Source organism: Oncorhynchus masou, chromosome 6, assembly GCF_036934945.1.
Source record: "Oncorhynchus masou masou isolate Uvic2021 chromosome 6, UVic_Omas_1.1, whole genome shotgun sequence".
In the NCBI taxonomy this organism is placed as follows: domain Eukaryota; kingdom Metazoa; phylum Chordata; class Actinopteri; order Salmoniformes; family Salmonidae; genus Oncorhynchus; species Oncorhynchus masou.
Window position 1 is genome coordinate 26,203,707 of NC_088217.1, and position 72,089 is coordinate 26,275,795.

The following is a 72,089-nucleotide window of genomic DNA, read 5'->3' on the forward strand; positions in this document are numbered from 1 at the left end:
TCTATTTGAAGTGGTCAGTATGTCTAGGTAATCCTGTCTAATGCAGCTTTTTTAATGTATTCCGTATTAAAACAACATAAGTGTTGCTCTCCACTTTCTGGAGGACTGAGTTTTGAATTCAGTGGAATTTGGGTATGATAGCTAAGGAGATGGAGAAACACCTGTCTCCGGATTACATCTTCTAACTAAGGGCAACCATTGCATCCGACAGGAGATGCGTCCATCCATGAATAACATATTCAGGTAAGATAGTCTAGTTAGCTACATTTTCAGATTTTCATATTTCTAATTTTGACAGAAAGAGCCATTTGCTTGCCTAGCTATAGCCTAATGTTAGCTAGCTAACATTGAACCTGGTTGGTTAGCTACCTGCATGAGTTGGGATTATTGTTCATTGTTCACCTAGCTAGCAAGCTAACATTAGCTGGCTGGCTCGCTAGCTAACGTTACATGTATGACATTATTCATATCTCAGAGCCATTTGCTTAGCTAGCTATTTGTATTTGCATGTATTATGGATCCCCATTAGCTGCTGCCAAAGCAGCACAATTAAGGCAGTTTATACCATTTTAAAACATTATAGTACATTCACAGATTTCACAACACACTGTGTCCCCTCAAGCCCCTACACCATCACTACCAAATATCTACAATACTAAATCCATGTGTATGTATAGTGCGTGTGTGTGTGTGTGTGTGTGTGTGTGTGTGTGTGTGTGTGTGTGTGTGTGTGTGTGTGTGTGTGTGTGTGTGTGTGTGTGTATACATGTGTCTGTGCCAATGTTTGTGTTGCTTCACAGTACCCGCTGTTCCATAAGGTTTTTTATCTATTTTTTAAATCTAATTTTACTGCTTGTGTCAGTTACTTGATGTAGAATAGAGTTCCATGTAGTCTTGGCTCTATGTAGTACTTTGTGCCTCCCATAGGCTGTTCTGTACTTGGGGACTGTGAAGATACCTCTTGTGACATACAGTGGGGCAAAAAAGTATTGTCAGCCACCAATTGTGCAAGTTCTCCAACTTAAAAACATGAGAGAGGCCTGTAATTTTCATCATAGGTACACTTCAACTATGACAGACAAAATTCAGTGGTGTGGGGGCTTTTAATGAATTTATTTGCACATTATGGTGGAAAATAAGTATTTGGTCACCTACAAACAAGTTTCTGGCCCTCACAGACCTGTCCTTCTTTAACCTCCACAGTGAAACTCCCCATCCCTCCTGTCTCAGCCTTCAGGCTATTTATGCATGCAGTAGTTTATGAAAATCGGGGGCTTAAAATAATGTTTGCTATATCTGGCTTAGCCTTTTCTTAACAACACTGTCATCTCAGATTTTCAAAATATGCTTTTGAACCATAGAAATCTAATTTGTGTAAGAGTTCTCAAATTCTAGCTCCATTTTCTCTCTCGGAGGACCTGAGCCCTAGGACATTTTCACAAAACCCAGATAACCCCAGGACTCAAATAAATAAAATCATTTACCTTTGAAGAGCTTCTGATGTTTTCAATGAGGAGACTCCCAGCCACATACCAAATGCCCCAGGTTTCCTGACATGATGACTCCTTGCTGTCCCCAGTCCACCTGGAGAAATCTGTTCCGTTTCTACTGTTCTGCCTTATTATTAAACGACCATGCAGTCATTTATGAACATTTGAACATTTTGGATTAACTACATAATATCGACCATGGCAAAGTTGTTTGGAATCAATCTGGTGTTTTTTCACATATCTCTTCATCGACATCTCTAGGTTTCTTCCTCTCTGTTTTGGAAAAATACTGGCAGGTGACTTTTTCCACCAATTTCGCGCAGGACACCGTGGCTACACCTGCATTGCTTGCCTACAAATACGTTGCTGCAGACACCTTTTAGGCTGGAAAGGGCAGACTTTCTGTTCACAGCCATATAAGGATGATCATGAAAGACTATATAAATAAATTTGATTTGATTTGATTTGATGACAAGTCATCTTGACAGACAAAATGAGAAAAAAATACAGAAAATCATTTCTGGACACGTGTAGAGTTTATTAATGAATTTATTTGCACATTTTTTGTGGAAAATATCTTGTTTGGTCACCTTCAAAAAGCAAATAGCTGGCTCACCATACCTGTAAGAGGTTCTTTAAGAGGCTCCTCTGTCCTCCACTCGTTACCTATATTATTGGCACCTGTTTGAACTTGTTATCAGTATAAAAGACACCTGTCCACAACCTCAAACAGTCACACTCCAAACTCCACTATGGCCAAGACCAAAGAGGTGTCAAAGGACACCAGAAACAAAATTGTAGACCTGCACCAGGCTGGGAAGACTGAATCTGCAATAGATAAGCAGCTTGGTTTGAAGAAATCAACTGTGGGAGAAATTATTAGGAAATGGAAGACATTCAAGACCACTGATAATCTCCCTCGATCTGGGGCTCCACGCAAGATCTCACCCCGTGGGGTCAAAATGATCACAAGAACGGTGAGCAAAAATCCCAGAACCACACAGGGGGACCTAGTGAATGACCTGCAGAGAGCTGGGACCAAAGTAACAAAGCCTACCATCAGTAACACACTACACCGCCAGGGACTCATATCCTGCAGTGCCAGACGTGTCCCCCTGCTTAAGCCAGTACATGTCCAGGCCCGTCTGAAGTTTGCTAGAGAGCTTTTGGATGATCCAGAAGAAGATTGGGAGAATGTCATATGGTCAGATGAAACCAAAATAGAACTTTTTGGTAAAAACTCAACTCGTCGTGTTTGGAGGACAAAGAATGCTGAGTTACATCCAAAGAACACCATACCTACTGTGAAGCATGGGGGTGGAAACATCATGCTTTGGGGCTGTTTTTCTGCAAAGGGACCAGGACGACTGATCTGTGTAAAGGAAAGAATGAATGGGGCCATGTATTGTGAGATTTTAAGTGAAAACCTCCTTACATCAGCAAGGGCATTGAAGATGAAACGTGGTTGGGTCTTTCAGCATGACAATCCCAAACACACCGCCCGGGCAACGAAGGAGTGGATTTGTAAGAAGCATTTCAAGGTCCTGGAGTGGCATAGCCAGTCTCCAGATCTCAACCCCATAGAAAATCTTTGGAGGGAGTTGAAAGTCCGTGTTGCCCAGCAACAACCCCAAAACATCACTGCTCTAGAGGAGATCTGCAAGGACGAATGGGCCAAAATACCAGCAACAGTTTGTGAAAACCTTGTGAAGACTTACAGAAAACATTTGACCTCTGTCATTGCCACCAAAGGTATAAAACAAAGTATTGAGATAAACTTTTGTTTTTTACCAAATACTTATTTTCCACCATAATTTGCAAATAACTTCATTAAAAATCCTACAATGTAATTTTCAGGATATTTCTTTCTCATTTTGTCTGTCACAGTTGAAGTGTACCTATGATGAAAATTACAGGCCTCTCCCATCTTTTTAAGTGGGCGAACTTGCACAATTGGTGGCTGACAAAATAGTTTTTTGCCCCACTGTATCTTGTGGGGTATGATTGGGTGTCCGAGCTTTGTGCCATTAGTTGAGACAGACAGCTTAGTGCATTCAACATGTCAATACCTCTAATAATAAAAGGAGTGATGAAGTCAATCTCTCCTCCACTTTCAGCCAGGAGAGATGGACATGCATGTTTTTAATATTAGCTCTCTGTGTACATCCAAAGGCCAGCCGTCCTGCCCTGTTCTGAGCCAATTGCAATTTTCCTAAGTCCTTTTTTGTGGCACCTGACCACACGGCTGAACAGTAGTCTTGGTATGACAAAACTAGGGCCTGTAGGACCTGCCTTGTTTAAGAAGGCAGAGCATTACTTTATTATAGACAGACTTCTCTCCATCTTAGCTACTACTGCATCAATATGTTATGACCATGACAATTTACAATCTAGTGTTGCTCCAAGCAGTTTGGTCATCACAACTTGCTCAATTTCCACATTATTTATTACAGGATTTAGTTGAGGTTTAGGGTTTAGTGATTGTTTTGTTCCAAATACAATGCTTTTAGGTCTAGTTAGGGCTAACTTCTTCCTTGCCACCCACTCTGAAATCAACTGCAGTTCTTTGTTGAGTGATGCAGTCACTTCAGTCGCTGTAGTAGCTGACGTGTATAGTTTTAGTCATGATACATAGAAACTCTGGCTTTATCAAAGTCAGTGGCATGTCATTAGTAAAACAAATTATAAAATCAAGGGGCCTAAAGAGCTACCCTGGGGAATTCCTGATTCTAAATGGATTATGTTTGATAGGCATTCATTAACCCTTTCATGCGTGAGTTCCAAATATCTCTAACGGTCGCCACAGCATGAGTTTTTTTATGCACGTGATGTTAGAATGTTCTCTCCATTCCAGAATGTGATTGATACGTAACAGTACACTTTATCTGTGCTGCCCTCAAACTAAAGCACACAGCCTGCTAATATTCATAGGCTGTTTCAACTTCAATTTTATTTTCAAAAAACAGTTTGAAATTAGGTGTGCTCCGCCTCCTCATTCATTCACATAAAAACAGTCATTTTTACTTTTGCGGACAATTAGATTTTTGGGACATTTCTGACATGGACAAAATTCCCCGAGCACTTCCCAATTGTTTGTGCAGTTCACGTCTAAAGACATTTGCACATCCCCGTCATAACAGGATCTGCACACGCATTCACATTTTCCATTTTCCATTCCACATTTCTATTGTAGCGTACTGTATGTATGGAGCATAATATACACTGCTCAAAAAAATAAAGGGAACACTTAACCTCTTACATCTATGGGGGCGCTATTTCATTATTGGATAAAAAAACGTGCCCGTTTTAAACGCAATATGTTGTCACAAAAAGATGCTCGACTATGCATATAATTGACAGCTTTGAGCTAATGAATCGCAAGGAAAATGCCAAGCATTTCGCTACACTCGCATTAACATCTGCTAACCATGTGTATGTGACAATAAAATTTGATTTGATTTGATTTGAAAAAGACGTGCAGTTGAAGATGACGCACCAATTTCAACGGAGGACACCGGACGGACACCTGGCAAATGTAGTCTCTTATGGTCAATCATCCAATGATATGCTTACAAATACGTCACAATGCTGCAGACACCTTTTTTGAAACGATAGATCGGGCAGGCTCATTCCTTGCGCATTCACAGCCATATAAGGAGACAATGAAAAACAGAGCCTCAAAAATCCTACTCATTTCCGGGTTGAAGTTTCATCTTGGTTTTGCCTGTAGCATCTGTTCTGGGGCACTCACAGACCATATCTTTGCAGTTCTGGAAAAGTCAGAGTGTTTTCTTTCCAGAGCTATCAATTTTATATATAGTCAAGCATCTTTTTGTGACAAAATATTGCACTTAAAACGGGCACGTCTTTTTATCCAAAAATGAAATAGCGCCCCCATAGATGTAACAGGTTAAGAAAAGGCTAAGCTTGAGAGCAAGCACATTCATTTCATTTCATTTGCAATTTTCATAAATAGTTAACGTTACGTTATGCTAATGAGCTTGAGGCTATAACTGGATACAGGTTTTTTTCATAGCCAAACGTGAACAAAACGGAGCGATTTGTCCTACACAAATAATATTTTTTGAAAAACTGAACATTTGCTATCTAACTGAGAGTCTCCTCATTGAAAACATCTGAAGTTCTTCAAAAGTAAATGATTTTATTTGAATGATTTTCCTGTTTTTGTGAAAATGTTGCTGGCTGAATTCTAGGCTTATAGCTATGCTAGCTATCAATACTCTTACACAAATGCTTGTTTAGCTATGGTTGAAAAGCATATTTTGAAAATCTGAGATGAAAGTGTTGTTAACAAAAGTCTAAGCTTGAGAGCAAATATATTTATTTCATTTCATTTGCGATTTTCATGAATAGTTAACGTTGCGTTATGCTAATGAGCTTGAGGCTATAAATAGGATCCCGGATCCGGGATTGCTCGACACAAGAATTGGTGATGGTGAATGCCCAGTTAACCATATGGCAAATGCACAGTGACTTTGAAAGAGTGAGAAACATCACCAAATGGACATTCTGGAATCAACCCTAACGAGCGATGGAGAGGTACCAGAATCACTGCCAAGCCATCCCGACTTCATCGGGCCAGTCAATTTGGCATTCCTGCACGAATTTTCAGTGACTTTGCAAAAGTGAGAAAACATTTGCAATATGTTTTAACAGTGAGGTACCATCACCAAAAGTGACATTCTGAAATCAACCCAAACGAGCGATGGAGAGGTACCAGAATCACTGCCCAGCCATCCCGAGTTCATCGGGCCAGTCAATTTGGCATTCCTGCACGATTTTTATAGCATGACAAATTGGTGATGGTGAATGCCCAGTTAACCATATTGCAAATGCACAGTGACTTTGCAAAAGTGAGAAAACATAAACAAATGGACATGATGAAATCAACACCACGAGTGATTGAAAGGAACAACAATCACTGCCCGGCCATCCCGAGTTCATCAGGCCAGTCAATTTTGCATTTCTGAAGGATTTTTGAGCATGTCAAATTTCTTATGACATTTGGCCCCCACAAAACATATGCCTTATGCACAAGTAAAAAAAAAAAAAAAACATTATGATGATAAAATATGACTAAAGTATGTTGATACAGTTCTTATACGTGTGTAATTGACACAAAATTCGAAAAAAAATCGAAAAACGGTCCAGAAAGCACTTTTTTAGGGGTGTGTGAAGTTTTTTATGAAATTTTGCAATTATTGACTTTTGACTTCCTATGAAATCATATTGCAGATGGAGAAAACACATGCAATAATGCGCAAGTAAAAAAAATAAAAAAAATAATGATAATAAAATTGGACAAAAGTATATTCATACAGTTCTTACACATGTGTAATTGACAAAAAAAGCTAAAGAATTTCGAAAAACAGTCCAGAAAGCACTTTTTTAAGGGGTGATAAGTTTTTGAAAAAAAAATCCATTTTTTCAAAATTTGGCTTTTGGATGTTGACTTGGAGTCCATTTTCAATATGAAAAACCACAGTGGAGCGCACACGCCACCTGTTGGATTTTTGAAGTGTTACAACTGGCAATAGCCATATGGCATTTGAAGTACATTTTGCATGAATCAACGCCGATTTGGGTGGTATTGACCAATGTGTACATGGTTTGTACTCTGCCAATAGTTTGCCATTCATTTTTGTCCAATACAGGGGGGAATTCCCTTACATAACATCAGGGACTCATCAATGCATAGGTCCTTGTATGGCACAAAGACCCAATGCTGACGTCAGGCTGATTAGAACATTTCTTATTTTGTATAACGGGTCACTTAGGATGGCAGTAGCATTGCTGACGAAATGCAGGCATTGCAGTAGAACTAGGAAGCGGTCATGGGAAAAGAGGGTGGCAAAGAAGGGAGTTACAAACATAGGATCTGTGCTCCAGTATTCTCTTAGAGAGTTCTTCTTTACTATCCCCATGAGGAGGACTGTCACCAGGAAGGTATACATTTCACTAATTGTGGTTGTCACTCATTTAGCGAGTTTCCCCCTCACTCCTGGCTCTCTCTTCTCCTGTAGCTCCAAGGCATAGCGATTGGTCTCCTCTACTATGTTTCCCACCAGCTCCTCTGTCAGAAACATCTCGAAGCACTCTGCCTCGGTTGGAAATGGCAAGGGGCATTGCACTCCAGACTGGGACTCGTCAAAGCAAACAGCAGGGTCAGGAGGGGTGAAATGACTGGTGGCCTTCCAGCTACCACAGAACTTCTGTAATTCATCCACTGTCGGTCTGCCTCCATCACCACCAGCATCTTCAAAGGGACCTGGTACTTTGTCAATGGACAAGGGAAATTCAGATTCAGGGTTCTCAATGGCTACAAGGTTGGGGGGCAGCTCCTCACTGTCACTGTCAGAATCTGATTCCTGACTTTCATACTCAGACTCATTGTCAGAATTGTAAAAAATCTCCAGAATTTCCACATTTGTGAGTTGTCTCCTTTTGAAAGACATTGCAAATGCTTCAGCTTAGCTCACTAGCTACATACATAAACAACAACACTGAATGGCGCAGAGTGGGAGGTTACGTGGTTGACTGCCGGCACTCGACACTTGTATCAATAAATCACAATCAGAAAATGTTTTGTGTGGCAATTATTTGTGTATTTACGGTTTTATTCACATGTTTTCAATTCTAGGTGACAAATCATGCATTCCGATTCTTGCACAGATTGTAATGGGCACATATTATGTGTGTAAAATACTTTTTTGAAGGTTGTACTGATTATGATGAGCTAAGCTAATTCCAGCTGTGTAGCCATGTTTGTTGACATGCAATGCATTCTGGGTTTCACGTCTGTTTGACCTAAGATGTTATAACAAAATGAGGTGAGTAAGAGTTCACATATTTTTTGAGGACTTCCGGAAATTAATGGTGGGATGTGAACGACGGTAGATGACACACCCCTTCAACATGCATACTATAAACAGACCAAAGTCATCTCGTCTTCTCTTATTATCTTCAGTTTCTGTGAGGAAAAAATGCATGGCTGCTGGATTACTTTCGATTTCTAAGTGTTTTACCTAGTTATTTAGATCAATGGAGAGCTCACCCGTGATGTGATTAATTATACATAGTAATTGCTATTAGCTAATTCATATTGTAGTTTATGCCAGCCGAGAGTTAGAAAATATGACTGCTTGTGTTGGGTCAATCTTTCCTCAGTTAGCGCTAGGACAAATGTAGCCTACATTTTTAGGATTAGGATGATTGCAATATGCTATATATAATTCTGTGAATATCTGAACATTACATCCAAAAATAAACTGCTCACATTCTGGGCATAACTTTGTAAGGACTGTGTTTGTGTAAATAGTTTCTGAAAAAAGTGTGGCCAGCTCAAACGCGGATTGTTGCGTCACTCGAAACTGGTCATTCTAAATGAGTGGTCTAATCACACGGGGTGTGATCGTACGCTTCAGGGACCACTGTAGAACGATCACACCCGTGTGATGGTACGTGTGAAAGGGTTAAAGAACGCCCTCTGTGTTCTGTTAGACAAGTAACTCTTTATCCACATTATAGCAGGGGGTGTAAAGCCACAACACATACGTTTTTCTAGCAGCAGACTATTATAAATAATATCAAAAGCTGCAGTATCAAGTAGTAACAAGACTATAGTCTAATGTTAGCTAGATATAGCCTAATGTTAGCTAGCTAACATTGAACCTGGTTGGTTATCTTCCCGCAGATTCATGCAGAGTAGTAATTTCATGAGTTGTGATTATGGGTCATTGTTTGCCTAGCTTGTTAGCTAACGTTAGCTGGCTGGCTCGCTAGCTAACGTTACGTGTATGACCTTATTATTCGTATCTCAGAGTAATTTGCTTAGCTAGCTATAGCCTAATGTTAGCTAGCTACCATTGCACCTGGTTGGTTAGCTACCTGCAGATTCATACAGGGTAGTAACATCATGAGTTGGGATTATGGTTCATTGTTGACCTAGCTAGCTACATCTTCACACAAGACTCCACTATGCAAGATCCATTTAGTGTGCGTTTGTAAATTCAGTCCAGCCATCTACTCCGATTTCAGTGTGCCAGAGTGGAGAATAACTGATGAATTTACGAACGCTCAACACGCCCATTGAATATAGCCAGTGTCAGTTAACATCGTCAAAAAAGCATATTTAAATTGTTGCCAGCAGAACAGTTAGTCACCAGTGCTCTGGATAACATGAAAACAGCCCACCCAGCTCTGCTAGGGCGAGTAAAATGGGCAGAGTGGGGTGTTCTCTCATTTTGTGTCTGGAATTAGCTGGAACGCTAGCCAATGTCTGCCAGTTAGCTTGGGTGCTTAACTTCCCTTGTGAGGTCAGAACGTTCGGGTCAAACCTACTCGTTGGCCAGAGCGTCCGGTGTGCGCTCTGAATGCTGCGACTCATTTTGAATTTACAAGCTGCCAATCTGAAACCACAGTTGCAGTCACCAACTCTCTGGAAAACATAACAGCCTCTCCAGCTCTGCTAGGGCGAGTAATGTTCAGTGAGCTGTTCTGTCATTTGTGTCTGGAAGTAGCTAGCAAGTTAGCTTGGGAACTTATGTTGTTAGTACAGAACGCTCGGATCAACTCTTAATGAGATGGTTAGGACTAAAGTTTATGGGGGTGTGAACGAATAGGTGTAGACAAAGAAGGGCTCTCCAGTAGTAGTACCAAAAGATTCAAAGGCAATTTTCTTAAAAGTGAGTTTACATGTTTATCAACTTTCATTCCAAAATTATTTTCCCATTGTTCCTCAACTGTAGTGTATAAAACACCATTTCAAATTTTGCTCACAAATGTGACTGACCAGCTCGATTCGGTTTTATGTAGCAAAATTTGAAATTGTGCTTTTTATATTGGATAAAAGTAGAGACACAGAGCTTCAAAATGGTATATCATACACTATAATTGAGGAAGAATGGGAAAGTAATTTTGCTTTGAAAGTTGATAAACTTGTAATCTCACTTTTGAGAAAATGGCCCTTGAATGTTTTGTTAAACCTACTGGAGAGCTCTTCTTTGTCTACACCCATTCAGCATCGTTCACACACTCTTAATTCTTAGCCACACCCAACTCTTTAAAGATTCACATGTGAGGCCATGTGCTAAACAACCAATGATTTCAAGACTAAAGGTAGATTTATACTACGGGTGTCTTCGTAAATTCAATCTGGAGCCAGAGTGCGCTCTGGGTGTTCATAAACTAGGTAAATTCAGAGTGTTTTGCTTTCTGAGCTTTCACATTGGACACTCTGATCAAATCAAATCAAATGTTTTTTGTCACATACACATGGTTAGCTAGCAGATGTTAATGCGAGTGTAGCGAAATGCTTGTGCTTCTAGTTCCGACAATGCAGCAATAACCAATGAGTAATCTAACCTAACAATTCCACAACTACTACCTTATAGACACAAGTGTAAAGGGACAAAGAATATGTACATAAAGATATATGAATGAGTGATGGAACAGAACGGCATAAGCAAGATGCAGTAGATGAGATGAGTAATGTAGGGTATATAAACAAAGTGGCATAGTTTAAAGTGGCTAGTGATACATGTATTGCATAACGATGGCAAGATACAGTAGATGATGTAGAGTACAGTATATACATATGAGATTAGTATTTTTTTACCTTTATTTTACTAGGCAAGTCAGTTAAGAACAAATTCTTATTTTCAGTGACGGCCTAGGAACAGTGGGTTAACTGTCTGTTCAGGGGCAGAAAGACAACTTTGTACCTTGTCAGCTCGGGGATTTGAACTTGCAACCTTTCGGTTACTAGTCCAACGCTCTAACCACTTGGCTACCCTGCCGCCCCAGGGTATGTAAACATTATATAGTGATAAAAAAATGTACATACATTTTTACATCAATTCCAATCAATTTCCAATTTGAAGGAGTAGGGCTGATCTGAGGGTTCTAAACTAACAGCAGTCAAACACCCAAGCTAGCTGGCTACCGTTGGCTAGCTTGCTAGCTACTTCCAGACTCAAATGAGAGAACAGCTCACTCTGACCATTTTACTCACCCAGCAGAGCTGGTTAGACTGTTTTCATGTTATTCAGAGAGTTGGTGACTGTAACTGTGCTGCTGGCAACATTTAAATACACTTTTTTTGCCAACCTTTATTCAACGGGTGTTCAGCGTTCATACATTTGTCAGTTATTCTATGCTCTGGCACACTCAGATGAGAGTGCTCTGAATCTGAAATCGGAGTAGATAGCCAGAGCAAATTTCCCAGCTACGTCTATCAACAGTTGTTGCAGTGACATCATGAACATCCTATTGAAATGGTAACTTGCATAGTGGAGTCTTTTGTTTAGGCATTAGCTAGCTAGTTAGTTAAACAATTAACCATAATCCCAACTCATAATGTTAATACCCTGCATGAATCTGCAGGTAACTAACCAACTAGGTTCAATTTGATCTATTTAGCTAACATTAGGCTATAACTAGCAATACACATGGCTCTGAAGTACGTATAATATTACGACACAGATCATACACGTAACATTAGCTAGTGAGCCAGCCAGTTAATGTTCACTAGCTAGCCAACAGTATGCTTTAACTCTAAATGACAAAATTAGAAACGTGCAATATTTGAAAATGTAGCTAGCTAGACAATCTTACCTGCATACACGGATGGACGCTTTTCCCTCTGTCACGGATGCCATGGTTGCCCTTAGTTTGGAGATGTAATCAGGAGACAGGTGTTTTATACAACAGCCTTCCGTGTGGTCTCTTTTCAACTCCCTCTGCATATTTGCAATCAAACACCAGAATTTTCCTTAGCTATCATATTCTAATTCCACCATGGCATTCCACTGATTTAAAAACTCGGTCCTCTAGAAAGTGGAGAGCATCACTTTTGCAGTTCTACTATGTGATATCTTTCAAAAAAACTGCATCAGAAAGGTTTACGTGCACATACTGACCAGCTCATGTTATGGACTGAAAGGTGCTCCATGGCAGACCAATCCAAACTCATCTCTCTGCATGTCCTGCCCAGCCATTATCTCAGCCAATCATAGCTAGCTGGAAAGTTTCAGATTTTTTTCCTAAACCGACTAGGGACATGATTTAACAATTTAATTCATATTAACAAAAAATAATGTTTTTTTTAAATGGCTCTCTGGTGAAGTAGTGACGCGCAACTTATGCCTAGTTTCCTGAAACAAGTCACATATTACAATATAGTGGTTCAACAGAAAAAATCATTGTCAAAAATGGCTTCAGTTGTATTTCACCAGTGCTTCCTTTGCTGATCCTGGGTCACCTAGAGGTGTTTGGATGGATGGCTGGATTGATGATTGTCTGCCATCCATTGCTCCATTGGCACCAGAAACATCCAAAGGAATGCAGGGCCACTGCATAGCACAGCACAGCATTGATGCGAATGTACTCTAACGTATGATGAGCTGCGCTGTATGTGGTGTGCCGCTCTACTTCCAAAGGTCAATATTGTTCCTTTGGCCGTGTTTTTGTCATACAAAAAAATCCTTAATTATGTTCTGCTCTGATAACCTACTTGGCTCCTCTTGCTCACTCATTCTCTCTTTCTTTCTTTCCTTCTCACACTTTCATTTTAGCACCCCTCATTCCTTCTCATCCCATATCTCACTCTTTTTCTAACCACCCTATCATCTGCTCACTTCTTTAATCTTTTGTCTCCACCCTCTCTCTCACACTCCTCCTCTTTTCTCTTCTAGCCCTGCCATGCCTGGAGGAGCAGGGGCAAAGCGCGGCCCAACGTGGCTGACTGATTACTGTAATTCATACACTTTAATTAGCTGCACAAACCATTAGCCACAATTACACTTTTACAGAACGCTTTGTGGAAGGCGCCAGCCTGAGGACCACGTCTCTCTGCCGGAGGGGGAGAAAGAGAGAGAGAAAGAAATAGGGAAGGGGGGGGTGAGGATGTGTACATAGAGGAAAATAACATACAGTATGCACTGAACTAATGTATGTATTTAAAGTATCAAAAGAATAACTGAACAATATGGTCAGTAAGTGACACACCAGCTTTTTCAAAGAAGGGGCCATAAACAGGGAAAAGGCAGCACCATTGGTAACCAACTTGGTGTAAGAATAAAAACAATTCTGTCAGAACTCAGTTTCCAGTTTGTAAAATAATAATAATAACAATGATCTTTAAATGACTATAAATCAGACAATCTTAGTCAAATAAACATGCAAGACTATCTAAGACATATTTGTCAAGCATTATTATGATACTGTTATAATCACTGAATCATTTGATTCACGTGGTTGTTGAAAGGGCAAGCAGACTACAGTACCATGATTAGACCTTTGTAACCTTTACATCATGCTTAACATATCAACTTCTTCTTCTTGTCTGTGAGACTAAAATATATGTCAATGACCTGTTGGTTGACATTACATGGGTTAAAGGGTTGAAAAGTTTGCAAAATCCAAGTGTACATTATAGTGTTTTAGATGTAATATAATGTGAACAAGTATTATGTATATTAATCAAAGTATCAGTATTATAAAGAACATCAGATACTCACTCCTTTCTAATACAGCTCCCCTACCCCCTATGCTCTAAGCCTATGAGCCATTGGCTAAGCTTGTAGGTAATGAAGATGCAGTTCTTCATGTAACATATGCTATTCATGATTACTAACCGTGCTGTCATGCTACTGAATCATGTTATTGTTTTTAGTGTGTCACGCCTTGGTCTTAGTATTTTGTGTTTTCGTTAATTAGTTGGTCAGGCCAGGGTGTGACATGGGTTTATGTTGTTGTATTTCATAGTGGGGTTTGTTAGTTATTGGGATTGCGGCTGAGTAGGGGTGTTGCATAGGTTTGGCTGCCTGAGGCGGTTCTCAATCAGAGTCAGGTGATTCTCGTTGTCTCTGATTGGGAACCGTATTTAGGTAGCCTGGGTTTCACTTTGTATTTCGTGGGTGATTGTCCTTAGTGTCTTGATGTCCTTGTGCTGTCAGGACCCGGTTTCGAACCTGGGTCTCCGGAGTGAGAAACAGTCACTTAACCAACTGAGCCACGAATAGTCAGCAGAACCCAGAAGATGAGGCAGACACAGCAGTACTTAAGACGGTGTATTTAATAAAGAAAAAATCCTTAAATACAAAAAATGGCAAATCCAAAAGGTGGTAGGAAAAGCACAAAAAGGCCTCAAAAGAAACTCACAAAAAATAAACAAAAACAAAAAAACAGAATACCACAAGAGCGTCACCCGGAATCGACAAGAGTACACAGAACACTAGGGCAGGGTGCTAACATACAAACACAGAGCACAGAACTGAGGAAACTAAGGGTTTAAATACAATTAGAGGAAACGAGGCACAGGTGCAAATAATTAATGGGGATCAAGGGAAAAACATAAGGACAAAAAGCACAATGGGGGCATCTACTGACCAAAACCCGGAACAACCCTGGCCAAATGCTGACAGAATCCCCCCTAGGAACGGCTCCTGACGTTCCTACCAGCTCTCTCAGGGTGGAGGACCCTGAACTGACGAATGAGGTCAGGGTCCAGGATGTCTTTGGCAGGAACCCAGGAGCGCTCCTCAGGACCGTAGCCTTCCCAGTCCACCAGATACTGCCAGGACCGCTGCATCCGGCGGGAATCCAGTATCCGGTGGACGGTATAGCCGGCTGGCCTCCAATGACACGAGGCGGAGGGGGAGGTCTGTCTGCCGGGACAAGGGGAGAAAAAACAACAGGTTTTAACAATGAAACATGAAATGTGGGATTAATCTTAAGGGATCTGGGTAAGTGTAGGCGATAAGAAACTGGGTTAACTCTCCTGGCAACCTTGAAGGGACCGATGTATTTTTGGGACAGCTTGCGAGACTCCACCCGTAGAGGTAAGTCTCTTGTGGAGAGCCAGACTCTCTGGCCGGGGCGCAGGGTAGGCCCGGGACGGCGACGTCTGTTGGCTTGTTGTTGATACCTCTGTGAGGAACGCATAAGATTAAGACGGGTCTTCCTCCACATAAGCCGACAGCGTCTGACGAACTTCAAGGCTGAAGGCACTCTGACTTCTGCCTCCTGGTCCGGGAACAATGGAGGAGCATAGCCAAACTGACACTCATGCGGGGACATACCAGTGGAGGAGGAGCGCAAGGTGTTGTGCGCGTATTCGGCCCAAACAATAAAGGATGACCATGTGGACGGGTTGTCACGAGTCATACATCGGAGGGTGGTTTCCAGCTCTTGATTCATCCTCTCTGTTTGGCCGTTGGACTCCGGATGGTACCCTGAAGATAGACTGGCAGAAGCCCCATGAGTTGGCAGAAGGCCTTCCAAAACCTTGAGGCGAACTGGGGACCTCTGTCAGAAACCACATCTTGAGGAATGCCGAAGACTCGGAACACATGATTAATTACCAACTCAGCCGTTTCCTTGGCAGAAGGTAACTTAGTCAGAGGGACGAACCTGGCCGCCTTTGAAAACCTGTCGATTATGACTAGGATAGTAGTATTGCCATGGGATGGAGGAAGTCCAGTAATAAAGTCCAATGAGATATGGGACCAGGGTCTGTGGGGAACAGGTAAAGGGTGAAGGAGTCCTTGAGGGCGGAGGTGAGAAGATTTGCCCTGGCAGCACACGGGGCAGGCATTGACGAAAGTGGCAACGTCTTCTCTTATGGTAGGCCACCAGAACTTACGCTGGATGAACTCCAAGGTGCGACCTACGCCCGGATGACAGGTGAGGCGAGAGGAGTGCCCCACAGAAGGACCTGAGTCCTCACTGCCTTGGGGACAAACAACCGATTGGCAGGGCCTCCTTTAGGGTCCGGTTCGCTAGCTTGAGCACGTCTCACGGTATCCTCAACTTGCCACGAGATCGGAGCCACAATCTTAGCAGCAGGAAGGACAGGCATGTCCGTGTCATCTCGAATGGCGGGAGCGTAGACTCGGGACAGGGCATCCGGTTTGAGATTCTTCGACCCGGGCCGATAGGTGAGGATAAACTGGAATCGATTGAAGAAAAGAGACCATCTAGCTTGTCTAGAGTTCAATCGCTTCGCCTGCTGGATATACTCCAGATTTTTGTGGTCCGTAAGCACTTGAAACGGGTGAGAAGCCCCCTCGAGCCAGTGTCTCCATTCCTTCAATGCCATCTTAACCGCTAGGAGTTCACGATCCCCACATCGTAGTTCCTCTCAGTCGGGGTAAGCCGGTGTGAGAAGAAAGCGCACGGATGAAGCTTCTTGTCTTCACCCTCTGAGACAGGACAGCTCCAACACCAACCTCTGATGCGTCTACCTCCACCACAAATGGTTCATCCGTAGTCGGTAGTATCAGGATGGGAGCAGAGAGGACGCGCTGCTTGAGTCCTTGGAAGGCCGTCTCAGCTTCTCTTCCCCACAAAAACCTTGCATTGCCACCATTGGTTAAAGCTGAGAGAGGAGCTGCCACCAAACTGAAGTTCTTGATGAACTTGCGGTAAAAGTTTGTGAAGCCCAGGAAACGCTGAACATCCTTAACGGATTTGGGGGTGGGCCAATCCGCTACCGCCCCTACCTTCCTAGGGTCCATTTGGACTCGACCGGGTTCCACTACAAATCCCAGGAATTGTACTCGGGATGAATGGAATTCACATTTTTTCCGGCTTAACGTACAGATGGCTGTCTAGGAGGCGTTTGAGTACTTGTCTGACATGCTTAGTGTGTTCTTGAAGGGAGCTCGAAAAGATGAGGATGTCATCCAAGTAAACGAACACAAATATGTTAAGCATATCCCTAAGCACATCGTTTATGAGCGCTTGGAACACCGCTGGGGCGTTGGTCAGGCCGAAGGGCATCACCAAGTATTCATAGTGACCAGTAGGCGTGTTGAAAGCGGTCTTCCACTCGTCACCAGGTCTGATCCGCACAAGATGGTATGCGTTCCGCAGGTCAAGCTTAGTGAAAACAACTGCTTCCTGGAGCAGCTCGAAGGCTGTGGCCATAAGGGGTAGCGGGTAACGGTTACGGACGGTTATGGCATTGAGTCCCCGGTAGTCGATGCAAGGACGTAATCCACCGTCTTTCTTGGCCACAAAGAAAAACCCTGCTCCCGCCGGGGAGGTGGATGGACGCATGAGGCCTGCTTCCAGAGCGTCCTTGATGTAGGTATCCATAGCAGCTCGTTCGGGTGGAGATAGGGAAAAGATCCGACCCCTGGGGGGGCAAGTATATATATATATCCCATTTAGCAGACGCTTTTGTCCAAAGCGACTTACAAGTCGGCTGGGTCCACTACTTTTACATATGGGTGGCCCCAGCGGGAATCGAACCCACGACGCTTGGCGTTGCAAGCGCCATGCTCTACCGACTGAGCCACACAAGTGCCCGGAAACAGGTCGATGGGGCAATCGTAAGGTCTATGGGGTGGTAGCATGGTGGCCCTCTGTTTGCTAAACACCAGTTTGAGGTCATGGTAACACTCGGGAACTCGGGTCAGGTCGATGGATTCTAAAGACTCGGGAGTAGAACTCGGGGAATTCTGGAAAATACAAGTAGCTTGGCACGTAGGACCCCACTGCTTGATAGTGCCCACAGACCAGTCGATGTGAGGGTTATGGCTGTGAAGCCAGGGGTATCCAAGGACGAGAGGGAACTCGGAACAGGAGATCAAATGAAAGTTCATCAATTCCTGGTGTTGTGAAACTGAAAGTCGCAAGGAGGTAGTGACATGAGTGACAAGTCCAGATCCCAAAGGGCTTCCATCCAATGTAGCAACCCTCATGGGGTCACTTAGAGGTTCAGAGGGAACGCCATTCTCCTTCGCCCAGACACCATCCATTAAGTTACCTGCGGCTCCAGAGTCTACCAAGGCTTGAAGGTGAAGCTTGTGGTTGTCCCAGGAGAGGGTGACTGGAATGAGCAGACGGGAGTTGGACGGATGGGAGGAGGTTATGTTTCCCGTTACAGTTCCCCCGGTCTGTACGGGACAGAGCGTTTCCCTGGAGCCCGGGACACGTGGAACGGAAATGGCCCGGTTTGCCGCAATATAGACAGCGTCGCTCCCTCATCCGGCGGTCTCTCTCAGCCTGGGAGATGCGTCCAATCTGCATGGGTTCCGGTGGAGCCAGCGATGATAAAGGTGGGGACTCGGAGCTGGGACTGATAGGGGCTAGAGGTCTACGGTTGAGTTCTCTCTCTCTCAGACGCTGGTCAATGCGTGAGGCCAACTTGATCAGGGACTCGAGATTGTCCGGTGGTTCCCGAGTGGCCAGTTCATCTTGGATAGTGTCGGAAAGGCCTTTCAGAAAGCACACCGTGAGCGCCTCGTTGTTCCAGCCACTCGCTGCTGCCACCGTGCGGAACTGGATGGCATAGTCCGTCACGCTGCGCCAACCTTGATGGAGAGTCAGGAGCTGTTTGGCTGAGTCAGAACCACTGCTTGGGCCTTGAAACACTCGTTTGAATTCCTCAGCAAAGGCAGAGTAGCTGGCACAGCAGGAACTATGGGCATCCCACACAGCAGTAGCCCAGGCCAGGGCTTTTTCCGACAGCAGGGTGATGATATATGCGATCTTAGACCGGTCGGTGGGAAACGACGAGGGTTGCAGCTCAAAGGAGAGAGAACATTGAGTGAGAAACCCTTTACAAGCACTTGGATCACCTGAGAACCGTTGGGGAGGTGGAAGACGAGGTTCAGCCAGGGGGTTAACTGCCATGGGTACGTGAACCTGAGGTACTGGGACGGGAACTGTTGCCGGGGTAAGTCGATCAGATATTTGCTTAATGGAAGTCAGCATCTCCGACAGAAGATGAGAATGTCTAGCCATTAAGGCCTCTTGCTGAACCAGGGCGGCTTCGTGGCGTTGGACAGTCTCCTGGTGGTGGGACAGCGTGGCAAAAAGGTCCTGGGAACTGGCTGCCTCTGGGTTCATTTTTGGCTCTGTGTTTCTGTCAGGACCCGGTTTCGAACCTGGGTCTCCGGAGTGAGAAACAGTCACTTAACCAACTGAGCCACGAATAGTCAGCAGAACCCAGAAGATGAGGCAGACACAGCAGTACTTAAGACGGTGTATTTAATAAAGAAAAAATCCTTAAATACAAAAAATGGCAAATCCAAAAGGTGGTAGGAAAAGCACAAAAAGGCCTCAAAAGAAACTCACAAAAAATAAACAAAAAAACAGAATACCACAAGAGCGTCACCCGAAATCGACAAGAGTACACAGAACACTAGGGCAGGGTGCTAACATACAAACACAGAGCACAGAACTGAGGGAAACTAAGGGTTTAAATACAATTAGAGGAAACGAGGCACAGGTGCAAATAATTAATGGGGATCAAGGGAAAAACATAAGGACAAAAAGCACAATGGGGGCATCTACTGACCAAAACCCGGAACAACCCTGGCCAAATGCTGACATGTGCTGTGTTAGTTGACACCAGTTTAGGCTGTTTCGGTTTTCATTTTCGTTTATTTGTTTTGTAGTGTTTTGTATTGATTCGTGTTACGTTTGTTTTATTAAACATGAATCACAATAGACACGCTGCAGTTTGGTCCGACTCTCCTTCACCATATGAAAACCGTGACAGAATCACCCACCATAAACGGACCAAGCAGCGTGTCAACAGGCAGGAGCAGCCCAAAGAGGAGCTGCGTATTAAGGATTTCTGGACATGGGAGGAAATCCTTGACGGGAGAGGACCCTGGGCTAAACCAGGGGAATGTAGCCGCCCAAAGGTGCAGCAGGAGAAGAGGAAACAGGAGCAGCCCAAAGAGGAGCTGCGTATTAAGGATTTCTGGACATGGGAGGAAGAACTGGACGGAAAAGGACCCTGGGCTCAGCCTGGTGAATATCGCCGCCCCAAGGAGGAACTAGAGGCGGCTAAAGCGGAGAGGCGCTGGTATGAGGAGGCAGCACGGCGACGTGGATGGAAGCCCGGGAATCAGCCCCAAAAACTTCTTGGGAGGGGGCTATCAGGGAGTATGGCTACGCCAGGTAGGAGACCTGCGCAAACTCCCTGTGCTTACCGGGGGGCTAGAGAGACCGGGCAGGCACCGTGTTATGCAGTGGTGCGCACGGTGTCCCCAGTGCGGGTGCATAGCCCCAGTGCGTCTCCTTGGGCCGGTTTACATGGCACCAGCCTTGCGCTCGGTGTCTCCGGTTCGCCTACATAGCCCAGTGCGGGCTATTCCACCTCGCAGCACTGGCAGGGCAACCGAGAGTATTCAACCAGGTAAGGTTGGGCAGGCTCGGTGCTCAAGAGCTCCAGTGCGCCTGCACAGTCCGGTCTATCCAGTACCACCTCCACACCCCAGCCCTCCGGTAGCAGCTCCCCGCACCAGGCTTCCTGTGCGTGTCCTCGGCCCAATACCACCAGTGCCAGCACCACGCATCAGGCCTACAGTGCGCCTCGCATCTCCTGCCCTGTCGGAGCTGTTCTCCTCTCCAGCGCTGCCGGAGCCTCCTGCCTGTTTGGAGCAGCCAGAGCTGCCAGTCTGCATGAAGCAGCTAGAGCTGCCAGTCTGCATGGAGCAGCTACAGCTGCCAGTCTGCATGGAGCTGCCAGTCTGCAAGGAGCTGCCAGTCTGCAAGGGGCTGCCAGTCTGCAAGGAGCTGCCAGTCTGCAAGGAGCTGCCAGTCTGCAAGGAGTCGCCAGTCTGCCCAGCGTCGCCAGTCTGCCCAGCGTCGCCAGTCTGCCCAGCGTCGCCAGTCTGCCCAGCGTCGCCAGTCTGCCCAGCGTCGCCAGTCTGCTCAGCGCCGCCAGTCTGTCCAGATCTGCCAGTCTGCTCAGCGCCGCCAGTCTTCCAGATCTGCCAGACAGCCAGACTCTTCCAGATCTGCCAGTCAGCCAGACTCTTCCAGATCTGCCAGTCAGCCAGACTCTTCCAGATCTGCCAGTCAGCCAGACTCTTCCAGATCTGCCAGTCAGCCAGACTCTTCCAGATCTGCTACTCAGCCAGACTCTTCCAGATCTGCCAGTCAACCAGACTCTTCCAGATCCGCCAGTCAGCCAGGATCCGCCAGTCAGCCAGGATCCGCCAGTCAGCCAGGATTTGCCAGATGTGCTAGTCAGCCAGGATCCGCCAGTCAGCCAGGATCTGCCGGAACCACCAGCAAGCCAGGATCTGGTAGATCCATCAACCTGCCTGAGCTTCCTCTCACTCCTGAGCTTCCTCTCACTCCTGAGCTTCCTCTCCCTCCCAAGCTTTCTCTCACTCCCAAGCTTTCTCTCAGTCCCGAGCTACCTCAGTCCCGAGCTGTCCTTCAGTCCCGATCTGCTTCTCAGTTCAGTGGGGTTCTGGGTGAGGACTATTCGGCCATGGTCGGCGGCGAGGGTGGATCATCCCAGGACGCGAAGGGGAGGAACTATGACATTTATGGAGTGGGGTCCACGTCCCGAGCCGGAACCGCCACCATGGACAGACGCCCACCCGGACGCTCCCTATGGTTTTGAGGTGCGTCCGGGAGTCCGCACTTTAGGGGGGGTTCTGTCACGCCTTGGTCTTAGTGTTTTTGTTAATTAGTTGGTCAGGCCAGGGTGTGACATGGGTTTATGTTGTTGTATTTCATAGTGGGGTTTGTTAGTTATTGGGATTGCGGCTGAGTAGGGGTGTTGCATAGGTTTGGCTGCCTGAGGCGGTTCTCAATCAGAGTCAGGTGATTCTCGTTGTCTCTGATTGGGAACCGTATTTAGGTAGCCTGGGTTTCACTTTGTATTTCGTGGGTGATTGTCCTTAGTGTCTTGATGTCCTTGTGCTGTGTTAGTTGACACCAGTTTAGGCTGTTTCGGTTTTCATTTTCGTTTATTTGTTTTGTAGTGTTTTGTATTGATTCGTGTTACGTTTGTTTTATTAAACATGGATCACAATAGACACGCTGCAGTTTGGTCCGACTCTCCTTCACCATATGAAAACCGTGACATAGTGAGGATACGCAAGTTAACGTTTCTCTCTCATGAATCTTGTTCTGGAGGCAGCACTGCAAAGTGATCACTTGCTGGCATAACCACAAAATCATAAAATCAGATTTGAAACCTAACCCTAACCACACTGCTAACCCTAATGCCTAACCTTAAATTAAGACCAAAAAACAAATATTTGTTTTCATTCATTTTTATAGCCAATTATGATTAAGGGGCCTATCTAATGGGAAATCGCTCAGTTCTGCCTCCAGGACAAGACTCATGACAATAAACATCAACCTGCTGAGGGCACTCGGGTTGAACCAATGGGCATACAGACCTAATGTCCCCAATAAGCTCTGCCATGTGAGAGGAAGGAATCCTCCAGCTTCAGGGCTCCGAGCAGATAGCAGCATGCCTCAGTAGCTGCACAATCTGGGTCTATACATTTCAAAATGGTTGCCAGTGTGGGGAGAGCTTAATTTTCAAATATCAGCTCAACAATTAACCTGGCCAAATGTATAATCAATCAATTCTACAGAGAGGGCCATGAAGAATAGACAAATTTGATTTATTGCTCTCAATCTCTTGGTTTTAAATAAGGTAAGGGCAGCGTGGGGAAGAACCAATGTACAGGGAGTGAAAAACATAATATGTTGACAGCAATCCAGTCTGATATACCATGCATCCCCTCTAAAGGCCCTGTGATAAGCTTCTATCCATTTAACCAAAAGGTTATTCAACAGGAGTTAGAGGGAAGCTCTGTGTATTTAGTGCACTACATGTGCCCTGATCAAATGTAGTGCACTATATAGTGAACAGGGTACCATTTGTGACAAATACACAATCTCTGTCCGCCCTGTCCTTTCTCTCCATCTCTAGCTCTCTATCAACCCTGCTGTGTGCTTCATCATGCCCTCCCTTAAGGATAGGAGGTTAATAACAGGACCGCAGCCGGGGAGCTCTCTGCAAGACCAGATGCTACATTACCTTTTGTTCCAAGATGGCGTAGCAGTCAGACGTGTGTTTGTACTTGTCTTATCCTGTGTAAATAGCCAGTTTTTTTGTAATAAAGAGAACTAAATCTACGAACTAAATATACTTTCCTGCAACCCGTCTCACCCAATGTGATACGGATCTGCAATTTTTATTCCTTATAACCGGAACCTCCACCAGGAGCTGACCTGCTAACTAGCTACTAGTCTTTGTTAGCCACGTCTAGCGGTATTCACCTTTAGCTCGGACACCAGCCAGCCATAGCCCGGAAAATACTTGCCAGTCTGCACATTGCAATATCAACCCAGAGCATATCGGACTGCTTCTCTCTGCCACATCACCCGATTCCAGCGTCTCTGGATCATTACACCGGATCATTGCAGCTAGCTAGCTGCAAATGAGTAGCTAACGCCTCTGTCCCAAAGCAAACACCAGCTAGCCTTGACCTAGCCTCGAGCTAGGCCGATATACCGATATACCAATTGGCCTGGACCCTTTATTGTCGACACAGAGCCCCGCCGATCCATCATGACTGGTCTGCCGACGTAATCGCCCAATGTGGTCTCAACAGGCTATTCCGTTACGATGTCGCAAAGAACCATCTGCTAGCTGCGGCCTACTAGCTTTCTGAACGCTGTGTCCCCCGCTCGCCTAGCGTAGTAGTGACTACTGAGCGGCCCCCTGACCCACCTATTGCTGTTCATTGGACCTTATGAACTCTCGGCTACACAGCTGATGCCCACTGGACTGTTTCAATAACACGGTACCTCGTTTTGTTTATCTGTCAGCCACAGCCTTGAACTCAGGCCCTGTATGTACCTAACTGACCTGTTCTGCCCATTCATCGCCATTTACCCGTTGTTATCTTAGCTCTCCCGATCAACACCTGTGATTGCTTTATGCCTCTCTCTAATGTCAATATGCCGTTTCTACTGGTGTCTCGGCTAGTTCTTATTGTTTTATTCCACTGTAGAGCCCTCAGTCCCGCTCAACATGCCTTAGAAAGCTCTTTTGTCCCACCCCACACACATAAGGAGACCTCACCTGGTTTAACTGGTATCTCCATAGACAAAACCTCTATTATCGTCACTCAACGCCTAGGTTTACCTCCACTGTACTCACATCATACTATACCCTTGTCTATACATTATGCACAGAATTTATTCTACCACACCCAGAAATCTGCTCCTTTCATTCTTTGTTTCCAACGCACTAGACAACCAGTTCTTATTGCCTTTAGCTGTACCCTTTTCATACTCCTTCTCTGTTCCTCTGGTGATGTAGAGGTTAACCCAGGCCCTGTAGCCCCAGTTCCACTCCTATTCCCCAGGTGCTCTCATTTGTTGACTTTTGTAACCGTAAATGCCTTGGTTTCATGCATGTTAACATCAGAAGCATCCTCCCTAAATTTGTTTTATTCACTGCTTTAGCACACTGCACCAACCCAAATGTCCTAGCCATATCTGAATCCTGGCTTAGGAATGCCACTAAAAAATCTGAAATTTCCATCCCCAACTAAATTTTCCGGAAAGATAGAACTGCCAAAGGGAGTGGAGTTGCAATCCACTGCAGAGATAGTCTGCAGAGTTATGTTATGCAATCCAGGTTTGTGCCCAAACAGTTTGAGCTTCTACTTTTAAAAATCCACCTTTCCAGAAATATGTCTCTCACTGTTGCCCCTTGTTATAGACACCCCTCAGTCCCCAGTTGTGCCCTGGATACCATATGTGAATTGATTGCCCGCCATTCATCTTCAGAGTGCGTACTGTTAGGTGACCTAAACTAGGATATGCTTAACACCCCGGCCATCCTACAATCTAAGATAGATGCCCTTGATCTCACAGAAATAATCAAAGAACCTAACAGGTGCAACCCTAAATCAGCAAACATGGCACCCTCATAGATATGCTGCCAATGACTGGAACGAACTGCAAAAATCTCTGAAACTGGAAACACTTATCGCCCTCACTAGCTTTAAGCACCAGCTGTCAGAGCAGCTCACAGAATACTGCACCTGTACATAGCCCATCTATAATTTAGCCCAAACAACTACCTCTCCCCCTACTGTATTTATTTATTTATTTTGCTCCTTTGCACCCCCATTATTTCTATCTCTACTTTGCACATTCTTCCACTGCAAATCTACCATTCCAGTGTTTATTTTTTATTTTTTATTTTTTTACTTGCTATATTGTATTTACTTCACCACCATGGCCTTTTTTGCCTTTACCGCCCTTATTACACCTCATTTGCTCACATTGTATGTAGACTAATTTTTCTGCTGTATTATTGACTGTATGTTTGTTTTACTCCATGTGTAACTCTGTGTTAGTGTACGTGTCGAACTGCTTTGCTTTATCTTGGCCAGGTCGCAATTGTAAATGAGAACTTGTTCTATAACTTGCCTACCTGGTTAAATAAAGGTGAAATAAATAAATATTATCCTGACAAACCTGCCATCTAAATACACCTCTGCTGTCTGCTGTCTTTAACCAGGATCTCAGTGATCACTGCCTCATTGCCTGCCTCCGGAATGTTTCCGCAGTCAAACGACAACCCCTCATCACTGTCAAATGCTCCCTAAAACACTTCAGCAAGGAGGCCTTTCTAATCAACCTGGCCTGGGTATCCTGGAAGGATATTGACATCCTGTCAGTAGAGGATGCCTGGTTATTCTTAAAAGTGCTTTCCTCACCATCTTAAATAAGCATGCCCCATTCCAAAAAAAATTGAACTAAGAACAAATATAGCCCTTGGTTCACTCCAGACTTTAATTTTTATTTATTTTTTTACACCTATTTCTCCCCAATTTCGTGGTATCCAATTGTTTTAGTAAAATCAAATCAAATCAAATTTATTTATATAGCCCTTCGTACATCAGCTGATATCTCAAAGTGCTGTACAGAAACCCAGCCTAAAACCCCAAACAGCAAGCAATGCAGGTGTAGAAGCACGGTGGCTAGGAAAAACTCCCTAGAAAAGCCAAAACCTAGGAAGAAACCTAGAGAGGAACCAGGCTATGTGGGTTGGCCAGTCCTCTTCTGGCTGTGCCGGGTAGAGATTATAACAGAACATGGCCAAGATGTTCAAATGTTCATAAATGACCAGCATGGTCGAATAATAATAAGGCAGAACAGTTGAAACTGGAGCAGCAGCACGGCCAGGTGGACTGGGGACAGCAAGGAGTCATCATGTCAAGTAGTCCTGGGGCATGGTCCTAGGGCTCAGGTCAGTTGAAACTGGAGCAGCAGCACGGCCAGGTGGACTGGGGACAGCAAGGAGTCATCATGTCAGGTAGTCCTGGGGCATGGTCCTAGGGCTCAGGTCCTCCGAGAGAGAGAAGGAGAGAATTAGAGAACGCACACTTAGATTCACACAGGACACCGAATTGGACAGGAGAAGTACTCCAGATATAACAAACTGACCCCAGCCCCCGACACATAAACTACTGCAGCATAAATACTGGAGGCTGAGACAGGAGGGGTCAGGAGACACTGTGGCCCCACCCGAGGACACCCCCGGACAGGGCCAAACAGGAAGGATATAACCCCACCCACTTTGCCAAAGCACAGCCCCCACACCACTGGAGGGATATCTTCAACCACCAACTTACCATCCTGAGACAAAGCTGAGTGTAGCCCGCAAAGATCTCCGCCACGGCACAACCCAAGGGGGGGGGGCCAACCCAGACAGGATGACCACATCAGTGAATCAACCCACTCAGGTGACGCACCCCCTCCAGGGACGGCATGAGAGAGCCCCAGCAAGCCAGTGACTCAGCCCCTGTAATAGGGTTAGAGGCAGAGAATCCCAGTGGAAAGAGGGGAACCGGCCAGGCAGAGACAGCAAGGGTGGTTCGTTGCTCCAGAGCCTTTCCGTTCACCTTCCCACTCCTGGGCCAGACTACACTCAATCATATGACCCACTGAAGAGATGAGTCTTCAGTAAAGACTTAAAGGTTGAGACCGAGTTTGCGTCTCTGACATGGGTAGGCAGACCGTTCCATAAAAATGGAGCTCTATAGGAGAAAGCCCTGCCTCCAGCTGTTTGCTTAGAAATTCTAGGGACAATTAGGAGGCCTGCGTCTTGTGACCGTAGCGTACCTGTAGGTATGTACGGCAGGACCAAATCAGAGAGATAGGTAGGAGCAAGCCCATGCAATGCTTTATAGGTTAGCAGTAAAACCTTGAAATCAGCCCTTGCTTTGACAGGAAGCCAGTGTAGGGAGGCTAGCACTGGAGTAATATGATCAAATTTTTTGGTTCTAGTCAGGATTCTAGCAGCCGTATTTAGCACTAACTGAAGTTTATTTAGTGCTTTATCCGGGTAGCCGGAAAGTAGAGCATTGCAGTAGTCTAACCTAGAAGTGACAAAAGCATGGATTAATTTTTCTGCATCATTTTTGGACAGAAAGTTTCTGATTTTTGCAATGTTACGTAGATGGAAAAAAGCTGTCCTTGAAATGGTCTTGATATGTTCTTCAAAAGAGAGATCAGGGTCCAGAGTAACGCCGAGGTCCTTCACAGTTTTATTTGAGATGACTGTACAACCATTAAGATTAATTGTCAGATTCAACAGAAGATCTCTTTGTTTCTTGGGACCTAGAACAAGCATCTCTGTTTTATCCGAGTTTAAAAGTAGAAAGTTTGCTGCCATCCACTTCCTTATGTCTGAAACACATGCTTCTAGCGAGGGCAATTTTGGGGCTTCACCATGTTTCATTGAAATGTACAGCTGTGTATCATCCGCATAGCAGTGAAAGTTAACATTATGTTTTCGAATAACATCCCCAAGAGGTAAAATATATAGTGAAAACAACAGCGGTCCTAAAACAGAACCTTGAGGAACACCGAAATTTACAGTTGATTTGTCAGAGGACAAACCATCCACAGAGACAAACTGATATCTTTCCGACAGATAAGATCTAAACCAGGCCAGAACTTGTCCGTGTAGACCAATTTGGGTTTCCAATCTCTCCAAAAGAATGTGGTGATCGATGGTATCAAAAGCAGCACTAAGGTCTAGGAGCACGAGGACAGATGCAGAGCCTCGGTCCGATGCCATTAAAATGTCATTTACCACCTTCACAAGTGCCGTCTCAGTGCTATGATGGGGTCTAAAACCAGACTGAAGCATTTCATATACATTGTTTGTCTTCAGGAAGGCAGTGAGTTGCTGAGCAACAGCCTTTTCTAAGATTTTTGAGAGGAATGGAAGATTCGATATAGGCCGATAGTTTTTTATATTTTCTGGGTCAAGGTTTGGCTTTTTCAAGAGAGGCTTTATTACTGCCACTTTTAGTGAGTTTGGTACACATCCGGTGGATAGAGAGCCGTTTATTATCTTCAACATAGGAGGGCCAAGCACAGGAAGCAGCTCTTTCAGTAGTTTAGTTGGAATAGGGTCCAGTAAGCAGCTTGAAGGTTTAGAGGCCATGATTATTTTCATCATTGTGTCAAGAGATATAGTACTAAAACACTTGAGCGTCTCTCTTGATCCTAGGTCCACGCAGAGTTGTGCAGACTCAGGACAACTGAGCTTTGAAGGAATACGCAGATTTAAAGAGGAGTCTGTAATTTGCTTTCTAATAATCATAATTTTTCCTCAAAGAAGTTCATGAATTTATCACTGCTAAAGTGAAAGTCATCCTCTCTTGGGGAATGCTGCTTTTTAGTTAGCTTTGCGACCGTATCAAAAAGGAATTTTGGATTGTTCTTATTGTCCTCAATTAAGTTAGAAAAATAGGATGATCGAGCAGCAGTAAGGGCTCTTCGGTACTGCACGGTACTGTCTTTCCAAGCTAGACGGAAGACTTCCAGTTTGGTGTGGCGCCATTTCCGTTCCAATTTTCTGGAAGCTTGCTTCAGAGCTCGGGTATTTTCTGTGTACCAGGGAGCTAGTTTCTTATGAGAAATGTTTTTAGTTTTTAGGGGTGCAACTGCATCTAGGGTATTGCGCAAGGTTAAATTGAGTTCCTCAGTTAGGTGGTTAACTGATTTTTGTCCTCTGGTGTCATTGGGTAGACAGAGGGAATCTGGAAGGACATCAAGGAATCTTTGTGTTGTCTGTGAATTTATAGCACGACTTTTGATGTTCCTTGGTTGGGGTCTGAGCAGATTATTTGTTGCAATTGCAAACGTAATAAAATGGTGGTCCGATAGTCCTGGATTATGAGGAAAAACATTAAGATCCACAACATTTATTCCATGGGACAAAACTAGGTCCAGCGTATGACTGTGACAGTGAGTGGGTCCAGAGACATGTTGGACAAAACCCACTGAGTCGATGATGGCTCCGAAAGCCTTTTGGAGTGGGTCTGTGGACTTTTCCATGTGAATATTAAAGTCACCAAAGATTAGAATATTATCTGCTATGACTACAAGGTCCGATAGGAATTCAGTGAGGAACGCTGTATATATAGCAACTATCTTGTCTCATCGCTACAACTCCCGTACGGGCTCGGGAGAGAAAAGGTTGAAAGTCATGCGTCCTCCGATACCCAACCAAGCCGCACTGCTTCTTAACACAGCACGCATCCAACCCGGATGCCAGCCGCACCAATGTGTCGGAGGAAACACCGTGCACCCGGCAACCTGGGTTAGTGAGCACTGCGCCCGGCCCGCCACAGGAGTCGCTGGTGAGACAAGGATATCCCTACCGGACAAGCCCTCCCTAACCCAGATGACGCTAGGCCAATTGTGCGTCGCCCCACGGACCTCCTGGTCGTGGCCAGTTATGACAGCCTGGGCTGGTGACACAGCTGGAGCTGCAGTACAGCACCCTTAACCACTGCGCCACCCAGGATGCCGGGAGGCCGGTTCAAATCCAGATAGCTGATGTTCGGAAAGAGCTGCAAAATCTGGACTCCTTACAAATCATCTGGGCTAGACAATCTGGACTCTCTCTTTCTAAAATTATCCATCGGAATTGTTGCAATCTCTATTACTAAACTGCAACCTCTCCTTTGTATCATCTGAGATCTCCAAAGATTGGTAAGCTGCCACGGTCATCCCCCTCTTCAAAGGGGGAGACACTAGACCCTAACTGCTACAGACCTATATCTATCCTACCCTGCCTTTCTAAGGTCTTCAAAAGCCAAGTTAACAAACAGATCACCGATCATTTCGAACCCTACCATACCTTCTTCGCTATGCAATCTGGTTTCCGAGCTGGTCATGGGTGCACGTCAGCCACGCTCAAGGTCCTAAACGATATCATAACCACCATCAATAAAAGACAGTACTGTGCAGCCGTCTTCATCGGCCTGGCCAAGGCTTTCAACTATGTCAATCACCGTATTCTTATCGGCAGACTCAACAGACTTGGTTTCTCAAATGACTGCGTCGCCTGGTTCACCAACTACTTCTATGATAGAGTTCAGAGTGTTAAATCGGAGGGCCTGTTGTCCGGACCTCTGACAGTTTCCATGGGGGTGCCACAGGGTTAAATTCTCGGGCCAACTCTTTTCTCTGTATATTTCAATGATGTCGCTCTTGCTGCTGGTGAATCTCTGATCCACCTCTATACAGACGACACCATTCTGTATACATCTGGCCCTTCTTTGGACATGGTATTAACTAACTTCCAGACAAGCTTCAATGCCGTACAACACCCCATCAGTGGCCTCCAACTGCTCTTAAATGTAAGTAAAACTAAATGCATGCTCTTCAATTGATCACTCCCCACACATGCCTGTCCTATTAGCATCACTACTCCGGACGGTTTTGACTACAAATACCTAGATGTCTGGTTAGACTGTAAACTCTCCTTCCAGACTCACATTAAGCATCTCCAATCCAAAATTAAATCTAGAATTGAATTCATTTTTTGCAACAAAGCCTACTTCACTCATGCTGCCAAACATACCCTTGTAAAACTGACTATCCTACCGATCCTTGACTTCGGCGATGTAATTTACAAAATAGTCTCCAACACTCTATCTACTCAGCAAATTGTAGTCTATTACAGTGCCATGTGTTTTGTCAACAAAGCCCCATAAACTACCCACCACTGTGACCTGTATGCTCTCGTTGGCTGGCCCTCGCTACATATTCATTGCCAAACCCACTGGCTCGAGCTCATCTATAAGTCTTTGCTAGGTAAAGCCCCACCTTATCTCCGCTCACCATAGCAACACACACCCGTGGCAAGCGCTCCAGCAGGTATATTTCACTGGTCATCCCCAAAGCCAACTCCCCATTTGGTCGCCTTTCCTTCCAGTTCTCTGCTGCCAATGACTGGAACAAATTGCAAAAATCACTGAAGCTGGAGTCTTATATCTCCCTCACTAACTTTAAACGTCAGCTGTCAGAGCCGCTTACTGATCATTGCACCTGTACACAGCCCATCCGTAAATAGCCCACCCAACTACCTCATCCCCATATTGTTATTTATTTTTGCTCTTTTGCACCCAAGTATCGCTACTTGCACGTCATCATCTGCACATCTATCTCTCCAGTGTTAATGCTAAATTGTAAATGTTTTGCCTCTATGGTCTATTTATTGCCTTACTTCTATAATCTTACTGCATTTGCACACACTGCATATGTTTTTTTAATATTGTGTTATTGACTGTACGTTTGTTTATCCCATGTGTAACAGTGCTGTTTTTGTCGCACTCCTTTGCTTTATCTTGACCAGGTCACAGTTGTAAATGAGAACTTGTTCTCAACTTGAATACCTGGTTAAATAAAGGTGAAATAACATACAAAAAATCAAATAGAGATACTGTACAGTGGTGGCTGGTGGGGAGGGAGAATGGGAAGGACAGGGAGGGAACACTCAGATTGATGAGCAAGCACACACAGTTGGGAAACACGCATGAAGGGAATGGAGTCTGGTCCTTCAAATTACAAACTAAACCTGGGAGCCAGGTTTTGGTCAAAGTAAAAACCATTTTAACTGAACGAAGTACCCTATCTTTACCTAGTATATATCTCTTTTTCCCTTTGATTCTTTAGCTGTGGGTTCTCCACAATCAAAGTTGTAGCATTTCGGTGAGCCCGTCAGTGGAACGTGACTCCATCTTGCCCTGTTTTCACATGGCTACATTGCAATTGTCTGCTCCAGTGGAGCCTACTACCATGTGGGAAAGGTCTGCTCTTTCATGAACACACACACTTCTGCATTTGGCTGATTCACTTTGCTTGAGACCACATACCCCAACCCACCACATGATTTATCTACGCCACCGAGTCATATTGCCACCCGGGGTGTTGCAGCCATACGCCAGCTACTCAAGTACTCAAGTCTATAATCTGTTCTCTCCTCTGGCTTTCTACTGTCAACGCCAAGTAAACAGAGAAACTACGGTTTTTGGATTATTTTGGGGGTTGAGGTTGATCAGAACAAAGCTAAGATGGTGACTGTTGTGAGATGGTGACTGTCTTCCATAGAAAAACAATACAAGACAAATCCATTCCAGCCTGCATCTTTGAAATTGGACTCATGATCGGCCATGTCAGTCTAGATAATGCAAAGATCACATACTACTACGACATCTGTGAAGGAAATGTTACTGTGTGAAGAAAGTCTTGAAAATGTTAATCTTGTGTCATAAACAATCCTTGCTTCCTGCCTGTGCCTGGCAAAGATATGGGGGGGCCTATGTAACGTGTCTGTAACCAGTATATAAGATAACTAAATGGGACTGCCCCGTTCGAGCTCCTAATCGACATGTGTACTTGGTGCATTGAGTTTGTGGGAACCTCTCCAGCATGCTGTGAATAAACAATGATTACTTTAAGATTGACTTCGACTGTCTCTGTGTATGAATTTCCACAACACATCATTAGAGCATAATCTGACTGTTGTAGTACTGTATATGGTTTGGCTTAAGTCATCTTGGCAGACAGGGGTTAGCGATTTCAGGACAGGCTTAATGATGGCAGGGATGAGCACACACTCTCCTTCCAAGCCTGTCCAGAAGGAAGCTGCAGAGCTCATCATGTTGAAAATAATTAATAATGCATTTAATAAATAGCTCCTGAGCCACCGATTTACTCTCACCATCTGTTACTGTATAACGTTCTCCTTTTTATAAATGTAAGATAGCTATTAGATGACTATGGAAATGACATAATAATGCATGGCATCATTCAAATGCTATTTGTCTCCTCAAATTCCAATCTGGCGCTCTGGCTTCTTGCTCTCTTTATCAACTGAATGATTTGGCATGTTGTAGGTAAGGGCTTCAGTCATAACCTTGTTAATCAAATGATTTAAAAGGTCTTGCAATTAGTCTAGTAAAAGATGACTCTCTCTCGCACATCTATTCAGTCTATTATAATTCCCGCAGGATACTGGCTTTGGTCAAGAGAGGACTTGTCACGCACCTGACCTTAGAGAGCTTTTTATGTCTCTATTTTGGTTTGGTCAGGGTGTCATTTGGGTGGGCATTCTATGTTCCTTTTTCTATGTTTTGGCCGGGTATGGTTCTCAATCAGGGACAGCTGACTATCGTTGTCTCTTATTGGGAACCATACTTAGGTACTTTTTCCCACCTATGTTTTGTGGGTAGTTATTTTCTGTTTAGTGTTTTCTGCACCTGACAGGACTGCTCGGTTTCGTTTATTCTCTTTGTTATTTTGTTCCAGTGTTCAGTTCAATAAAAGTCATGAACACGCTGCGCTTTGGTCCGATTCTTACACCTCAGACGAAGACACCCGTTAGAGGACTAGCTTTTAATATAAACTTTTCAGGCGATATCAGTTTGATAAATCTAAATATGGAGTGTTTTACATGCAGAGAATGTTAAATATCACACAGTAATTCATGTCTGTAACGGTTTTCTTCTGCTGAAGGAGAGGAGGACCAAAATGCAGCGTGGTTAGTGTTAAACATCTTTAAATATAGATGATAACCGAGAACACTACAAAAATAAAAAACAATACAAAAATAAAAAAATAAAAAATGAAAACCGAAACAGTCCTGTGTGGTGAAACAAACACAGAAACGGAAACAATCAACCACAAAACAACAGTGAAACCCAGGCTACCTAAGTATAATTCTCAATCAGAGACAACTAACGACACCTGCCTCTAATTGAGAACCATACTAGGCCAAACACAGAAAAACAACCTAGACACACAAAACATAGCATGCCCACCCAACTCACGTCCTGACCAACTAAAACAAACAATTAACACAATAACTTGGGTCAGAATGTGACAGTACCCCCCTCCCAAGGTGCAGACTCCGGGCGCAAAACCTGAACCTATAGGGGAGGGTCTCGGTGGGCATCTGTCCGCGGTGGCGGCTCTGGCGCTGGACGTGGACCCCACTCCACCATAGTCTTAGTCCGCCTCTGTGGTCTCCTAGGAAAGGCGACCCTTGCCCCCGACCCTAAACTGGGAACCCTAAACAACAGGCCCACCAGACTGAGGGACACCTCTGGACTTAAGGGGTAGCTCAGGACTGAGGGGTAGCTCAGGACTGAGGGGTAACTCAGGACTGAGGGGTAGCTCAGGACTGATGGGTAGCTCAGGACTGAGGGGTAGCTCAGGAATGAGGGGTAGCTCAGGAATGAGGGGTAGCTCAGTACTGAGAGATAGCTCAGGCTGGTTGACGGCTCTGGCAGCTTCTTGCTGACTGACGGCTCTGGCAGCTCCTGGCTGACTGACGGCTCTGGCAGATCCTGGCTGACTGGCGGCTCTGGTAGATCCTGGCTGAATGGCGGCTCTGGCAGATCCTGGCTGAATGGCGGTTCTGGCAGATCCTGGCTAAATGGCGGTTCTGGCAGATCCTGGCTGACTGGCGGCTCTTGCAGATCCTGGCTGACTGACGGCTCTGGCGGCTCCAAGCTGACTGGCGGCTCTGGCGGCTCCAATCTGAATGGCTGCTTTACCGGATCCACGCTGACTGGGGGATCTGGCGGCTCCACGCTGACTGGCGGCTCTGGCGGCTTCACGCTGACTGACGGCTCTGGCGGCTCATGACAGACTGGGGGCTCATGACAGACGGGAGACTCTAGCAGCTCTGGACAGACGGGAGTCTCTAATAGCTCTGGACAGACGGCAGACTCCAGCAGCTCTGGACAGACGGGAGACTCTAGCAGCTCTGGACAGACGGGAGACTCTAGCAGCTCTGGACAGACGGGAGACTCTAGCAGCTCTGGACAGACGCTAGACTCTAGTAGCTCTGGACAGATGGCAGACTGATGGTGCTGGGCAGACGGGCAGCTCAGGCGGTGCTGGGCAGACGGGCAGCTCAGGCGGGGCTGGGCAGACGGCCAGCTCAGCCGGCCAGCTCAGGTGGCGCTTGGCAGACTGGAGACTCCGGCAGCGCTGGAGAGGAGGAAGGCTCTGGCAGCACTGGACATAGGAGCTCTGGTGCCTCTGGACTGAGGGGCTCTGGCCCATTTGGACTGAGGGTGGAAGCTCTGGCAGCACCAGACAGGCGGGAGTCTCCGGCAACGCTGCAGAGTATGAAGGCTCTAGCAGAGCTGGACAGTTGGGAGCACCTGTAGCCAAAGAACGGAGAGACAGCCTGGTGCGGGGTGCCGGCACTGGTGGTACCGGGCTGGGGACACGCGCCTCAGGGTGAGTGCAGCGAACAGGACACACCGGGTTGTGAAGGTGTACTGGAGACCTGGTGTGTATAGCCGGCATCAAATCTTCCGAAACTCTAACACAAGTTTCAGGCTGAGTACGAGGAACTGACTGACACAGGTGGCATTGGACAGCTAACACGATCCTCAGGGCGAATTCCGTGCATACTATGCCAAACCAACAGCTCTCTCTCTACTCTGTCCAATAACTCCTCAACATTCTCAGACACACACCTCAACTTCGCCGACTGCTCTGATTCCATACATGGCTCCTTACGGTAAACAGGGGGAGTTGGCTCAGGTCTGACTCCTGACTCTGCCACACTCTCCCTGTGCCCCCTCCCCAAGAAATGTTTGGGGCTGCCTCTTGGGACTCCAGCCGCTCTGCCGTGCTAGCTCCACATAATACTGCCTCACTGCTTTCGCTGCCTCGAGCTCCGCTTTGGGGCGGCGATATTCCCCTGGCTCTGCCCAGGGTCCTTTCCCGTCTAGGATCTCCTCCCAAGTCCATTTCTCCAAATAGTGCTGCCTCTCCCACTGCTGCTGCTGCTGCTGCTGCTGCTGCTGCTGCTGCTGCTGCTGCCTCTCCTGCTGCTGCCTCTCCTGCAGCTGCTGCTGCTGCCTCTCCTACTGCTGCTTACCATGCCGCTTGGTCCTTTTGTGGTGGGTGATTCTGTAACAGTTTTCTTCCGCTGAAGGAGAGGAGGACCAAAATGCAGCGTGGTTAGTGTTAACCTGTTAAATCTATGGGGGCGCTATTTCATTTTTGGATAAAAAGACGTGCCCGTTTTAAGCGCAATATTTTTTCACAAAAAGATGCTCGAGTATGCATATAATTGATAGCTTTGGAAAGAAAACACTCTGACATTTCCAGAACTGCAAACATATTGTCTGTGAGTGCACCAGAACAGAAGCTACAGGCAAAACCAAGATGAAACTGCAACCAGGAAATGAGCAGGATTTTTGAGGCTCTGTTTTTCATTGTCTCCTTATATGGCTGTGAATGCGACAGGAATGAGCCTGCCCTATCTATCGTTTCCCCAAGGTGTCTGCAGCATTGTGACGTATTTGTAGCCATATCATTGGAAGATTGACCATAAGAGACTACATTTGCCAGGTGTCCGCCCGGTGTCCTCTGTCGAAATTGGTGCTTCATCTTCAACTGCAGGTCTTTTTCCAAGTGATTCACCGGAGAAAGGAGACTACCACGAACGATATATCAATGAAGGCATTGATTCTAAACAGCGTTTGCCATGTTTCAGTCGATATTATGGAGTTAATTTGGAAAACAGTTCGCCGTTTTGATGACTGAATTTTCGTTTTTGTTTGGTACCCAAACATGATGTACAAAACGGAGCGATTTCTCCTACACAAAGAATCTTTCAGGAAAAAACTGAACATTTGCTATGTAACTGAGAGTCTCCTCATTGAAAACATCCGAAGTTCTTCAAAGGTAAATGATTTTATTTGAATCCTTTTCTGGTTTTTGTGCAAATGTTGCCCGCTAAATGCTACGCTAGCTATCACAAATGCTTGTTTTGCTATGGTTCAAAAGCATATTTTGAAAATCTGAGATGACAGTGTTGTTAAGAAAAGGCTAAGCTTGAGAGCTAGCACATTCATTTCATTTCATTTGCAATTTTCATAAATAGTTAACGTTACGTTATGCTAATGAGCTTGAGGCTATAACTGGATACAGGTTTTTTTCATAGCCAAACGTGAACAAAACGGAGCGATTTGTCCTACACAAATAATATTTTTTGGAAAAACTGAACATTTGCTATCTAACTGAGAGTCTCCTCATTGAAAACATCTGAAGTTCTTCAAAAGGTAAATTATTTTATTTGAATGATTTTCTTGTTTTTGTGAAAATGTTGCTGGCTGAATTCTAGGCTTATAGCTATGCTAGCTATCAACACTCTTACACAAATGCTTGTTTAGCTATGGTTGAAAAGCATATTTTGAAAATCTGAGATGACAGTGTTGTTAACAAAAGTCTAAGCTTGAGAGCAAATATATTTATGTCATTTCATTTGCGATTTTCATGAATAGTTAATGTTGCGTTATGCTAATGAGCTTGAGGCTATAAATAGAATCCCGGATCCGGGATTGCTCGACGCAAGAAGTTAACCTCTTGATGCTATGGGGGCGCTATTTCATTTTTGGATGAAAAACGTTCCCGTTTTAAACAAGATATTTTGTCACAAAAAGATGCTCGACTATGCATATAATTGATAGCTTTCGAAAGAAAACACTCTGACGTGTCCAGAACTACCAAGGTATTTTCTGTGCGTGCCCTAGAACGTGAGCTTCAGGCAAAACCAAGATGAGACGGCATCCAGGAAATGAGCAGGATTTTTGAGGCTCTGTTTTCCATTGTCTCCTTATATGGCTGTGAATGCGAGAGGAGTAAGTCTGCCCTTTCTGTCGTTTCCCCAAGGTGTCTGCAGCTTTGTGACGTATTTGTAGGCATATCATTGGAAGATTGACCATAAGAGACCACATTTACCAGGTGTCCGCCCGGTGTCCTGCGCCGAAATTGGTGCGCAAAAGTCAGCTGCAAGTATTTTTCCATGGAATTTAGAGAAGAATGCAAGCTTCCACGAACGATATATCAATGAAGAGATATGTGAAAAAACACCTTGAGGATTGATTCCAAACAACGTTTGCCATGTTTCGGTCGATATTATGGAGTTAATTCGGAAAAAGTTTGACGTTGTTGGTGACTGAATTTTCGGTTCGTTTCGGTAGCCAGATGCGATGTACAAAACAGAACGATTTCTCCTACACACAGATGCTTTCAGGAAAAACTGCGCATTTGGTATGTAACTGAGAGTCTCCTCATTGAAAACATCCGAAGCTCTTCAAAGGTAAATGATTTTATTTATTTGGTTATGTGGTTTTTGTGAAAATGTTGCGTGCTAAATGCTACTCAAAATGCTAAGCTAGCTTTGCATACTCTTACACAAATTAGTCAATTTCTATGGTTCAAAAGCATATTTTGAAAATCTGAGATGACAGTGTTGTTAAGAAAAGGCTAAGCTTGAGAGCAGACGCATTATTTTCATTTTATTTGCGATTTTCAGAAATCGTTAACGTTGCGTTATGCTAATGAGCCTGAGGCTTTAGTCACGATCCCGGATCCGGGATGGTGAGTTTCAAGAGGTTTTTCATCTTTTTTTTCATCTTTTAATATAGACGATAACCGAGAACACTACAAAAATAAAAAACAATAATTTGAAAACCGAAACAGTCCTGTGTGGTGAAACAAACACAGAAACGGAGACAATCAACCACAAAACAATAGTGAAACCCAGGCTACCTAAGTTTGATTCTCAATCAGAGACAACTAACGACACCTGCCTCTGATTGAGAACCATACTAGGCCGAACACAGAAAAACAACCTAGACACACAAAACATAGAATGCCCAACCAACTCACGTCCTGACCAACCAAAACAAACAATTAACACAATAACTAGGGTCAGAATGTGACAATGTCGGAAAAAAAATCACACATATATTTGAAAGGGGTCTTTCTGGATAAAGCTGTCCACTTAATCAATGCAATGTTGTGAGATTTTGAAATGAAGGGGCCCTTTACTGTAACCCAATATGTTTTTGATCGGCAAAAAACACATATCCACACCTCTCAGAAAACGCTACTTGATCTTACAATAATAATTTAATGTTAAGCACTCTGGTTTGAAGGCTAGCATTGATGTTAAGGTCTTAGTAAAATGCCAGAACATGGTTGAATATTAAACAATGGTGAATATTGTTTCGCTAGCGTGTGTGGTTCTTGCTAAGGGTTCAATAACTGCTTGGTGCATCTGATGACACAAGGTATTCCTGGGTCCCTGATCATCCATGACCTTTAAAAAGAACAACAATCCCCCAATCTGTTTACTATGCAAAAGAAAAGAGAATTACATAACACTTGTTGATATGCCCAGGAGAGTGATCAAGATGACGTTAGGGACCAGATTACTTGAGCCCCTTCAGCTGTGTCCATTAGTTGCTGACACAGAATCCAAGTAATTTTGCTAGTACCCAGCAACAGAGATGTTTTGATATTTTCAAATGGGTGATGGACATAATCCAAACACAGTATAGACCAGTCACGGACCAGGATGTCTTGCTCCCAGGCAGACTAAATAACTTTTTTGCCCGCTTTGAGGACAATACAGTGCCACTGACACTGCCTGCAACAGAAAAATGCGGTCTCCCCTTCACTGCAGCCGAGGTGAGTAAAACATTTAAACGTGTTAACCCTCGCAAGGCTGCAGGCCCAGACGGCATCCCCAGCCGCGCCCTCAGAGCATGCGCAGACCAGCTGGCTGGTGTGTTTACGGACATATTCAATCAATCCCTATACCAGTCTGCTGTTCCCACGTGCTTCAAGAGGGCCACCATCATTCCTGTTCCCAAGAAAGCTAAGGTAACTGAGCTAAACGACTACCGCCCCGTAGCACTCACTTCCGTCATCATGAAGTGCTTTGAGAGACTAGTCAAGGACCATATCACCTCAACCCTACCTGACACCCTAGACCCACTCCAATTTGCTTACCGCTCAAATAGGTCCACAGACAATGCAATCTCAACCACACTGCACACTGCCCTAACCCATCTGGACAAGAGGAATACCTATGTGAGAATGCTGTTCATCGACTACAGCTCGGCATTCAACACCATAGTACCCTCCAAGCTCGTCATCAAGCTTGAGACCCTGGGTCTCGACCCCGCCCTGTGCAACTGGGTACTGGACTTCCTGACGGGCCGCCCCCAGGTGGTGAGGGTAGGTAACAACATCTCCTCCCCGCTGATCCTCAACACTGGGGCCCCACAAGGGTGCGTTCTGAGCCCTCTCCTGTACTCCCTGTTCACCCACGACTGCGTGGCCACGCACACCTCCATCTCAATCATCAAGTTTGCGGACGACACAACAGTGGTAGGATTGATTACCAACAACGACGAGACGGCCTACAGGGAGGAGGTGAGGGCCCTCGGAGTGTGGTGTCAGGAAAATAACCTCACACTCAACGTCAACAAAACTAAGGAGATGATGGTGGACTTCAGGAAACAGCAGAGGGAACACCCTCCTATCCACATCGATGGAACAGTAGTGGAGAGAGTAGCAAGTTTTAAGTTCCTCGGCATACACATCACAGACAAACTGAATTGGTCCACTCACACAGACAGCATCGTGAAGAAGGCGCAGCAGCGCCTCTTCAACCTCAGGAGGCTGAAGAAATTCGGCTTGTCACCAAAAGCACTCACAAACTTCTACAGATGCACAATCGAGAGCATCCTGGCGGGCTGTATCACCGCCTGGTACGGCAACTGCTCCGCCCTCAACCGTAAGGCTCTCCAGAGGGTAGTGAGGTCTGCACAACGCATCATCGGGGGCAAACTACCTGCCCTCCAGGACACCTACACCACCCGATGTTACAGGAAGGCCATAAAGATAATCAAGGACATCTACCACCCGAGCCACTGCCTGTTCACCCCGCTATCATCCAGAAGGTGAGGTCAGTACAGGTGCATCAAAGCTGGGACCGAGAGACTGAAAAACAGCTTCTATCTCAAGGCCATCAGACTGTTAAACAGCCACCACTAACATTGAGTGGCTGCTGCCAACACACTGACACTGACTCAACTCCAGCCACTTTAATAATGGGAATTGATGGGAAATGATGTAAATATATCACTAGCCACTTTAAACAATGCTACCTTATATAATGTTACTTACCCTACATTATTCATCTCATATGCATACGTATATACTGTACTCTATATCATCGACTGCATCCTTATGTAATACATGTATCACTAGCCACTTTAACTATGCCACTTTGTTTACATACTCATCTCATATGTATATACTGTACTCGATACCATCTACTGTATCTTGCCTATGCTGCTCTGTACCATCACTCATTCATATATCCTTATGTACATATTCTTTATCCCCTTACACTGTGTATAAAACAGTAGATTAGGAATTGTTAGTTAGATTACTTGTTGGTTATTACTGCATTGTCGGAACTAGAAGCACAAGCATTTCGCTACACTCGCATTAACATCTGCTAACCATGTGTATGTGACAAATAAAATTTGATTTGATTTGATTTGATTTGACCAAGTAGAGGCAGATATACATTGAAGGTAACACTTTATTTGTATAGTTCAAGATAGATGGTTAGAATTGAAGGAATCACTTTATTTGGACAGTCCCAAGTAGATGGTTTGTAGATTTTCAGACGATGTTCAATGACGATCCACTAACTCTAACCCTAGTCCTAACCTTTACCCTTATCATAACCCTAAACTTAACCCTTACCCTTATTCTAACAAGCAGTTGCTTATTAACAGATATGACAATCTGTAGATCATCTACAGTGGCTTGCGAAAGCATTCACCCCTTTGGCATTTTTCCTATTTTGTAGCCTTACAGCCTGGATTTAAAAAAGTTTTTTAGTGGGATTGTATCATTTGATTTACATAACATGCCTACCACTGAAGATGCAAAATATTTCTTATTGTGAAAAAATACCAAATAAAATGATAACTTGAGCGTGCATAACTATTCACCCCCACAAAGTCAATACTTTGTAGAGCCACCTTTAGCAGCAATTACAGCTGCAAGTCTCTTAGGGTATAAGCTTGGCACGTCTAGCCACTGGGGGTTTTGCCCATTCTTCAAGGCAAAACTGCTCCAGCTCCTTCAACTTGGATGGGTTCCACTGGTGTATAGCAATCTTTAAGTCATATCACAGATTCTCAATTGGATTGAGGTCTGGGCTTTGACTAGTCCATTCCTAGACATTTAAATGTTTCCCCTTAAACCACTCAAGTGTTGTTTTAGCAGTATGCTTAGGCTCATTGTCCTGCTGGAAGGTGAACCTCCTTCCCAGTCTCAAATCTCTGGAAGACTTAAACAGGTTTCCCTCAAGAATTTCCATGTATTTAGTGCCATCCATCATTCCTTAAATTCTGACCAGTTTCCCAGTCCCTGCCAATTAAACATCCACAGCATGATGCTGCCACCACTCTGCTTCACTTTGGGGATGGTGTTCTCGGGGTGATGAAAGGTGTCAAGTTTGTGCCAGACTTAGCATTTTCCTTGATGGCCAAAAAGCTACATTTTAGTCACATCTGACCAGAGTACCTTCTTCCATATGTTTGGGGAGTCTCTCACATGCCTTTTGGCGAACACCAAACGTGTTTGCTTATTTTTGTCTTTAGCCAACGGCTTTTTTCTGCTCACTCTTCTGTAAAGCCCAGATCTGTGGTGTGTATGGCTTAAAGTGGTCCTATGCACAGATACTCAAATCTCTGCTGTGGAGTTTTTTAGCTCCTTCAGGGTTATCTTTGGTCACTTTGTTGCCTCTCTGGTTAATGCCCTTGTCTGGTCTGTGAGTTTTGGTGGGCGGCCCTCTATCGGCAGATTTGTTGTGGTGCCATATTCTTTCAATTTTTTTAATAATGTATTTAATGGTGCTCTGTGGGATGTTCAAAGTTTCAGATATTTTTTTATAACCCAACCCTGATCTGTACTTCTCCACAACTTTATCCCTGACCTGTTTGGAGAGCTCCTTGGTCTTCATGGTGCCCCTTGCTTAGTGGTGTTGCAGACTCTGGGGCCTTTCAAACCGGTGTATATATATTGAGAGAATGTGACAGATCATTTGACACTTAGATTGCACACAGGTGGACAATATTTAACTAATTATGTGACTTCTGAAGGTAATTGGTTGCACCAGATCTTATTTAGGGGCTTCATAGCAAAGGGGGTGAATACATATACACACACCACTTTTACGTTTAATATTTTTTGGCATTTAAAAAAAAAGTTATTGTTTTAATTTCACTTCACCAATTTGGACTATTTTGTGTATGTCCATTACATGAAATCCAAATGAAAATACATTTAAATTACAGGCTGTGATGCAACAAAATAGGAAAAGCACCAAGGGGGATGAATACTTTTGCAAGAAACTGTATATATGGGACTATCCAAATGAAGTGTGACCAAATTGTAAGTTGTATGCTTCTGCCAACTTGTACATTAAGATCACGGTAAACTCACCCCACCAACATCATCACTTTAACTACCACAACATACCTGCTGGATTGAGCTGTACTTCAGAGTGGGGTTGGGCGGTGAGGGTCTCCCTGGAGTGAATGCCATGTTTTCTCCTGAAAGCCATGTATGTATGTGCAGTTTGACTCAAATATCACAGGAAATGTCAATCCGTTCAACAGTGGGTTTGCTTTTTTCCCCCGGAGCTCTTGTTTCCCCCACCGTTGACGGAATCTGAAAGGTCTGTGCTCAGTGCTGTGCTCTGCATCAGGGGGCAATCAGTCACTTCGGATTAGTCCACGGATGGCATGTCAAGGAGAACAGACCCTATGGGCCCTGGTCGAAAGTAGTACACTATGTAGGGAAAAGGGTGCTATTTGAGACCCAGGCATAGGGCCCACAGCAAAGGAGGAGACTTCTTTCTTGTTGCACTTTCTTTGACTCATACCTTGAGCTGAAGAGAAATAACCACATCCTGGTCAACAGAGGAACATATTTTGAATGTATAGAGAAATAGACTCACACATTCATGCTCCAAATGATAGTTCCAACACGTTGAATTCTGCTGAATCAAGGGCATCAATTCTACATTCTTTTGGAGAGATTGGAAACCCAAATTGGTCGACACGGACAAGTTCTGGCCTAGTTTAGATCTTATCTGTCAGAAAGATATCAGTTTGTCTCTGTGAATGGTTTGTCCTCTGACAAATCAACTGTAAATTGAGGACAATACAGTGCCACTGACACGGCCTGCAACGGAAACATGCGGTCTCTCCTTCACTGCAGCCGAGGTGAGTAAAACATTTAAACGTGTTAATCCTCGCAAGGCTGCAGGCCCAGACGGCATCCCCAGCCGCGCCCTCAGAGCATGCGCAGACCAGCTGGCTGGTGTGTTTACGGACATATTCAATCAATCCCTATACCAGTCTGCTGTTCCCACATGCTTCAAGAGGGCCACCATTGTTCCTGTTCCCAAGAAAGCTAAGGTAACTGAGTTAAATGACTACCGCACCGTAGCACTCACTTCCGTCATCATGAAGTGCTTTGAGAGACTAGTCAAGGACCATATCACCTCCGCCCTACCTGACACCCTAGACACACTCCAATTTGCTTACCGCCCAAATAGGTCCACAGACGACGCAATCTCAACCACACTGCACACTGCCCTAACCCATCTGGACAAGAGGAATACCTATGTGAGAATGCTGTTCATGGACTACAGCTCGGCATTTAACACCATAGTACCCTCCAAGCTCGTCAGCAAGCTCGAGACCCTGGGTCTCGACCCCGCCCTGTGCAACTGGGTACTGGACTTCCTGACGGGCCGCCCCCAGGTGGTGAGGGTAGGCAACAACATCTCCACCCCGCTGATCCTCAACACTGGGGCCCCACAAGGGTGCGTTCTGAGCCCTCTTCTGTACTCCCTGTTCATCCACGACTGCGCGGCAACGCATGCCTCCAACTCAATCATCAAGTTTTCGGACGACACAACAGTGGTAGGCTTGATTACCCACAACGACGAGACGGCCTACAGGGAGGAGGTGAGGGCCCTCGGAGTGTGGTTTCAGGAAAATAACCTCACACTCAACCTTCAACAAAACTAAGGAGATGATTGTGGACTTCAGGAAACAGCAGAGGGAACACCCCCCTATCCACATCGATGGAACAGTAGTGGAGAGGGTAGTAAGTTTTAAGTTCCTCGGCATACACATCACAGACAAACTGAATTGGTCCACTCACACAGACAGCATCGTGAAGAAGGCGCAGCAGCGCCTCTTCAACCTCAGGAGGCTGAAGAAATTCGGCTTGTCACCAAAAACACTCACAAACTTCTACAGATGCACAATCGAGAGCATCCTGGCGGGCTGTATCACCGCCTGGTTCGGCAACTGCTCCGCCCACAACCGTAAGGCTCTCCAGAGGGTAGTGAGGTCTGCACAACGTATCACCGGGGGCAAACTACCTGCCCTCCAGGACACCTACACCACCCGATGTTACAGGAAGGCCTTAAGATCATCAAGGACAACACCCACCCGAGCCACTGCCTGTTCACCCCGCTATCATCCAGAAGGCGACGTCAGTACAGGTGCATCAAAGCTGGGACCGAGAGACTGAAAAACAGCTTCTATCTCAAGGCCATCAGACTGTGTAAACAATGCTACCTAATATAATGTTTACATACCCTACATTATTCATCTCATATGTATACGTATATACTGTACTCTATCATCTACTGCATCCTTATGTAATACATGTATCACTAGCCACTTTAACTATGCCACTTTGTTTACATACTCATCTCATATGTATATACTGTACTCGATACCATCTACTGTATCTTGCCTATGCTGCTCTGCACCATCACGCATTCTTAAGATATTAGTTTTGGAATTGTTAGTTAGATTACTTGTTGGTTATTACTGCATTGTCGGAACTGGAAGCACAAGCATTTCGCTACACTCGCATTAACATCTGCTAACCATGTGTATGTGACAAATAAAATTTGATTTTATTTTATTTAAATTGCGGTGTTCCTCAAGGTTCCGTTTTAGAACCACTATTGTTTTCACTATATATTTGACTTCTTGGGATGCCATTCGAAAACATAATGTTAACTTTCACTGCTATGCGGATGACACACAGCTGTACATTTCAATGAAACATGGTGAAGCCCCAAAATTGACCTTGCTAGAAGCCTGTGTTTCAGACATAAGGAAGTGGATGGCTGCAAACTTTCTACTTTTATACTCGGTCAAAACAGAGATGCTTGTTCTAGGTCCCAAGAAACAAAGAGATCTTCTGTTGAATCTGACAATTAATGTTGATGGTTGAACAGTCGTCTCAAATAAAACTGTGAAGGACCTCGGCGTTACTCTGGATCTCTCTTTTGACAAACATATCAAGACTGTTTCAAGGACAGCTTTTTTCCATCTACGTAACATTGCAAAAATCAGAAACTTTCTGTCCAAAAATGATGCGGAAAAAGTGCTAAATACGGCTGCTAGAATCCCAACTAGAACTCCAAAAAATGTATCATATTACTCCAGTGCTAGCCTCCCTACACTGGCTTCCTGTCAAGGCAAGGGCTGATTTCAAGGTTTTACTGCTAACCTACAAAGCATTACATGGGCTTGCTCCTACCTATCTCTCTGATTTGGTCCTGCTGTACATACCTACATGTACGCTACGGTCACAAGACGCAGGCCTCCTAATTGTCCCTAGAATTTCTAAGCAAACAGCTGGAGGCAGGGCTTTCTCCTATAGAGCTCATTTTTTATGGAATGGTCTGCCTACCCATGTGAGAAGATGCAAACTCCGTCTCAACCTATAAGTCTTTACTGAAGACTCATCTCTTCAGTGGGTCATATATTTGAGTGTAGTCTGGCCCAGGAGTGTGAAGGTGAACGGAAAGGCTCTGGAGCAACGAACCACCCTTGCCGTCTCTGCCTGGCTGGTTCCCCTCTTTCCACTGGGATTCTCTGCCTCTAACCCTATTACAGGGGCTGAGCCACTGGCTTACTTTTACTCTTTCATGCCGTCCCTAGGAGGGGTGCGTCACTTGAGTGGGTTGTATCACTGATGTGAACTTCCTGTCTGGGTTGGCGCCCCCCCCCCTTGGGTTGTGCCGTGGCCGAGATATTGAAGATATCCCTCTAGTGGTGTGCGGGCTGAGCTTTGGCAAAGTGGGTGGGGTTATATCCTTCCTATTTGACCCTGTCCGGGGGTATCATCGGATGGGGCCACAGTGTCTCCTGACCCCTCCTGTCTCAACCTCCAGTATTTATGCTGCAGTAGTTTGTGTCAGGGGGCTAGTGTCAGTTTGATGTATCTGGAGTACTTCTCCTGTCTTATCCGTTGTCCTGTGTGAAGTTAAGTATGCTCTCTCTAATTCTCTATTTCTCTCTTTCCTTTCTCTCTCTTGGAGGACCTCAGCCCTAGGACCATGCCTCAGGACTACCTGGCATGATGACTTCTTGCTGTCCCCAGTCCACCTGGCCGTGCTGCTGCTCCAGGTTCAACTGTTCTGCCTGCAGCTATGGAATTCTGACCTGTTCACAGGATGTGCTACCTGTCCCAGACCTATTTTTTGACCATGCTGGTCATTTATGAACATTTGAACATCTTGGCCATGTTCTGTTATAATCTTCACCCGGGACAGCCAGAAGAGGACTGGCCACCCCTCATAGCCTGGTTCCTCTCTCGGTTTCTTCCTAGGTTTTGGCCTTTCTCTGGAGTTTTTCCTAGCCAACGTGCTCCAACACCTGCATTGCTTGCTGTTTGGGGTTTTAGGCTGGGTTTCTGTACAGCTCTTTGAGATATCAGCTGATGTACGAAGGGCTATATAAATACATTTGATTTGATTTGATAAACCTGCCATATTGAATTGTTAACAAAGAGGGCAGGCTTTGAAAACCTGAAAACAAAACTTCATTTCAATATCCAATGATTCATGAGGGTCATGTTTTGAGCAGACACTGGAAGATGATGATGCAGAAAAATTAATCCATGCTTTTGTCACTTCTAGGTTAGACTACTGCAATGCTCTACTTTCCGGCTACCCGGATAAAGCACTAAATAAACTTCAGTTAGTGCTAAATACGGCTGCTAGAATCCTGACTAGAACCAAAAAATTTGATCATATTACTCCAGTGCTAGCCTCCCTACACTGGCTTCCTGTCAAAGCAAGGGCTGATTTCAAGGTTTTACTGCTAACCTACAAAGCATTGCATGGGCTTGCTCCTACCTATCTCTCTGATTTGGTCCTGCCGTACATACCTACACGTACGCTACGGTCACAAGACGAGGCCTCCTAATTGTCCCTAGAATTTCTAAGCAAACAGCTGGAGGCAGGGCTTTCTCCTATAGAGCTCCATTTTTATGGAACGGTCTGCCTACCCATGTCAGAGACGCAAACTCGGTCTCAACCTTTAAGTCTTTACTGAAGACTCATCTCTTCAGTGGGTCATATGATTGAGTGTAGTCTGGCCCAGGAGTGGGAAGGTGAACGGAAAGGCTCTGGAGCAACGAACCACCCTTGCTGTCTCTGCCTGGCCGGTTCCCCTCTTTCCACTGGGATTCTCTGCCTCTAACCCTATTACAGGGGCTGAGTCACTGGCTTGCTGGGGCTCTCTCATGCCGTCCCTGAGGGGGTGCGTCACCTGAGTGGGTTGATTCACTGATGTGGTCATCCTGTCTGGGTTGGCGCCCCCTTGGGTTGTGCCGTGGCGGAGATCTTTGCGGGCTATACTCAGCTTTGTCTCAGGATGGTAAGTTGGTGGTTGAAGATATCCTCCAGTGGTGTGGGGGCTGTGCTTTGGCATAGTGGGTGGGGTTATATCCTTCCTGTTTGGCCCTGTCCGGGGGTGTCCTCGGGTGGGGCCACAGTGTCTCCTGACCCCTCCTGTCTCAGCCTTCAGTATTTATGCTGCAGTAGTTTATGTGTCGGGGGGCTGGGGTCAGTTTGTTATATCTGGAGTACTTCTCCTGTCCAATTCGGTGTCCTGTGTGAATCTAAGTGTGCGTTCTCTAATTCTCTCCTTCTCTCTCTCGGAGGACCTGAGCCCTAGGACCATGCCCCAGGACTACCTGACATGATGACTCCTTGCTGTCCCCAGTCCACCTGGCCGTGCTGCTGCTCCAGTTTCAACTGAACCGCGGCCCTAGGACCATGCCCCAGGACTACTTGACATGATGACTCCTTGCTGTCCCCAGTCCACCTGGCCGTGCTGCTGCTCCAGTTTCAACTGTTCTGCCTTATTATTATTCGACCATGCTGGTCATTTATGAACATTTGAACATCTTGGCCATGTTCTGTTATAATCTCTACCCGGCACAGCCAGAAGAGGACTGGCCACCCCACATAGCCTGGTTCCTCTCTAGGTTTCTTCCTAGGTTTTGGCTTTTCTAGGGAGTTTTTCCTAGCCACCGTGCTTCTACACCTGCATTGCTTGCTGTTTGGGGTTTTAGGCTGGGTTTCTGTACAGCACTTTGAGATATCAGCTGATGTACGAAGGGCTATATAAATAAATTTGATTTGAAATAAACCTGCCATATTGAATTTGATTTGAAAACCTGAAAACAAAACTTCATTTCAATATCCAATGATTCATGAGGGTCATGTTTTGAGCAGACACTGGAAGAGACCTATACTCTTAGAAAAAAAGGTGTCATCTAGAACCTAAAAGGGTTCTTCGGTTGTCTGAATAGGATAACCCTTTGAATAACCCTTTTTGGTACCTTGTAGAACCCTTTTGGTTCCAGGTAGAACCATTTTGGGTTCCATGTAGAATCCTTTCCACAGAGGGTTCTACATGGAACCCAAAAGAGTTCTACCTTGAACCAAAAATACTCCTCTATCGTGACATGCAAAAACCCTTTTGGAACAATTTTTTTCCAAGAGTGTAAACAGATAAATTATTGTCAGTTGGTCCCCATTTTAGTTAACTGAGAAGCCCTAAAGAAAAGCTGAGACACACTCAGATTAGAAAAAAACAGACATCCCACCTTTGTGCCTCTTTGACTTTTTGAAGTTTGGGAATCAATGCACTAGTGGAGTTGAGTTGGGAAAGCCAAAGGCGACTGACTCATTCATACAATTTTCGAACAAAGAAAGTGCTAGACTTTCCTTGCCAGCTCTTCCTCTGCTGCCTCGTTGAATGCTTCACCTTTGTAGCATAAGCAACAATATGTGTGTCCAGAATATGTGCCATAAATTAAGGTTGACAGGACAAAGCTGGGATCTTGCCCTTGCATTAAAAAAGGGTATTATTGTGCTGTGAGTGTGGGGGGGGGGAGAAAAAACTGAAGTCATCTGCATCAGGGTATTGAGGAAAGCCTCTGCCATGCAGTCTGGGCCTTCTCTGTGTCTGGATCCAAGTCTGCTACTGCAGATAGACTTGTTCCAGCTCGTGGCCCGCCCTTGCTCGAACTCTCCCCAGCCCATGAGCAGATGTAGGGGGGAGGGGGAGCAGAGGGCTGAGCAGCCTGGAACACAAAGAGTTGGCTGAAACTCCCTGTGCAGAGCATGCTTAGAGAGGTGGGTCTGAGTCTACTATACAGAACCACACTTGGGCTGTCTTAACCACTAAGAACTGAGAAACTACACATCACATCATACATAGTGTTAAAAAATAAAATACCTTATGGGCCTAATGGTTTCTATTTTTATTGTATATCTTTAAGTCTGCATTGTTAGAAAATGACCCATAAGTAAGCCTATCCCTATTACTCTACACCAGTTTTTTTACGAAGCATGTGAAAATATAAATATATTTTTGGGTGCCAGTAACATAGGGTATGTTTAGACAATACACCACTAGCTGTTTGCTTGTGGCATCTAACAATTACATTTACATTTAAGTCATCCCCAGGTAAATACAATAACAATAACTATAGGAGGATATTCACTGCATCAAAATAGGGCATATCCTTCCATTAGTGCGTCAGTTAGCCAGTCTTCCTTGATAAACATGCATTTCCTGCTTAGTTTCATCTCATCGGCAACCTCTTAAAATCTGGATGATGAATATTAAAATACATCCCCCTCTTCCCTTCTTTCCCATTCCTCAATCTAACTCTCTTTCAAAAGTCCCCTGTCCCTTATTGAGCAGGTTGTAATGGGCCAAACGTCCTCTAACTCTGGCCTCTCTCCTTCATCACCCTCACACTCCTGGTTATTGGGCTAGGGAGGGACCGGCTGGCCATGTGCCAAGTCGTAAGGGCCACAACCGATGCTTTTTTAATCTACACCAGACCCTTGGAGATCTCACCTCGCTGAACATAGGCTACATTATGCATTGATCAAAATACATTTAGATACGGTAGGTTTCATTTACTAGAAGACAAGTTATGGGATTCTCACATGAATATCTCATGTTTTCCTTATTTGAAAAGACATTGCTTGTCAAATCAAATCAAATTTTGTTGGTAACATACACATGGTTAGCAGATGTTAATGCGAAATGCTTGTGCTTCTAGTTCCGACAGTGCAGTAATATCTAACAAGTAATCTAACAATTCCCCACAACTACCAAATACACACAAATCTAAAGGGGTGAATGAGAACATGTACATATAAGTATATGGATGAGCGATGGCCAAGCGGCATAGGCAAGGTGGAGTAGGTGGTATAAAATACAGCGTATACATGTGATATGAGTAATGTAAGATATGTAAACATTATTAAAGTGCCATTGTTTAAAGTGACTAGAGATCCATTTATTAGTGTCCAGTGACTGGGTCTCAATGTAGGCAGCAGCCTCTCTAAGTTAGTGATTGCATGTTTAGCCATCCAAAGCTGTTTTTCAATCTCTCGATCCCAGCTTTGACCCACCTGTACTGACCTCACCTTCTGGATGATAGCGGTGTGAACAGGCAGTGGCTCGGGTGGTTATTGTCCTTGATCTTTTTGGTCTTCCTGTGACATCAGGTGCTGTAGGTGTCATGGAGGGCAAGTAGTTTGCCCCCAGTGATGTGTTGAGGGCGGTGCAATTGCCGTACCAGGCTGTGATACAGCCTGACAGGATGCTCTTGATTAGTTAGGGTAGGTTTTAATAGTCACAGTTGGTACAACATCTCCAATGCACTTCTTAATAAACACACTCACTCAGTCAGCGTATATGTCAAGGTTGTTCTCTGAGGCTGACCAGTACATTTTCCAGTCCACACGATCAAACAATCTTGAAGCGTGTCTTCCGATTGGTCAGACCAGCGTTGAATGGTTCTCGTCACTGGTCGTCACTGGTACATCCTGTTTGAGTTTCTGCCTATAAGACGGAATGAGCAAGATGGCGTTGTGTACTACATGTAATGATAGTGTGGAGCTTGTTGCATTTACATCAATGATAATTTATCTCACATATCCATTGCAGGGCAATTATCATACTGGAACAATTTACTCGTTCAGAATGTAACTCAGAGAGAGTACAGATGCACACATCTGTTGGAATGCCATCCACGAGAGGAATCAAGAATAGCGGAGGGAGAGAAAGTCAACCTCCTGCTATTTTGGATGCTACTGAGGTTGTTGTAAACAACTACATATTGCCGGAGGGGTTGGTGGGTGGGTGGGTGGGTGGGTGGGTGGGGGGGGAGAGCAAAAGAGCGATCTGTGTTAAAGAAAATTGATCCTATCTGAAATGCTCAGAGAACTTTAACTGAGATCAAAGCTGATGCTAAGATGCTCAGATCACCCAATGAAAAGGAAGAGGGGATGGGAGAGGAGTGTCTTGTCCTATCTAATTACACATTTCAGACACCTCATGACCAATTATCTCCCCCTCAGTAGCATCTGCCCTTCGCATGACCGCAAAGCTAATGTCTGATAAACTGACTGACTGGCTGTTTGTGGAATATCTTATCCCAGCAGGGGAGAGGGAGAGGGAGAGGGAGAGAGAGAGAGAGAGAGAGAGAGAGAGAGAGAGAGAGAGAGTGTCCTGAATGAAATCACTCTGAGAGAGAATTCATCACTACTACTGTTTTTTTTTACCACAAAGTTGTTTGTGTTTTTACTCCTTTTCTCTGTCTTTTGCGTGACATGAAGGTGCTTGTCTAGTGCTTTGTGTGATGAAAAGGCTTGCATTCAGTGCATGAAAACAGTCCGGCTTGAAGGGCAAATACCTCCCCCGTTTCTCTTGCTTAAAAACCCTCTTAAAAAGCCCCCTCATTCCCTTTTTTCACAAATATTCTTCCCATAGGTTTACTATTTGAAGTGAAGACACACAGTTCCCACCAACAGCGTGTTTTGACCATCATAGTATTTTGTACCCAGCAGGCATTGTCTGTATTCCAAATGGCACCCTATTCCGTATATAGTGCACAGCCCTGGTCAAAGTAGTGCACTATGTATGGAATACAGTGCTATTTGAGACTCATAAAGTGTCACAAGATCCTCTCCAGAGGGCATCTAGCCAATCATGGGGCCAGTCCTTGCCTGGGGGGCCCTGTTAGCCACATAGGCACAGAGGGGGGAACGTAGCGAGAGGGTGACCACTGCTAACGCCCGCCAAGGACTTGGGGCAAGGTTTTGTGTAAAGGCAGGCGAAGCAGCATACCATTACGCAGCATACCATAGTGCAGGTGCACCATATCTCCTCAGGCGATTTGTGAAAGTGCACAGTCGAAAAATGTCAATACTAACAAGTTTGGGGTGGGGGCGCGGTCTGCTGTGAATGGTAACTATTGGATTGGAAACACAGGGTGTGGAGACTTCTCTATGTATCCTCAGTTTTTTTAAACCTTTTAGACATTTAGTTACTTACAGTTACTGCATTCATCTTAACAATAATTTAAGCTTTCTGACGATATAAGACATGTCAACGTCACGGAAAGTTGGCTGTTGTTTACAACACCATTCTTGTCAAATATTGCGTAGCACTGTCCCGATTTCTGGACACTGTTCCAGTATTAAGGTAGTATACTGTAGTATAGAAGTATAACACAACAACATCACACAGAGACAGACATTCAGGTACATCATCACTGTACATCTCCCAAGGTCATATGATTCAGGCAGTGTGATTAAGAAACAATAGCTTTTGTGTGTGGCATATTACGGTAATACACTGTGAAACAGCAACAGCCCTGCGAGAATTATGTTGCAACAAATTCATCAAAACCTCACCTATTAATGACTATTTAGAGTGTGTTTTAACGCCAAGGACCCTTAAAAATGAACCAGTGCAGCCACAGTGATGAGTTTATAAATTCACGATCATTGTTTGAATTAGATTAAGTTCGACTTGTTGTTACGGTGCTCTTTCTGTCATAGTGGAACTATATATGATTTGACACACACACTTCTTCATTCCTCTACTGAGCAGATGAAGGATAAGTGGCACAGATATACACACACACACACACACTCACAGCACTAAGCCCCTCTTAACCCCCTCCCTGTTCACCTCTGCTGTGCCTGAGGTGCCAACTGGAGGATTCTTCACCTGCCATTGGCAGCCTGCCACCCACTCCGGCACTCACCTCCACACACACCCACACTCAACCCCACACACAGGTGGCCAGGGACAGGGGTGTCACGACTCCTCGTCGCCCGCCACCCGGCCCGGGTTCACGCTCCAACGCTCCCACAGCGAACTCTATCTCCTGCAAACACCTTGTTTGGTATCTCTTGCCTCCCGTTTTGTGATTTATAGAGCGGACCATTTTCGTTGGTGGTGGGGTGTATTCTTTTTGTGTGCAGGCAATTGGATCCGATGTGCATGCTCTCGAATGTTTGTTTCAAATGGAAAGGAGATCGGAAGAAGAGCTGGAATCATGCACGTGTTATTTGAACTCTTCCCACAGAAATGGCTGTTAAAGTGATCAGGCTTGGCTGAAAGTGTTTACTGTATACATTACAAACTAACAAGATTTCAAAATCATTTAGGTATTTCAACATGTGTTGTCACGTCCTAACCTTAGTTCCTTGTTTTTGTTTATATTTTAGGTTGGTCGGGGCGTGAGTTGGGGTGGGCATTCTATGTGTTGTTCTAGTTTTGGTTTTCTATGTGTTTGGCCTGTTATGGTTCTGAATCAGAGGCAGCTGCCAATCGTTGTCTCTGATTGAGAACCATACTTAGGCAGCCTGTTTTTCCCACTTGAGTTGTGGGTGATTGTTTTCTGTGTGTGTGTTTCCGACATACAGAACTGTTTCATTTTTCGTTTCTGTCTTTCACTTTGTTATTTTGTATTTTCGTGTTCAGTGACTTTTCATTAAAAATTAAGAACACTTACCAAGCTGCACATTGGTTCGATCTTTCACACTCCTCATCAGAGGAAGACGAATCGCGTTACATGTGAAGACATTTGTACATCTCAAATCAAAGTTTACTGGTCACGTGCACAGTTTTGCAGATGTTACAGCGGGTGCAGTGAAATGCTTATACTACTAGCTCCTAACAATGAAGTAAAATGTCAAACAGGTACACAAATAATACAAAATTAAACGTAATAAAGAAATCTCTTCTGTCTCAGGACTTTACTTCTAGAGATGAGACGATACTAACATTCAAATGATTCTGTGGAAATTATGGCTTGGAAATAATGATTCTACATTGACATTGTTTTATGGTTTTCAAAATTCCCTGGTTTGTTTTATAGAAATTTGACAGCTGCCAACAACTGGTCATAGTAATTGTATTGAGTGAGATTTGTTTCTTTATTCTATTAATATGTCAACCACGATCCGTGTGTTTATTCAACATAACTCACAAATAAAACTACGATCTGTGAAAATTAAATTACTGTTACGGCAAATGAGTGAGGAGGTGTGGAGTCAGGCGCAGAGAGCAAAAGATGTGGGAAAAAACACGCTTTAATGTCCCGGAAAAATAACATGAACAAAAGTAGGAAAACAAATGATCAGAAATATTAATGGACAGCGCGAAACCCAAAATACAAACAAAATACAATCAAACATAGAACAGACAAACAAGCCCGCACGAAACAGAAGCGGGCTGAACAAACTATATATAACCCTACCCTAACAACCAAACAAGAAACAGGTGATACCAGAACAAGAAGGGGAGTCACCTTCGGTAATATTCGTGACAGTACCCCCCCCCCGACGCGCAGCTCCCGCAGCGCGCCGACGCTGGCCTCGGGGACGACCTGGGGGCCGAGGCGCTGGGCGATCCGGACGGAGGCGATGGAACTCTCTCAACATAGATGGATCTAGAATATCCCTCACCGGAACCCAGAACCTCTCCTCCGGACCGTACCCCTCCCAGTCAACGAGGTACTGCAAGCCCCTCACCCGGCGTCTCGAGTCCAGAATAGCTTGTATCTTGTACGCCGGGGACCCCTCGATATCCAGAGGGGGCGGAGGAACCTCCGGAACCTCACCTTCCTGCATGGGACCAGCTACCACCGGCCTGAGAAGAGACACATGAAACGAGGGGTTAATACGATAATACAAAGGAAGTAATAATCGATAACAAACCTCGTTTATTCTCCTCAGGACTTTAAATGGCCCTACACACTGCGGACCCAGCTTCCGGCAGAGCAAGTTGAGGGGCAGGTTTCGGGTCGAGAGCCAGACCCTGTCCCCAGGTGCAAACACGGGGGCCTCACTGCGATGACGGTCAGCGCTCTTCTTCTGCCTTTCACTTGCTTGGCGTAATGACTCTTGGACAGCCCTCCAGGTCTCCTTAGAGCGCTGCACCCACTCCTCCACCGCAGGAGCCTCAGTCTGGCTCTGATGCCATGGTGCCAGGACTGGCTGGTACCCCAACACGCACTCAAATGGTGACATGTTGGTAGAGGAGTGGCTTAGTGAGTTCTGGGCTATTTCTGCCCAGGGAAAATATCTCTCCCACTCCCCTGGTCAGTCCTGGCAATTCGACCGCAGAAACCTACCCACCTCCTGGTTCACTCTCTCCACCTGCCCATTACTCTCCGGGTGATACCCTGAGGTCAGACTGACCAAGACCCCCAAGATGTTCCATAAATGCCCTCCAAACACAGGAGATAAACTGGGGGCCCCGATCAGAAACTATATCCTCAGGCACCCCGTAGTGCCGGAAGACATGGGTGAAAAGAGCTTCCGCAGTCTGTAGGGCCGTAGGGAGACCGAGCAATGGGATAAGATGGCAGGACTTAGAGAACCGATCCACAACGACCAGGATCGTTGTTTTACCCTGAGAGGGTGGAAGGTCAGTAAGAAAATCCACCAATAGATGGGTCCACGGCCGTTGTGGAACGGGAAGAGGTTGTAATTTACCTCGTGGCAGGTGTCTAGGAGCCTTACTCTGGGCGCACACCGAACAGGAGGAGACATAGAATCGCACATCCCTCCTCAAAGTGGGCCACCAGTACTTCCTCTGAAGACCCCGCACTGTCCTAAAAATACCTGGGTGACCCGACGAGGGTAGACAATGAGCCCATCGAATCAATTGATCACGAACAGCCAGCGGCACGTACCTACGACCCTCCGGACACTGTGGAGGCGCAGGTTCCTCCATTAGCGCCCGCTCGATGTCCGCGTCCACATCCCATACTACTGGTGCCACCAGCTTAGCTGCCGGAGTGATGGGAGTAGGATCGATGGACCTGTCCTCAGTGTCATAGAGTCTTGACAGCGCGTCGGCCTTAGTGTGGAGGGAACCTGGTCTATACGAGATAGTGAAACGAAATCTGGTGAAAAACATGGCCCACCTTGCCTGACGAGGATTCAGTCTCCTAGCTGATTGGATATACTCCAGGTTACGGTGGTCAGTCCAGATAAAGAAAGGGTGCTTAGCCCCCTCAAGCCAGTGTCTCCACACCTTCAGGGCCTTAACCATAGCCAACAACTCCCTATCCCCCACATCATAATTCCGCTCCGCTGGCCCGAGTTTCTTCTAAAAAAAGGCACAGGGGCGGAGCTTCGTTGGCGCACCCGAACGCTGTGAGAGCACCGCTCCAACCCCAGCATCGGATGCGTCCACCTCTACTATAAACGCCAAAGAAGGGTCCGGATGCGCCAACACCAGCGCCTCAGTGAACATCGCCTTCAACTTATGAAAAGCTCCGTCCGCCTCTGCTGACCACTGTAAACGCACCGGCCCCCCCTTCAGCAGTGAGGTAATAGGGGCAGCTACCTGACCAAAACCCCGGATAAACCTCCGGTAGTAATTGGCAAACCCCAAGAACCGCTGCACCTCCTTTACCGTGGTCGGAGTCGGCCAATTACGCACGGCCTTTACGAGGTCACCCTCCATTACCAACCCAGAGCTGGAAATACGATAACCCAGGAAGGAAACTGATCGTTTGGAAAACTCACATTTCTCCGCCTTCACATACAAGTCATGCTCCAGCAGTCGTCTAAGAACCTTGCGCACCAGAGATACATGCGCAGTGCGTGTAGCGGAGTAGATCAAAATATCATCAATATACACCACTACACCCTGTCCGTGCAGGTCTCTGAGAATCTCATCCACGAAGGATTGAAATAGAGCTGGAGCATTCTTTAAACTGTATGGCATGACGAGGTACTCATAATGGCCAGAAGTAGTGCTAAATGCAGTTTTCCACTCATCTCCATCCCGAATTCGCACCAGATTATAAGCACTCCTGAGATCCAGTTTAGTGAAGAACTGCGCTCCGTGAAATGATTCCACTGCCGTAGCAATGAGAGGTAGTGGGTAACTAAAACCCACCGTGATGGAATTTAGACCTCTATAATCAATACACGGACGCAAACCACCATCTTTTTTCTTCACAAAAAAGAAACTCGAAGAGACAAGTGACATGGAGGGCCGAATGTAACCCTGTCCCAGAGCCTCGGTGATATAAGTTTCCATAGCCACCATCTCCTCCTGGGACAAAGGATACACATGACTCCTGGGGAGTGCAGCGTTACCCTGGAGGTTTATCACGCAATCCCCCTGCCTATGGGGTGGTAATTGGGTCGCCTTCTTTTTACTGAAAACGATAGCCAAATCGTCATACTCTGCTGGAATGCGCACGGTGGAAACCTGGTCTGGACTCTCCACCGTTGTCGTACCAATGGAAACCCCTACACACCTGCCTGAACACTCATCAGACCACCCCTGGAGAGTTCCCTGTTTCCACGAAATCGTAGGATTATGAATAGCTAGCCAGGGAATCCCCAGCACCACTGGAAACGCAGGTGAATCGATAAGGAACAAACTAATTCGCTCCTTGTGATTCCCCTGCGTAATCATCTCCAATGAAATTGTGGCTTTCCTCACCAGCCCTGACCCTAATGTTCGACTATCTAAAGAGTGCACAGGAAAAGGGGGTCTACTTTTACTAACGGAATCCTCAACCTCTGAGCGAGTCCGCGATCTATAAAGTTTCCAGCTGCGCCTGAATCTACCAGTGCCTTATGCTGGAGAGAAGGAGAATAATTAAGGAAACAAATCAATAAGAACATGTGACCAACAGGAAACTCTGGGAGAGTGTGGTGCTTACTCACCTGGGGTGACCGAGGAGTGTTCTGCCTGCCTTCTCGATTCCCAGATTAATTCCTCCAGCACCGACCAGACGTGTGCCCTCTCCGGCCACAACTGGTACAGGAGGAGCTTCCTCCTCCAATCTCCCTAGACACGGTCCCTCCTCGCTCCATCGGGATAGGAGCAGGAGGGTCAGGAGGTAGAACTGACAGGACCCTTTCAGAACGTCCGCGAGCAGCTAGCAGATGGTCCAACCGGATCAACAGGTCTATCAGTCCATCCAGGCTAAGTGTAGGCCAGCTCCTTGCGGACGTCCTCTCTCAGGCTACATCTGTAATGGTCTATCAGGGCCCTGTCGTTCCACCTTGCTACAGCGGCCAAGGTCCGGAACTCCAGCGCAAAGTCCTGCACGCTCCCGTCCCCTGTCTGAGATGGAACAATCTCTCACCCTCCACTCAACCTTCTGGAGGGTGATCGAACACGGCCCTGAAACGGCGGGTGAACTCCGGGTAATTGTCCTTCGCTGAGTCGGGCCCGTTCCAGACCGCATTAGCCCACTCCAGGGCTCTACCCGTAAGGCATGTGATGAGGACCCACACTCTCTCCTCATCCGAGGGAGCCGGCCGAACGGTGGCCAGGTAGAGGTCTAGTTGAAGCAGGAATCCCTGGCACCACATCGCTGCTCCATCGTACTCCCTCGGAGGCGTAATGCGCAGAGCGTTGGAACCGGATCCAGATGGGGGAGATGGTAGAGTTGCTGGTGGGAGGGTCGGTGGGGTAGTAGGGAGACCATTCCTCTCCCAACGATCCATCCTCTCCATCATTTGATCCATCGCTGATCCTAGGCGATGGAGGATGGACGTGTGATGAAGGACTCTCTCCTCCATAGTGGGAAGAGGAGTGGTCGCTGCTCCTGCTGACTCCATATCGTGGTGCGGGCTTCTGTTACGGCAAATGAGTGAGGAGGTGTGAGTCAGGCGCAGAGAGCAAAAGATGTGGGAAAAAACACGCTTTAATGTCCCGGAAAAATAACATGAACAAAAGTAGGAAAACAAATGATCAGAAATATTAATGGACAGCGCAAAACCCAAAATACAAACAAAATACACTCAAACATAGAACAGACGAACAAGCCCGCACGGCAGAAGGCTGAAGAAACTATATATAACCCTACCCTAACAACCAAACAAGAAACAGGTGATACCAATCAGACAAAACCAAAGGAACACAGAATAACAGATCGGTGATAGCTAGTAGACCGGCGACGACGACCGCCGAGCGCCACCCGAACAAGAAGGGGAGTCACCTTTGGTAATATTTGTGACAATTACGATATAACCTTGATTTGTAACTGCATAAAAATATTTCACAACTGAAACTGCTAACTCTAATGAACTTATCCTCTGCAGCAGAGAGACCTTTATCCTCTGCAGCAGAGAGACCGCAAAATGGAGACAGCAGGAAAGGCCGAGCTGGCAACCATTGTAGGGAAAGTACAGCACCACAAGAACTGTCTCTCCAGACTGGTATCGCCATGGACAGTGTGCTGGCAACTATCCTGCACTTGGAGGAGTCCCTCCAGTCTCCAGCACCGATCCCGGTACCAGTTCCCACACTACAACCTACCGCCATTCCATCGGAGCCTTTCCCTGGAATACCCTTGTCCCTCCCGGAGCGCTTTGACGGGCACCAGCAAGATGCAAGGGGTTTCTTCTACAATGCGTCCAGTACCTCGCTCGCTACACTGGGGCTGTTTCCGGAGGAGACAGGGTTGCCACCGTCATCTCGACACTGCCCGGACGGGCTCTGGACTGGGGTGCGGGTAGACCTGAGGTCGAGCACTTCACCCTCCTCTTCTGCTCGGAGTTTGATCATCCTGTGGAGGGCCGAGAGGAGGGTGAGCGTCTACTTCGACTACGCCAGTGCCATTGACCTGTTGCCATTGACCTGTTGTCTGACACAACCCTCCCGAGAGGACATGTCTATCCCCTCTCCTATGTGGAGACCGAGGCCATGGAGACCTATGTTTATTTTATTTTTATTTTACCTTTATTTTACTAGGCAAGTCAGTTAAGAACAAATTCTTATTTTCAATGACGGCCTAGGAACAGTGGGTTAACTGCCTGTTCAGGGGCAGAACGACAGATTTGTACCTTGTCAGCTCGGGGGTTTGAACTTGCAACCTTCTGGTTACTAGTCCAACGCTCTAACCACGAGGCTACCCTGCCTGTACAGGAGAGTCTCCAGCAGAGTTTTATCCACCTCTCTAAGTCACCAGCCTCCTCAAGCTTCTTTTTTGTCAAGATGAAAGATGGGGGACTGCGCCCCTGCATTGATTATCGAACACTGAACAAGGTCACCGTCAAGTTCAACTATCCTTTACCCATCAACCCAACCATCATTGAAAAAATGCACGGGGCTTAGTACTCCATGAAGCTGGACTTAAAGAGCGCCTACATTCTGGTGCACATTCGTGCATGCGATCAATGGAAGACTGCTTTTTCCACGAACATGGGTCATTATGAGTATCTCGTAATTCCCTTTGGCCTGTCTAATAGTCCTTCAGTCTTCCAGGCCTTTGTCAACAAAGTGTTTCGGGACATGCTGGGACGGGGCATAGTGGTCTATATAGACAACATTTTGGTCTATTTTGCTGACTGCGTCAAGCATGTCTTGTTAGTCAGGTCTGTGCTGAGAAGACTGTTGGAGCATGATCTATATGTTAAAACTTCTTACGGCTGAGATCCCATTAACCTGTTGAGTGTAGGGGGCAGTATTCTGATGTTTGGATGAAAAACGTACCCAAATTAACATCTTGAGTGTAGGGGGCAGGATTTTTGTTTTTGGCCAAAAAACGTCCCCATTTGAAACGGCCTATTTTTCAGGTCTAGAATATGCATATAATTGTCAGATTATGATAGAAAACACTCTAAAATTTCCAAAACTGTCAAAATATTGTTTGTGAGTATAACAGAACTGATATTGCAGGTGAAACCCTGAGGAAAATAAAACCAGGAAGTGCTGTTGTTCCTGAAAGCTCTCTGTTCCATTGGTTGCCTTGCCTCCATTTAAATGGATATCAACCAGATTCCTTTTCCTATGGCTTCCTCAAGGTGTCAACAGTCTTTAGACATAGTTTCAGGCTTTTATTTTGAAAAATTAGCGAGAAAGATAACATCGCGTCAGTGAATAGCTGGGTGTTCGCAAAGTTTTGCTTGCGCAACAGAGTGGGGTAGCCATTGTCTCTCCCTCTCCTATTGAAAAAGCGACAGTCCCGGTTGATATATTATCTATTATATATTCTAAAAACAACCTGAGGATTGATTATAAAAAACATTTGACATGTTTCTGTGGACATTACGGATACTATTTGGAATTTTCATCTGCAATGTCGTGACCGCTTGAGCCTGTGGACTTCTGAACATAACGCGCCAAACAAATGGAGGTATTTTGGCTATAAAAATAATCTTTATGGAACAAAAGGAACATTTATTGTGTAACTGGGAGTCCCGTCAGTGCAAACATCCGAAGATCATCAAAGGTAAGCGATTTAATCTATTGCTTTTCTGACTTTCGTTACCAATCTAATTGGCTGTAAGTGTTTGTAATATTTTGTCTACTAAGAGAGATGTTCTTACATAAACACTTGTAATGCTTTCGCCGAAACGCTGTATTGAAATCTGACACGCCAGGTGGATCAACAACAAGCTAAGTTGTGTTTTGCTATATTGCTAAATGTTTTTAGTAATTTAATTTGAATTTAGCGCGCTATATTTCAGCGGGTGTTGATGAAAATAATCCCGCTAAAGGGATGTGTGCGTCAAGAAGTTAAACTGCCTATTTCTCAGGCCCAGAAGCTAGAATATGCATATAATTCAGATTATATGATAGAAAACACTCTAAAGTTTCAAAAACTGTTGAAATATTGTCTGTGAGTATAACAGAACTGATATTGCAGGTGAAAACATGAGGAAATTCCACCTAGGAAGTGCCTCTTATTTTGAAAGCTTCCTGTACCATTGCATGCCTTCCCTCGATTTAATGCAACCGCAGATTTCAAAAAAGCTTTACCGAAAAATCAAACCATGCAATAAACTGAGTACAGTGCTCAGAGACCAAAACAAGCCAACAAGCCATACATATATCCGCCATGTTGTGGAGTGCACCAGTCCCTCCTGCAGCAAAGCACCCCACAACATTATGCTGCCACCTCCGTGCTTCACGGTTGGGATGGTGTTCTTAGTCTTGCAAGCCTCCACCTTTTTCCTCCAAACATAACGATAGTCATTATGGCCAAACAGTTCTATCAGACCAGAGGACATTTCTCCAAAAAGTACAATCTTTGTCCTCATGTGCAGTTGCAAACCGTAGTCTGGCTTTTTTATGGCGGTTTTGGAGCAGTGGCTTGTTCCTTGCTGAGCGGCCTGTCAGGTTATGTCGATATCGGACTCTTTTTACTATGGATATAGACACTTTTGTACCTGTTTCCTCCAGCATCTTCACAAGGTCGTTAGCTGTTGTTCTAGGATTGATTTGCACTTTTCGCACCAAAGTACATTCATCTCTAGGAGACAGAATGCGTCTCCTTCCTTAGAGGTATGGCGGCTGCGTGGTCCCATGGTGTTTATGCTTGCGTACTATTGTTTGTACAGATGAACGTGGTAACTTCAGGCGTTTGGAATTTGCTCCCAAGGATGAGGCAGACATGTGGAGGTCTACAATTTTATTTCCGAGGTCTTGGCTGATTTTCCCATGATGTCAAGCAAAGAGGCACTAGGTTTGAAGGTAGGCCTGAAATACATCCACAGGTACACCTCCAATTGACTCAAATTATGTCAATTAGCCTATCAGAAGCTTCTAAAGCCATGACATCTTCTTAGTGTATGTAAACTTCTGAGCCACTGGAATTGTGATACAGTGAATTATAAGTGAAATAATCTGACTGTAAACAATTTTTGGAAAAATTGTCATGAACGAAGTAGATGTCCTAACCAACTTGCCAATACCATAGTTTTGTTAACAATACATTTGTGGAGGGGTTGAAAAATGAGTTTTAACCTCTAGCGTCGAGCAATCCCGTATCCGGGAGCGTAATCATAGCTTCAAGCTCATTACCATAATGCAACGTTTCCTATTCATGAAAATCGCAAATGAAATGAACTAAATATATTGAAACACAAGCTTAGCCTTTTGTTAACAACACTGTCATCTCAGATTTTCAAAATATGCTTTAACCAAAGCTACACAAGCATTTGTGTAAGAGTATTGATAGCCTAGCATAGCATTAAGCCTAGCATTCAACAGGCAACATTTTCACAAAAACAAGAAAAGCATTCAAATAAAATAATTTACCTTTGAAGAACTGCGGGTGTTTTCAATGACGAGACTCTCAGTTAGATAGCAAATGTTCAGTTTTTCCAAAAAGATTATTTGTGTAAGAGAAATAGCTCCGTTTTGTTCATCACGTTTGGCTAAGAAAAAAAAAAACGAAAATGCAGTCAACACAACGCCAAACTTGTTTCCAAATTATCTCCTTAATATCGACAGAAACATGGCAAACGTTGTTTAGAATCAATCCTCAAGGAGTTTTTCAAAATTCTATTCGATGAAAAATCATTCCTGGCAGCCGGTTTCTCATCCGAGGCAAAGGAAAAATACTGCAGCTGGAGATTACGTAATAATTGCAACGGAGGACACCAAGCGACTCCCTGGTAAATGTAGTCTCTTATGGTCAATCTTCCAATGATATGCCTACAAATACGTCACAATGCTGCAGACACCTTGGGGAAAACGTGGAAAAGGTAAGCTGACTCCTAGCTCCTCCTCAGCCATATAAGGAGTCATTGCCATGAGACGGTTTCAAAAAATGCGGCACTTCCTGATTGTATTTTTCTCTGTTTGTTTTCTTTAACATCAGTTCTGTGGCACTCACAGACAATATCTTTGCAGTTTTGGAAACGTCAGAGTGTTTTCTTTCCAAAGCTGTCAATTATATGCATAGTCGAGCATCTTTTCGTGACACAATATCTTGTTTAAAACGGGAACGTTTTTCATCCAAAAATTAAAATAGAGCCCCCTATATTCAAGAAGTTAATGACTCCAACTTCAACTGTATGTTATGATAATGGTTCAAACGAAGTAATCTATGTAATAATGGTAAACCAAGTTATTAAAATATGTAGGCTACCTAGGGTAAGGTATTGTTCTGAGAAAAAAATGAAGCATGAAATGACCGATTTAAAGTAATCCGGTGACAAGTTGATCAATGTTATTATTAAAATGTAAAACTGATGATGGCACATTAAAGTGCAGAAACACTACATGCACCGATTCACAAACACACAGGGAAGAAGTTAGCACATAATTAGGAATTGCAACCAGGTGCTATTGGCTTGGTTTCCACCATGTGGCACTCTTGCCTTCTTTTATTGAGTGACTTAATATCGTGATAATATTGATAAGTAACATGGTATTGGTCTTGTTGTGGTGTGTTTGGCGCAGTTGACTCAATATTTGTATTTTATTCCCACTGTTTGCACAGGCCTATCCATTCTGAGTGAACCTCACTGCTCTTGAACCCTACCGCAACTCCTACAGCAGTATATCTGTTGTTAAACCGTTCTCTTTGGTCACACCACTCCTCCATTGGCATTCTGCGGCTGCATGCATCATATTTAAGACTCTGTTGCTCGCCTTAAGTGTAGCGAGGGGCACTCCTCTGCCTTTTTCAACAGTGAACATCTAAATAGAGCATAACATGTGTGTGTGTGTGCATTTCTATGCTGATGCCATCCTTCAACCCTATTACAATGCCATTTAATGTGTTGCTTGCCTTGTACGCATTTGTGACTGAATATATTAACGTGTGTTACACATAAAAAAACACCCATAAACTACCCAGTCTATGACACAAGGCTCTCCATGATGGATAACTACCTGGAAATAAGAAGTGCTGCTGACAACAAATTATTATGATGATGTTTTAATGTGTTGTTATATCTGTCTCGCCTGCCTTGTGAAGCCGAAGATAATGTTCCACATGTGCATGGACAATAAAGTGTTTATTAATATAGTGACAGATTTATTCAGGGTTGAAGTTGAAAGTAGGTTTATGTCTCCATGAATAGCAAATACCCATAATACAATCCGACTGGTTAATCTCTTTAACCTTTTCACACGTATCAAGAAACGAGTGTGACCATTCTATAGTGCTCCCTGATGTGTACAATCAAACCGGTGTGATTAGAACGCTTGATTAGAACGTCCATTTTTGATTGACGCAACATTCAGCATTTGAGTTGGCAACACATTTTTTCACAGAAACATTTTGCACAAACACGATCCTTACAAAGTTATGTCCAGAATGTGATCGGTTTATTTTTGGAAACAATGTTCAGACATTCACAGACGTAACTACAGCATAACACAATCATCTAAACCGTAAAATGTAGGCAACATTTGTCCTAGCGCTAACTGAGGAAAGATTGACATAACACAAGCCGTCATATGTTTATAACTCTCAGTTGACAGAAACTACAATATGAATTGAATAATAGCAATATAATGTATCACATCACAGGTGAGCTCACCATTGATCAAAATAATTGAGTAAAACACTTTCTAGAAATCGAAAGTAATCCGACGATGGGTTGTTTGTGCAAGCCAAAAGATGTATTCTAAAGTTAATAAGAGGAGACAAGATCAACCAATCAAATTTATTTATAAAGCCCTTCTTACATCAGCTGATGTCACAAAGTGTCACGAACGTGAAGAGAGACTGACCAAGGCGCAGCGGATGTTGAGTTTGACATATTTATTATAAAGTGAAACTTAGCAAAACAAAACAATAAATCAAATAAACTAACAACGAAACGTGACTACGTGATGCTCATGCACAAAACAAAAAATAATATCCCACAAATGCAGGTGGGGAAACAACCTACCAAAATATGATCCACCAATCAGATGCAATGATAAACAGCTGCCTCTAATTGGGAACCATATTAGCACCCACATAGAAATATCTATACTTGATCACCCCCCAGTCACGCCCTGAGAACTAAGGGCTCTCTATGGTCAGGGCATGACAGTACACCCCCCCCCCCAAAACCTGAAAGCAAATGGGGAGGGAAGGGGGTTAGTGGCGGTGGCGGTGGTGGTGGCGGCTCCGGTGCAGGTCGTAGCCCCTGCCCAGGCCCCGAATCCGGCCATGGCCCCGGGCTGAACACCATGCCTGGACTGGGCATTGGCGCCATGGAGGGGTCTGGGCTTGGAGCGGGAAAGGACGCCGTGCCTGGACTGGGCATCGGCGCAGAGGAAGGATCCTGCCATCGAGCGGGACTGGATGCCGTGCCTGGCCTGGGCACGGGCGCGGAGCGAAGCTCCTGCCATGGAGCTAGACTGAGCGCCGTGTCTGGACTGGGCACTGGTGCATAGGAAGATTCCAGCCATGGAGCGGGACCGGTCGCCGTGTCTGGACTGAGCACTGTCGCAGAGGAGAACTCCTGAGGAGTGGATCATCGCAGGAGGTTCCAGACTGTGGACCGTTGTAGGAGGCTCCGGACTGTGGACCATCGCAGGAGGTTGCAGACTGTGGACCGTCGCAGGAGGTTCCGGACTGTTGACCGTCGCAGGTGGTTCCGGACTGTGAACCGTCGCCGGAAGCTCTGGACTGTGAACCATCGCCGGGAGCTCTGGACTGGGAACCGTCGCCATAAGCTGTGGACTATGAACTGTCGCCAGAAGCTCTGGACTATGAACCATCGCCGGAAGCTCTGGACTGGGAAGGCGCACTGGAGGCCTGGTGCGTGGAGCCAGCACAGGTGGCACCGGACTGGTGACACGCACTTCAGGGCGAGTGCGGCGAGCAGGAATAGAACATACCAGACTGGGGAGGTGCACTGGAGGCCTGGAGTGTGGAGCTGGCACAGGTGGTACCTGACTGGTGACACGCAGGGCGAGTGCGGGGAGCAGGCACAGGACGTATCGGTCCAGGGACACGTACTTCAGGGAGAGTGCGAGGAGGAGACACAGGATGCACCGGACTGGGGAGGCACCTTGGAGGACAGAAGAATGGAGCCGGCCCAAGTTGCACCAGACTGCTAACCGGATCCTCTGGTCGGATGTTGAGCAGAACACACTTGCACAACATCTCTCTCATCTCTCTCTCTCCCAACTTCTCCATTGCCTCCCTGACAGTCTCTGGCTCTTCAGGGTGAGTGCAGGAAGCAGGCACAGGATGTACTGGGCTGGGTAGGCGGCCTGGTGGATGGAGCTAGCACAGATGGTACCGGGCTGACAAGGCGCTCTTTAGCGCCTGCGCTGCAGCATACTCCTTGCCAGAACCTCTCTCCGGTATCTCTCATTAAATTCCTCTAGCGACTTCCTCACAGGCTCTGGCACTCTCCGCTGCTCGACCGCTAGCTCCGCTGACCACCCCTCGTGCCTCCCCCCAAAAAATATTGGTATTGTCCTTGGGCTTTCTGTGGGCGTTAACCCTGGCATCGTCGCTGTCCTACATTTTTTCTTTCTTTCGCATCCTCTCATGTTCTTCCAAGTCCAAAACTGCCTCACCTCATATTCAAGCTGCTTGGTCCTAGGTTGATGGGATATTCTGTCACAAACGTCAGGAGAGACGGACCAAGGCGCAGCGGATGTTGAGTTCCACATATTTATTATCAAGTTAAACATAGCAAAACATAACAATATATCAAATAAACTAACAACGAAACGTGACTACGTAGTGCACATGCAGAAAACACAAAATAACAACCTACCAAAATATGATCCCCAATCAGAGGCAACGATAAACAGCTGCCTCTCATTAGCAACCATATTAGCACACACATAGAAATATCTATACTAGATCACCCCCTAGTCATGCCATGACCTACTACACCATAGAGAACTAAGAGCTCTCCATGGTCAGGGCGTGACAGTACCCCCGCCTCCGGCCGCAAAACCTGAAACCAAATGGGGAGTCAGACTGGAGGTTAGGGGGGGTGATTAGTGGCAGTGGCGGCTCCGATGCAGGTTGTAGCCCCGCCCAGACCCCGGATCCGGGCTGAATGCCGTGCCTGGACTGGGCATCGGCGCCAAGGAGGGCTCCGGCCATGGATCTGGGTTGGATGCCATGCCTGGACTGGGCACCGGCGCGGAGGGAAGCTCCTGCCATGGAGCTGGACTAGGCGCCGTGTCTGGAATGGGCACTGGCACAGAAGAAGACTCCAGCCATGGAACGGGATTGGGCACTGGCGCAGAGAAGAGCTCTTGCCCTGGATCAGGACTGTGGTTCTAGTCTGTGGACCATCACAGGAGGTTCCGGACTGTGGACCGTCGCCGAAATCGGAAAGATGGGTAGGAGCAAGCCCATGTAATGCTTTGTAGGTTAGCAGTAAAGCCTTGAAATCAGCCCTTGCCTTAAATAAAGATAAAAATAAATAAGAATAATAATAAAAATAAAAATAGATGCGTGTGACCAGAAAGCTAGCTACAGTTTGTTTTCCTCCTGTATTGAACACAGATCATCCCGTCTTCAATTTTATTGATTATTTACGTAAAAAATACCTAAAGTTGTATTACAAAAGTAGTTTGAAATGTTTTGGCAAAGTTTACAGGTAACTTTTGAGATATTTTGTAGTCACGTTGCGCAAGTTGGAACCAGTGTTTTTCTGGATCAAACGCGCCAAATAAATGGACATTTTGAATATATATCGACGGAATTAATAAAACAAAAGGACCATTTGTGATGTTTATGGGACATATTGGAGAGCCAACAAAAGAAGCTCGCCAAAGGTAAGTCATGAATTATGGTTCATGACTTACCTTCTGGTTACTGTTTAGTGATTTGTCTGCTGGCGCTGTTGTCAGATAATCGCAAGGGGTGCTTTCGCCGTAAAGCCTTTTGAATTCTGATGCCTTGGCTAGATTAACAACAAGATAAGCTTTATTTTGATGTATTGAAGTTGTGATTTTATGAAAGTTAAATATTTATAGTATTTTAATTTTAATTTGGCACTCTCAATTTCAACGGATGTTGTCGCAGTTTGATGCTAGCATAAGAAGTAAAATGACTCGAACCTAAGTGTGTGTAAAATTCTGACTTCAACTGTATCTATCTAATAGTACTCAGAGGGTTTTCTTTAATGGAAGCTTCTCTAATGTCGAAAATGGAAAGCGTGGTGTACCACATGGCAGCTCTCTAGGCTCTCTATTATTTTCAATTTTTACCAATGACCTGCCACTGTCATTAACCTCTTGAAACTCTGGGGGCGCTATTTCATTTTTGGATGAAAAACGTTCCCATTTTAAACAAGATATTTTGTCACAGAAAGATGCTCGACTATGCATATAATTGATAGCTTTGGAAAGGAAACACTCTGAAGTTTCCAGAACTGCAAAGATATTGTCTGTGAGTGCCCCAGAACAGGAGCTACAGGCAAAACCAAGATGAAACTGCAACTAGAAAATGAGCAGGATTTTTGAGGCTCTGTTTTCCATTGTCTCCTTATATGGCTGTGAATGCGACAGGAATGAGCCTGCCCTATCTATCGTTTCCTCAAGGTGTCTGCAGCATTGTGACGTATTTGTAGGCATATCATTGGAAGATTGACCATAAGAGACTACATTTTCCAGGTGTCGCCCAGTGTCCTCCGTCGAAATTGGTGCGTCATTTTCAGCTGCTGGTATTTTTCCATGGGATTCTGAGATGAAAGCAGGCTTCCAGGAACGGCATATCAATGAAGAGATATGTGAAAAAACACCTTGAGGATTGATTCTAAACAACGTTTGCCATGTTTCGGTCGATATTATGGAGTTAATTCGGAAAAAGTTTGACATTTTGGTGACTGAATTTTCGGTTCGTTTTGGTAGCCAAATGTGATGTACAAAACGGACCGATTTCTCCTACACAAAGATTCTTTCAGGAAAAACTGAACATTTGCTATGTAACTGAGTGTCTCCTCATCTTCAAAGGTAAATGATTTTATTTATTTGGTTATCTGTTTTTTGTGAAAATGTTGCGTGCTAAATGCTACGCAAAATGCTAAGCTAGCTTGCAATACTCTTACACAAATGCTTGATTTGCTATGGTTCAAAAGCATATTTTGAAAATCTGAGATGACAGTGTTGTTAAGAAAAGGCTAAGCTTGAGAGCAGGCATATTATTTTCATTTCATTTGCGATTTTCAGAAATCGTTAACGTTGCGTTATGCTAATGAGCCTGAGGCTG